General features: G+C 45.2%; 1 protein-coding gene across 2 annotated transcripts; it reads left to right on the plus strand.

Moving 5' to 3' along the window:
• Positions 1–4,896: 4,896 nt before the first annotated feature.
• On the plus strand, positions 4,897–50,645 carry IGFBP2 (insulin like growth factor binding protein 2). 2 transcript variants are annotated; one of them, XM_073545360.1, is made up of 5 exons: positions 4,897–5,106; positions 5,150–5,739; positions 36,612–36,808; positions 41,206–41,346; positions 44,998–50,645. In XM_073545360.1, exons 2-5 carry the CDS (start codon positions 5,382–5,384, stop codon positions 45,151–45,153), a joined length of 852 nt encoding a protein of 283 aa, XP_073401461.1. In that variant the 5' UTR covers positions 4,897–5,106; positions 5,150–5,381; the 3' UTR covers positions 45,154–50,645. The 2 variants fall into 2 exon arrangements, with proteins under 2 accessions (XP_073401461.1, XP_073401460.1); XM_073545359.1 differs by having other exon boundaries at positions 4,897–5,739.
• The last annotated feature ends 21,444 nt before the right edge of the window (positions 50,646–72,089 follow it).

Raw genomic sequence — 72,089 nt, forward strand, 5'->3', positions numbered from 1 at the left:
CCCCCATTTTTGACAACCAGCCTTGCTAAAGCAGACAGCTGGGGGCTGGTATGGAGCCATGGATATTGACCCCCCCACCCAGCCTAAAAATAGGAGTCCATAGCTGCCTAGAAAAGGCACATTGATTAGATGCGTTAATTCTCGTGCTTTGCCCGAGCTCTTCCCACTTATCCTGTGGTGGTAGCAAGTGGGGTTCAAGTTTGTGGGGTTGATGTCACCTTTGAATTGTCAGGTGACATCAAGCCCATGGCTTAATGATGTAGAGGCGTCTATAAGACACCTATCCATTACTAATCCTATAGTCATATGGACACAGCCAGAATAAACTTGTTTTTGTAATTCAAACGACTTCCCTTCTGGAAGGCTGTGCACCTTCAAGCAGCGGTGTACCGTCAATAGTAGCAGACCACGCAGCTGCTATGTGGCCCGGACAGGTGAGGGGGCTCGGATAGGTGAGCGGGCCCGCGACGGCCACTGCGGTTTGGCAGCTGTGCTGTGCTGACACAGTACTGTACTATCTCCTTTAATTACAGTTGTGGCCAAAAGTATTGACACCCCTGCAATTCTGTCAGATAATACTCAGTTTCTTCCTGAAAATGATTGCAAACACAAATTCTTTGGTATTATTATCTTCATTTAATTTGTCTTAAATGAAAAAACCCAAAAGAGAATGAAGCAAAAAGCAAAACATTGCTCATTTCACACAAAACTCCAAAAATGGGCCAGACAAAAGTATTGACACCCTCAGCCTAATACTTGGTTGCACAACTTTTAGCCATAATAACTGCGACCAACCGCTTCCGGTAACCATCAATGAGTTTCTTACAATGCTCTTCTGGAATTTTAGACCATTCTTCTTTGGCAAACTGCTCCAGGTCCCTGATATTTGAAGGGTGCCTTCTCCAAACTGCCATTTTTAGATCTCTCCACAGGTGTTCTATGGGGTTCAGGTCTGGACTCATTGCTGGCCACCTTAGAAGTCTCCAGTGCTTTCTCTCAAACCATTTTCTAGTGCTTTTTGAAGTGTGTTTTGGGTCACTGTCCTGCTGGAAGACCCATGACCTCTGAGGAAGACCCAGCTTTCTCACACTGGGCCCTACATTATTCTGCAAAATTTGTTGGTAGTCTTCAGACTTCATAATGCCATGCACACGGTCAAGCAGTCCAGTGCCAGAGGCAGCAAAGCAGCCCCAAAACATCAGGAAACCTCCGCCATGTTTGACTGTAGGGACCGTGTTCTTTTCTTTGCCTCTTTTTTTCTCCTGTAAACTCTATGTTGATGCCTTTGCCCAGAAAGCTCTACTTTTGTCTCATCTGACCAGAGAACATTCTTCCAAAACGTTTTAGGCTTTTTCAGGTAAGTTTTGGCAAACTCCAGCCTGGCTTTTTTATGTCTCGGGGTAAGAAGTGGGGTCTTCCTGGGTCTCCTACCATACAGTCCCTTTTCATTCAGACGCCGACGGATAGTACGGGTTGACACTGTTGTACCCTCGGACTGCAGGGCAGCTTGAACTTGTTTGGATGTTAGTCGAGGTTCTTTATCCAACATCCGCACAATCTTGCATTGAAATCTCTTGTCAATCTTTCTTTTCCGTCCACATCTAGGGAGGTTAGCCACAGTGCCATGGGCTTTAAACTTCTTGATGACACTGTGCACGGTAGACACAGGAACATTCAGGTCTTTGGAGATGGACTTGTAGCCTTGAGATTGCTCATGCTTCCTCACAATTTGGTTTCTCGAGTCCTCAGACAGTTCTTTGGTCTTCTTTCTTTTCTCCATGCTCAATGTGGTACACACAAGGACACAGGACAGAGGTTGAGTCAACTTTAATCCATGTCAACTGGCTGCAAGTGTGATTTAGTTATTGCCAACACCTGTTAGGTGCCACAGGTAAGTTACAGGTGCTGTTAATTACACAAATTAGAGAAGCATCACATGATTTTTCCAACAGTGCCAATACTTTTGTCCACCCTCTTTTTTATGTTTGGTGTGGAATTATATCCAATTTGGCTTTAGGACAATTCTTTTTGTGTTTTTTCATTTAAGACAAATTAAATGAAGATAATAATACCAAAGAATTTGTGTTTGCAATCATTTTCAGGAAGAAACTGAGTATTATCTGACAAAATTGCAGGGGTGTCAATACTTTTGGACACAACTGTAAATGTAAGCGCCGGCCGCTGTATACCCCCTGGCCCCTTGAAGCTCCCCTTCCCTTGTTTCCTGGTCAGCAGTTGGCTGAAGTCTCTGGCTGGATTTGCATAAGAACGACACGCCTTCTGGCAGCCAGAGAGCAGCACACGTGCATTGCAGGAAGCAGAAAACATTCATGAGCCTCTCTCACTCAGGGAGAGGGACACACAGGACAGTGAGCCCGGCTGGGGGTGGATTTTTTTTTTGTTAAATGTGTCCCCTCACTGTGCTGGCAGCCTGACACTTTACATTTACAATGGCTCTGGCTGCACTTTGCACCTTAGGGAGGGGGCCTGGCTGCACGCACTGTGGAGGGGGCCCTGCATGCACTGCAGGTGTGTGTGTGTATATATATATATATATATATATACATATATATATATACACACCACTGAGCCACCAATGATTTATTCTGCCTTGCTAAATGTCTGTGATATATATTGACAATCAATCAGCTGCTTGTTTTGGCATTTCTTATGCTCACAGGATGATCAGTATAGATTGTCTTGTGTGCATAGATTATTATTGTTCTCAGCAGCACATACTGGTTACAAAGAAGGATGTGTTACTGAGTGGGATGTAAGTGTTTTACTTTTTCTTTTACTCAAATGAGAAAAAAATCAAAGACTAGCTATAAACTTAATTGTTTGACCTATAACATGCATGCCTGGAGTTAAGAGCACCTGTTGATTTTTTTTTTCTTTTTTTTTTGGGGAGGGGGCCCCATTCAGACTTTTGCTATGGGGCCCCATGATTTCTATGTATGCCCCTGCCTTGAAGTCAAGATTTAAACAAGAAAAATGCTGCAATTTTACATATAAGATAGAACTTTTTGGTGATAATTCTAGGCAGTATGTATGGAGAAAACTAGGCACTGCTCATCACCTGCCCAATACAATCCCAACAGTGAAACATGGTGGTGGCAGCATCATGCTATGGGTGTGTTTTTCAGCTGCAGGGACAGGACGACTGGTTGCAATTGAAGGAAACATTAATGCGGCCAAGTACAGAGATATCCTGGATGAAAACCTCTTCCAGAGTGCTCTGGACCTCCGACTTGGCCGAAGGTTCACCTTCCAACCAGACAATGACCCTAAGCACACAGCTAAAATAACAAAGGAGTGGCTTCAGAACAACTCTGTGACCATTCCTGACTGGCCCAGCCAGAGCCCTGACCTAAACCCAATGGAGCATCTCTGGAGAGACCTGACAATGGCTGTCCACCAACCTTCACCATCCAATCTGACGGAACTGGAGAGGATCTGCAAGGAAGAATGGCAGAGGATCCCCAAATCCAGGGGTGAAAAACTTGTGGCATCATTCCCAAGAAGACTCATGGCTGTACTAGCTCAAAAGGTGCATCTCCTCAATACTGAGCCAAGGGTCTGAATACTTATGACCATGGGAGATTTCAGTTTTTCTCTTTTAATAAATTTAAAAAAATTTCTACATTTCTGTTTTTTTTCAGTCAAGATGAGGTGCAGAGTGTACAATAATGAGAAAAAATGAATTTACCAAATGTCTGCAATAAAACAGAGTGAAAAATGTAAAGGGGTCTGAATACTTTCCGTATTACTCCATACAGTATAATGGGCCCCATATAATGCTCCATACTGTACAATGGCCCCATATAATGCTCTATACAGTATAATGAGCCCATATAAGTGCTGTGGTCCTTGGTTCAAATCCCACCAAGGACAACATCTGCAAGGAGTTTGTTTGTTCTCCTCGTGTTTGCGTGGGTTTCCTCCGGGTTCTCCAGTTTCCTCCCACATTCCAAAGACATACTGATAGGGAATTTAGATTGTGAGCCCCATCGGGGACAGCGATGATAATGTCTGTAAAGCTGTGGAATTAATGGCGCTATATAAATGAGGAAAATAAATAATAATGTTCAATACTGTATAATGGCCTCATGCAATGCTCCATATAGTATAAGCTGATTAATTAATAATGAAGTAATTAGTCTGATTCTATTAATGCCTAATTTTGTGGTTTTCAGCTGTGGGAGCGTCCATGATCGGGGTATGTGATCTTAGGTATCAGGGTCCGTCAGTGTCGGACTGGGGTGCAGAGGGCCCACCAGTGACATTGAGTTTTGGGGGCCCCACTTTTTACCTGCATACAGATATTACACAACTCTTGTTCACAAATGTGCCTATATCTCTATAGAATAATAAACTGGGTAGTTTTGTTAATGAAAGAGATGCTGCTATTTTTCTGTACAGAGTGAATCAAGTGGATTAACCCCATACAGTGGGGTTGGGGGCCCAAATCTGTACAGGGGCCCACCAGGGGATTCCCCTGTTCCCCTATGGGCCAGTCCGTCTAGTAAAGTGTCATTGATCGTTGCCTTGATAACAATGAAGAATGTGAGTTTTCTAGTAATTGCACATTTCTCATTGTGTCTGGTGATAACGCGCCCGGTCTGAGGGGGACGGAAATCCAGGATTTGTCATTTTATACCGACTAATAAAATCTACAGTAATAAATGTGTGGATCTGGGTGTCCGCACCATCATTCCCCAGAGACAAGGCAGGGAACATCTGCGCCCCGAGGGTCTGCTGGGGGAAATAATACAGAGTTTCCCTACAGTTAGAGAAGAGAGACAGATGAGAGGAAAGAGACAGCAGTCTCATATGGAGAGACAGAGGGTGGGAGGAGGAGGAGACTGCAGGAGGGGAGCAGAGGAGGAATAAAAGGTGCAGGGAGAGGTGCGAGAGACAGGAGCAAAGTGCTGAACCAGCTGCAAACTAGTGTCTGACTGCCCAGGAGACAGGACAGCAGGCAGGGGCAAGAGAGAGGAGGCAGGGGCAAGAGAGAGGAGGCAGGGGCAAAAAAAGAGGAGGCAGGGGCAAGAGAGAGGAGGCAGGGGCAAAAAAAGAGCAGGCAGGGGTAAAAGAGAAGAGCAGGCAGGGGTAAAAGAGAAGAGCAGGCAGGGGTAAAAGAGAGGAGGCAGGGGCAAGAGAGAGCAGGCAGAGGAAACAGGGCAGGCAGCATTACCGCAGGCAGGAGCAGGGGTACCAACCTGCAGACATAAACGGGCAGTAAAGTGCAGGCAGCAGACTCTGGGCAGAGGAGAGACAGAATCAAGAAAGAGCAGAGATATCAGAAAGCAAGGAAGCGAGAGCGGAGGCGGCGGCGGAGCCCAGTGCAGAGCCGCTCAGGTCGCTGCCGTCAGTGCAGGATGATTCTTCTCCCCGGGCACCTGCTGCTCTTCTTGGCCTCGGTGGGCGCCCCGGCCTCCTCGGAGGTCCTGTTCCGCTGCCCGCAGTGCACCCCGGAGCGCCTGGCCGCCTGCCCCGCCGCCTCCTCCCGCCCCGCCTGTGTGGAGCTGGTGCGGGCTCCGGGCTGCGGCTGCTGCTCCGTCTGCGCCCGGCTGGAGGGGGAGTCGTGCGGGGTGTACACTGCGCGCTGCAGCGCCGGACTGCGCTGCTACCCCAACCCCGGCGCAGAGCTCCCCCTGCAGGCGCTGGTGCAGGGGCAGGGGACGTGCAGCAAGAGGAGGGACGCGGAGTACGGGGCCAGCCAGGAGCGCCTCACAGGTACGGGGTCCGCCGGGGTGGAGGGCTGCGGGCGTCCCCCAATGTGTGACAAGGGGTCTCCTGGGAGGAGGGGGAGGGGTGAGGGCTTCTCTGGGGCAGGAGTATTTTTGGGGTCTTGCTGATGCTGTGAGAACATTGGGGTTCAGGGCTCCACACCCACCGCCCTGGTGATAAGGCAGCACAAGGGACCCCCTGACTGAGGTTACTGGGGTCACATATTGGGGAGCAGCTGTACCCCGCCCGCCCCCTATACTGCAGGTCATGTATTCCTAACATGCATAAGGGAATGGGGATAAATTCATTTTTAGGGGGTATTGTGTTATTACAAGAATTAGGGGGGCATCACACTCATCGAGATCTACCCCCTATACTACCTGCATATAGGACAGTATTGGGGTCCTCGTGCTGTATGGATGGCGGAGGGGTTCGGGATGGATGCCACTTGTTTATGTGCTTTTAGTCTAGATTTTTATAGGCGGTCCATCGGCCCCAGGAGGCAGCGCTGGAGTCTGTGCACAGTAATGTGCCGTCATTTTCTTACTTTGGTGCTTTTTTTGCTGACTACAATGAGTTTTTTTTTATGCTGCAAATTTAATAAAAAATGCAAGTAACCTATTGTCCTTAATGGATGCAGAAATGATGCAACATCAAAAGCTCATCATGGCAGCGTCGCTCCATTCTGTAGGGTTTGGGCTTTAAAGCCTCTGGACAGAGAGGGTCCTGTCCTCATCGTCTGATTTTGGATGCGGGATTCCCCTCCGCCGAGGGTCTGCGCTGTTGGCCATGACCAGTGAGTGGCACCTGCCCCTGACCACCATAGTGGAGACCACCTTTCCTCTATGGGGTCCAATCTCAAATAAGGAAATAACTCCACAAAATAGACCGGGGACTGCACTGACACAGTATTTCCCCCCAAATGACCATTATAACGTTGACATGCAGGTAAGGGAACGGGATGAGACCAAACTGCCCCCAAGTGCAAAGTGTGAGCAAGACCTAACGATGATGGGAACCTGCTGAGTAATGGGGGGAAGGAATGAAGAAATCCTTGTGTTCCTGGGCCGGTCAGGAGCATGCAGCGCTCCGTATCCATGTCGTCAATGTATCCCCTGCCTTGTCTATAGGGCAGATACATCCTTCCAAATAGTCATTCCTTCTTTTGTTACCACTTGTTGACTCCCGGTCACACACTTGACATGGGCAGCAGTTTAGGAGGCATACAGGAGATCACTTCACTTTCTTATCTTTACTGGGGAGGGAGGGAGAATAATTTTCCTTTTCTTTCCAGACAACAAAACTTTAGCAGCCCCTCTGCCCGGATACCTGGAGGTGCATAGACTGAAGTTGGTGCCTGTAGGAGAACTTTGGGCCCCATAGCACCTTAATAAGAAGTGCAGAGACCTGACGGGGCCTTACAGAGCGACGTTCTGCCGAGCTACAATTCGTGCCGTTGACTTGCACGGGAGATTTACCTTTAAACAAGGTAAACAGCACAAAAGTCCAAACCTGGGACAGACCTCATCATTAGTGAAATGCCCCGGAGAGATCAGAGGACAGATGATTGGGACAAGAGCTGGACATTGGATGGTCGTCCAGCTGTCATTGCTGTAATGTGTCCTTAAAATTGTGTATTGGGGGAGCGTATATGTATCTGCTCTGCCTCTATAATCTGGCAATGCAGCAGTGGAGGGCGACCTCGATGATGCTGCAGCACAGTCTTACTCCAGGCTTCCTTTGTTTCACTCCTTAGACTGTCTGGCTTTCTTTATAGTGTCTGGAGCAATGTGAAGCGATTTATAAGGTGTCTGCAAATTACTGTAGAGAATGGTGCCAGGTGCACGCCCTATACAGCACCTGGATGATGCCCACTACAGATCCAGACTAGGGCAATGCATTTATTGCTGTTTCTTTGTTCTGTTATGTGATTAACATAGTTCAAATTGTAGCAAAATACTGAGACTTGGACAAAAGAATTCTGAAGAAATCTGTAATAAAATCAAGCCTTAATCCATTTATCCAAATGGTATCAATATCACTTCAGAGAAAGCTGCAGATCCTGGAAACATGTAAGAAAACTAATAGTAAATGTTGGAGTTTTGGGGAATCACCATGAGCTGCTTCGGGATCTCCAGGCTTTAGCTCTTGTTACCTGATAGTTTGATGCCCAAGTCTCTGGTGACCTGTGGACGGTTTAGAGCTCCAGTCTCTGGTGACCTGTGGACGGTTTAGAGCTCCAGTCTCTGGTGACCTGTGGACGGTTTAGAGCTCCAGTCTCTGGTGACCTGTGGACGGTTTAGAGCTCCAGTCTCTGGTGACCTGTGGACGGTTTAGAGCTCCAGTCTCTGGTGTCCTGTGGACGGTTTAGAGCTCCAGTCTCTGGTGTCCTGTGGACGGTTTAGAGCTCCAGTCTCTGGTGTCCTGTGGACGGTTTAGAGATCCAGTCTCTGGTGACCTGTGGACGGTTTAGAGATCCAGTCTCTGGTGACCTGTGGACGGTTTAGAGATCCAGTCTCTGGTGACCTGTGGACGGTTTAGAGCTCCAGTCTCTGGTGTCCTGTGGACGGTTTAGAGCTCCAGTCTCTGGTGACCTGTTGGCGGTTTAGAGCTCCAGTCTCTGGTGACCTGTGGACGGTTTAGAGCTCCAGTCTCTGGTGTCCTGTGGACGGTTTAGAGATCCAGTCTCTGGTGTCCTGTGGACGGTTTAGAGATCCAGTCTCTGGTGACCTGTGGACGGTTTAGAGATCCAGTCTCTGGTGACCTGTGGACGGTTTAGAGCTCCAGTCTCTGGTGACCTGTGGACGGTTTAGAGCTCCAGTCTCTGGTGACCTGTGGACGGTTTAGAGCTCCAGTCTCTGGTGTCCTGTGGACGGTTTAGAGCTCCAGTCTCTGGTGTCCTGTGGACGGTTTAGAGCTCCAGTCTCTGGTGTCCTGTGGACGGTTTAGAGCTCCAGTCTCTGGTGTCCTGTGGACGGTTTAGAGCTCCAGTCTCTGGTGTCCTGTGGACGGTTTAGAGATCCAGTCTCTGGTGTCCTGTGGACGGTTTAGAGATCCAGTCTCTGGTGACCTGTGGACGGTTTAGAGATCCAGTCTCTGGTGACCTGTGGACGGTTTAGAGCTCCAGTCTCTGGTGTCCTGTGGACGGTTTAGAGCTCCAGTCTCTGGTGACCTGTTGGCGGTTTAGAGCTCCAGTCTCTGGTGACCTGTGGACGGTTTAGAGCTCCAGTCTCTGGTGTCCTGTGGACGGTTTAGAGATCCAGTCTCTGGTGTCCTGTGGACGGTTTAGAGATCCAGTCTCTGGTGTCCTGTGGACGGTTTAGAGATCCAGTCTCTGGTGACCTGTGGACGGTTTAGAGCTCCAGTCTCTGGTGTCCTGTGGACGGTTTAGAGCTCCAGTCTCTGGTGTCCTGTGGATGGTTTAGAGATCCAGTCTCTGGTGACCTGTGGACGGTTTAGAGCTCCAGTCTCTGGTGACCTGTGGACGGTTTAGAGCTCCAGTCTCTGGTGTCCTGTGGACGGTTTAGAGATCCAGTCTCTGGTGTCCTGTGGACGGTTTAGAGATCCAGTCTCTGGTGACCTGTGGACGGTTTAGAGATCCAGTCTCTGGTGTCCTGTGGACGGTTTAGAGATCCAGTCTCTGGTGTCCTGTGGATGGTTTAGAGATCCAGTCTCTGGTGACCTGTGGACGGTTTAGAGCTCCAGTCTCTGGTGACCTGTGGACGGTTTAGAGCTCCAGTCTCTGGTGACCTGTGGACGGTTTAGAGCTCCAGTCTCTGGTGTCCTGTGGACGGTTTAGAGCTCCAGTCTCTGGTGTCCTGTGGACGGTTTAGAGCTCCAGTCTCTGGTGTCCTGTGGACGGTTTAGAGCTCCAGTCTCTGGTGTCCTGTGGACGGTTTAGAGCTCCAGTCTCTGGTGTCCTGTGGACGGTTTAGAGCTCCAGTCTCTGGTGTCCTGTGGACGGTTTAGAGCTCCAGTCTCTGGTGTCCTGTGGACGGCTTAGAGATCCAGTCTCTGGTGACCTGTGGACGGTTTAGAGCCCCAGTCTCTGGTGTCCTGTGGACGGTTTAGAGATCCAGTCTCTGGTGACCTGTGGACGATTTAGAGATCCAGTCTCTGGTGTCCTGTGGACGGTTTAGAGATCCAGTCTCTGGTGTCCTGTGGACGGTTTAGAGATCCAGTCTCTGGTGTCCTGTGGATGGTTTAGAGATCCAGTCTCTGGTGTCCTGTGGACGGTTTAGAGCTCCAGTCTCTGGTGTCCTGTGGACGGTTTAGAGCTCCAGTCTCTGGTGTCCTGTGGACGGTTTAGAGCTCCAGTCTCTGGTGTCCTGTGGACGGTTTAGAGCTCCAGTCTCTGGTGTCCTGTGGACGGTTTAGAGCTCCAGTCTCTGGTGTCCTGTGGACGGTTTAGAGCTCCAGTCTCTGGTGTCCTGTGGACGGTTTAGAGATCCAGTCTCTGGTGTCCTGTGGATGGTTTAGAGATCCAGTCTCTGGTGTCCTGTGGACGGTTTACATCTCCAATCCTTTGTCATATATTTTATTCCTTCAGTCCATAGTATCCATGAATTTATTTATTATTTAGCACGTTAATTGCTCGTGTCCAGTGTTTTTGTTCCTTGGTCTTTCGATATATTGGTTTTATGCCTCAATCCAAAGTGTCCAGATATTTATTAACATAAACCTTATCCTAAATGCATTATCTCAGCCCTGGTCCTTATTTTTATGTCGTTGACTCCAATCATTAAAAAACAGCGTTGTACACACCAATCGTCATGAGTGATGCGTGTTGAAGTCAGAAGCGCCAGATTCATTAAGAGGCCATGCCTCCACACCTTCATTACACATTGTGTATGCCTCTATGCACCTCACCACAAATCTCACTTCAATTAGGGACTGGAGTAAGATTTCTGGTATAAATAATTCCACTGCTCGTCATGAATTAGTTGAGTGGCCATCCCCACACTATCTTTCCACCGCAGTCCCATTTTAGCGGAGCTAGCCAACACTGGTGTGAAAATTCAGAGTCGCTACATTTTTGCAGAACTCCGTGTTACACCAAAATCTTGCAACTTTTCAAAGCATTTTATGCCAGATTTCTTGCAAAATCATCGCTTTAATGACTTGTGATCTTAGTTGCTCAGTCCCATGGAATCCACTAATTCAGTCCCTAATGTCCTATGGCGGAGCAGTCCAGTGCATATTTTGTGTTGTTCATTGTTCTTAGTTCTTTGGTTTCTAACTTTTATACTTATCAGTGTAGTAACATAGTCCCTGTTGCGTAGTACAAGCTTTTACATGCCACTGTGCAGGGGTGTAGTTCAGTGTTATAGTCCTGGTCTCCAGTGGTGTAGTATTATAGTCCTGGTATCTGGAGGTGTAGTATTTTAGCCCCTAGTATCCACTGGTGTAGTATTATAGTCCTGGTCTCCAGTGGTGTAGTATTATAGTCCTGATACCCAGTGGTGTAGTATTATAGTCCTGGTACCCAGTGGTGTAGTATTTTAGTCCCTGGTATCCACTGGTGTAGTACTAGTATTTTAATCCCTGGTATCCAGTGGTGTAGTATTATAGTCCTGGTATCCAGTGGTGTAGTATTATAATCCTGGTATCCAGTGGTGTAGTATTATAGTCCTGGTATCCGGTGGTGTAGTATTATAATCCTGGTCTCCAGTGGTGTAGTATTATAGTCCTGGTATCCAGTGGTGTAGTATTATAATCCTGGTATCCGGTGGTGTAGTATTATAGTCCTGGTATCCAGTGGTGTAGTATTATAATCCTGGTGTCCACTGGTGTACTATTATAATCCTGGCCTCCACTGGTGTAGTATTATAGTCCTGGTATCCGGTGGTGTAGTATTATAGTCCTGGTATCCACTGGTGTAGTACTAGTATTTTAGTCCCTGGTACCCACTAGTGTAGTATTATAGTCCTGGTATCCAGTGGTGTAGTATTATAATCCTGGTCTCCACTGGTGTAGTATTATAGTCCTGGTCTCCAGTGGTGTAGTATTATAGTCCTGGTATCCAGTGGTGTAGTATTATAATCCTGGTATCCGGTGGTGTAGTATTATAGTCCTGGTATCCAGTGGTGTAGTATTATAATCCTGGTATCCGGTGGTGTAGTATTATAGTCCTGGTATCCGGTGGTGTAGTATTATAATCCTGGTCTCCAGTGGTGTAGTATTATAGTCCTGGTATCCAGTGGTGTAGTATTATAATCCTGGTATCCGGTGGTGTAGTATTATAGTCCTGGTATCCAGTGGTGTAGTATTATAGTCCTGGTGTCCACTGGTGTACTATTATAATCCTGGCCTCCACTGGTGTAGTATTATAGTCCTGGTATCCGGTGGTGTAGTATTATAGTCCTGGTATCCACTGGTGTAGTACTAGTATTTTAGTCCCTGGTACCCACTAGTGTAGTATTATAGTCCTGGTATCCAGTGGTGTAGTATTATAATCCTGGTCTCCACTGGTGTAGTATTATAGTCCTGGTCTCCAGTGGTGTAGTATTATAGTCCTGGTATCCAGTGGTGTAGTATTATAATCCTGGTATCCGGTGGTGTAGTATTATAGTCCTGGTATCCAGTGGTGTAGTATTATAATCCTGGTGTCCACTGGTGTACTATTATAATCCTGGTCTCCACTGGTGTAGTATTATAATCCTGGTCTCCAGTGGTGTAGTATTATAATCCTGGTATCCGGTGGTGTAGTATTTTAGTCCCTGGTACCCACTGGTGTAGTATTATAGTCCTGGTCTCCACTGGTGTAGTATTATAGTCCTGGTCTCCAGTGGTGTAGTATTATAGTCCTGGTATTCGGTGGTGTAGTATTATAGTCCTGGTCTCCAGTGGTGTAGTATTATAGTCCTGGTATCCGGTGGTGTAGTATTATAGTTCTGGTCTCCACTGGTGTAGTATTATAGTCCTGGTCTCCAGTGGTGTAGTATTATAGTCCTGGTATTCGGTGGTGTAGTATTATAGTCCTGGTCTCCAGTGGTGTAGTATTATAGTCCTGGTATCCGGTGGTGTAGTATTATAGTCCTGGTATCCGGTGGTGTAGTATTATAGTCCTGGTATCCGGTGGTGTAGTATTATAGTCCTGGTATCCGGTGGTGTAGTATTATAGTCCTGGTCTCCGGTGGTGTAGTATTATAGTCCTGGTCTCCGGTGGTGTAGTATTATAGTCCTGGTCTCCGGTGGTGTAGTATTATAGTCCTGGTATCTAGTGGCTGAGTACCATTGTCCCCTGGAAGAAGTGGCTTGGGGCGATTTCCAATGAAGAATTTTGGCCGGTTTCTTCATTTCATTCTCAGTGAATAGCAGCAAAAATTACTATTTATTTAATAATAGTATGATAGCAACAAACAGCCCTCCAGCACGTTCCCTTATGAAGCTGTAACCTACAGCGATACGGTGTCTGCGCTACATGAGCCATGGGGGGATCATGGGCGACATGTTTTCTGTACTTTGGGCAGTATAGGGGACCTGATCTAACCCCCGGCACATTAACTATTACAGCTCTGGCCAGGAGTCGTCTATGATCAGGCTGTAATAACCTTATTATGTCTTTATATCCCTGCTGTATGGCTTTTCTTGTGTCTATTGTTGGATAATGGATACATCTGGCTACAGTCATTTGAGACGACCATTAATTATTACATTTTTGGAGATTTATTACATTGGTTTATACCTTATAGGATATTTCAGTCTCTCTGCAGCTCATCTCCAGTGTGCCTTGTTCGCACTGGTGGGGGATATAGCATGCCATTCCTTTATCCTTTAGTATTACTGGGGTATTATGTGGTGTCCTCCATATGTACTACTTATATGCACCAGTGCTAGCAGTATTTATAAAAGATGATGTATTATTATGCTGTTATTTGTACCTTTTGCTCTGTCACCTTGTCCCATGTTTGCCCCTATGTACAGCTCAGGTTGTTTCATTGATATTATTTTTATGCTTGTACACCAATAAGAGCTGTTTGTATTTTAGGTGTATTTCTTTTTTCTCCCTTATGTCATGGCCTCATAGAGTGGTAGATGACTGGAGACTATCTTCATCTATAATCGCTGATAAAAGACGATGAGCGGACAGATAAGACACTGAGGGTCTGCAGACACAGGTCGGGTATATATTGTATACTAGCTGAAGAGCCCGGCGCTGCCCGGGGCATAGTAACTAACTGGTTAGTTATAGCAAATTATAATTATCCTCCATCCCATAGTCCCGTGCCCATATACCCATCACACATATCCGCCATCCCATAGTCCCGTGCCCATATACCCATCATACATATCCACCATCCCATAGTCCCGTGCCCATATACCCATCACACATCCTCCATCCCATAGACCCATGCCCATATACCCATCACACATATCCACCATCCCATAGACCCATGCCCATATACCCATCATACATATCCTCTATCCCATAGACCCATGCCCATATACCCATCACACATATCCGCCATCCCATAGACCCGTGCCCATATACCCATCACACATATCCGCCATCCCATAGTCCCATGCCCATATACCCATCACACATAGAATCATAGAATCATAGAATCGTAGAGTTGGAAGGGACCTCCTGGGCCATCTGGTCCAACCCCCTGCTCAAAGCAGGATTCGCTAAATCATCCCAGTCAGATGTCTGTCCAGCCTCTGTTTGAAGACTTCCATTGAAGGAGAACTCACCACTTCTCGTGGCAGCCTGTTCCACTCATTGATCACTCTAACTGTCAAAAAGTTTTTTCTAATATCTAATCTGTGTCTCCTCCCATTCAGTTTCATCCCATTGCTTCTAGTCTTTCAATGTGCAAATGAGAATAAAGTTGATCCTTCTACAATGTGACAGCCCTTTAGATATTTGTAGACAGCAATTAAGTCTCCTCTCAGTCTTCTCTTTTGCAAACTAAACATTCCCAAATCCTGCAACCTTTCCTCATAAGACAGGGTTTGCAGACCGGTCACCATTCTGGTCGCTCTTTTCTGAACTTGCTCCAGTTTGTTGATGTCTTTTTTAAAATGTGGTGCCCAAAACTGGACACAATATTCCAGATGAGGTCTGACCAAAGAGGAGTAGAGGGAAATAATGACTTCACGTGATCTAGACTGTATGCTTCTGTTAATACATCCTAGAACTGCATTTGCCTTTTTTGCTGCTGCATCACACTGTTGACTCATATTCAGTCTGTGATCTATTAGTATACCCAAGTCTTTTTCACATGTGCTGTCACTTAGCCCTATTCCTCCCATTCTATATATGCTTTTTTCATTTTTATTGCCCAGATGTAGTACTTTGCATTTCTCCCTGTTAAAAACCATTCTGTTAGTTACTGCCCACTTCTCCAGTTTATTTAAATCTTTTTGAATCCTCTCTCTCTCTTCTCTAGTATTAGCTATCCCTCCTAGCTTTGTGTCATCAGCAAATTTAATCAGTTTACCCTCAATTCCTTCATCTAAATCGTTGATAAAGATGTTGAACAATACAGGGCCCAGGACAGAGCCCTGTGGTACCCCACTTGAGACATTCTTCCAACTGGATGTGCAGCCATTTACGACCACTCTTTGGGTCCGATCACTAAGCCAGCTATGAATCCACCTAACAGTTGCCTTGTCCATTCCATACTTAGTCATTTTTTCAATAAGGATTGTATGAGAGACTTTGTCAAATGCTTTGCTGAAGTCAAGATATACTATATCTACAGCATTTCCTTGATCCACCCAATCAGTGATACCGTCATAGAAGGAAATTAAGTTAGTCTGACATGACTTATTAGTTACAAACCCATGCTGACTCTGTTTGATCACTTCATTCTTATCCAGGTATTGACATACATGTTGTTTAATAATTTGTTCAAAGATCTTTCCTGGTATAGAAGTCAGACTCACCGGCCTATAGTTGCCTGGGTCCACCTTCTTCCCCTTTTTGAAGATAGGAACAACATTTGCTCTTCTCCAGTCTTCTGGCACTTCTCCTGTTCTCCAAGAATTTTCAAAGATTATGGAGAGTGGTTCAGAAATTTCTTCTGCTATCTCCCATATCCGCCATCCCATAGACCCGTGCCCATATACCCATCACACATGTCCACGATCCCATAGGCCCGTGCCCATATACCCATCATACATATCCTCCATCCCATAGGCCCATGCCCATATACCCATCATACATATCCACCATCCCATAGGCCCGTGCCCATATACCCATCATACATATCCTCCATCCCATAGGCCCGTGCCCATATACCCATCATACATATCCACCATCCCATAGGTCCGTGCCCATATACCCATCATACATATCCTCCATCCCATAGTCCCGTGCCCATATACCCATCATACATATCCTCCATCCCATAGTCCAGTGCCCATATACCCATCATACATATCCTCCATCCCATAGTCCAGTGCCCATATACCCGTCATACATATCCACCATCCCATAGGCCCGTGCCCATATACCCGTCATACATATCCACCATCCCATAGGCCCGTGCCCATATACCCGTCATACATATCCTCCATCACATAGGCCCGTGCCCATATACCCATCATACATATCCACCATCCCATAGGCCCGTGCCCATATACCCATCATACATATCCTCCATCCCATAGTCCAGTGCCCATATACCCATCATACATATCCTCCATCCCATAGTCCAGTGCCCATATACCCATCATACATATCCTCCATCCCATAGGCCCGTGCCCATATACCCATCATACATATCCTCCATCCCATAGTCCAGTGCCCATATACCCATCATACATATCCTCCATCCCATAGGCCCGTGCCCATATACCCATCATACATATCCACCATCCCATAGGCCCGTGCCCATATACCCATCATACATATCCTCCATCCCATAGGCCCGTGCCCATATACCCATCATACATCCTCCATCCCATAGTCCCGTGCCCATATACCCATCATACATATCCTCCATCCCATAGGCCCGTGCCCATATACCCATCATACATATCCACCATCCCATAGGCCCGTGCCCATATACCCATCATACATATCCTCCATCCCATAGGCCCGTGCCCATATACCCATCATACATCCTCCATCCCATAGTCCAGTGCCCATATACCCATCATACATATCCACCATCCCATAGGCCCGTGCCCATATACCCGTCATACATATCCTCCATCCCATAGGCCCGTGCCCATATACCCGTCATACATATCCACCATCCCATAGGCCCGTGCCCATATACCCATCATACATATCCTCCATCCCATAGGCCCGTGCCCATATACCCATCATACATCCTCCATCCCATAGTCCAGTGCCCATATACCCATCATACATATCCACCATCCCATAGGCCCGTGCCCATATACCCGTCATACATATCCTCCATCCCATAGGCCCGTGCCCATATACCCGTCATACATATCCACCATCCCATAGTCCAGTGCCCATATACCCATCATACATATCCTCCATCCCATAGGCCCGTGCCCATATACCCATCACATATCCTCCATCCCATAGGCCCGTGCCCATATACCCATCACATATCCTCCATCCCATAGGCCCGTGCCCATATACCCATCATACATATCCTCCATCCCATAGTCCCGTGCCCATATACCCATCATACATATCCACCATCCCATAGGCCCGTGCCCATATACCCATCATACATATCCTCCATCCCATAGGCCCGTGCCCATATACCCATCATACATATCCTCCATCCCATAGTCCCGTGCCCATATACCCATCATACATATCCTCCATCCCATAGTCCCGTGCCCATATACCCATCATACACATCCGCCATCCCATAGTCCCGTGCCCATATACCCATCATACATATCCTCCATCCCATAGTCCAGTGCCCATATACCCATCATACACATCCTCCATCCCATAGTCCCGTGCCCATATACCCATCATACATATCCTCTATCCCATAGGCCCGTGCCCATATACCCATCACACATCCTCCATCCCATAGTCCCGTGCCCATATACCCATCACACATCCTCCATCCCATAGTCAACCATTATGACATCATAATGAGGGGTGGGGCTTGATACACACACACTTTTTCCCCATTATGTAGATAAGGGCAAAATTGTTTTGTGAATTGGAACGCGCGGGGTTAAAATTTCGCCTCACAACATAGCCTATGACGCTCTCGGGGTCCAGACGTGTGACTGTGCCAAATTTTGTGGCTGTAGCTGCGACGGTGCGGATGCCAATCCCGGACATACATACACACACACACACACACACACACACACATTGAGCTTTATATATTAGATAAGGACTGTGAGATCCGCAATTCTATACACTGTCATGACGTTATTGTGCATGGGATGCATTATAACGACATACGGTACGTATTACTGCACTGCTTCTGTTTACAGCCATTAATAAGAGGCATAAAATCTCCACCATTGCTTCTATATGAGGTTCTGCAGCAGCTGTGGCCCAGTGATGCATAACTCGCCTTATATCTGCTTCAGAACCTCGGAGCATTCACCTAAACTGCTTCAGAACCTGATTTTAATCATTCTTCTGCTCCAGAAGTGCATAATGCGAGCCTAGGCTGCTGCAGAACCTTACAGTGCACATCTCCGCTGCTGCAGAACATCATGATGCACGCCTCAACTGCAGCAGAATCGTATAAGGCAGACCATAGCTGCTGTGGGACCTCACAAGACACTTCTCAGCTTCTGTAGAAGTTCATATTAAACACCTCCACTGCAGAATCTTCTGATACACAACTAAGCTGCTGCAGAACTTCATTCTCTACAATTAAACTGCTGAAAAACATCGTAATACACGCTTTGGCTGCTGCAGAATATCATAACACACACCTCAGCTGCTGCAGAACACCATTAGATGTAACTTATCTGCTGCAGAACCTCGTTACACAGACCTCAGTTGCTGCAGAACACCATTATACACTACTCTGCTGCTGCAGATCATAATACACCTCACCTGCTGCAGAACATCATTATACACATGATGTAAGGACAGGGTCCCCTCCCCTCTGTACCAGTCTGTCATGGTAAATTTGTTTACTGTAACCAACACCTATAACCCCCCCCTTCCCATGTACAGCACCATGGAATTAATGGCGCTATATAAATAATAATAATAATAACACTAATTGCTGCAGAGCCTCTAAGGTAGAGATGAGCGAATATTTCAATATTGGGTTCGGATTGCGATTGGCCGAATGTCATTGGAGTCAGTGGGAGTACAGATAAGTGAATGTGTTCGGAAACGATTGTCAAACATAAATTCGGCGTGAATATGGTATGAATACGGCAAATTCGTATTCAGCGATCGTTTTACGAACATATTCGCTCTTCTCTACTCACAGGTACATTTCATCTGCTGCAGAACCTCATGGTACACAGTTCACCTGCTGCAGACCCCCATAACACACATCTCAGCTGCTGCAGAACCTCAAACACATCTCAGCTGCTGCAGAACCTCATGATACACTGTTCAACTGCTGCAGACCCCCATAACACACATCTCAGCTGCTGCAGAACCTCATGACACACAGTTCAGCTGCTGCAGAACCTCATGACACACAGTTCAGCTGCTGCAGAACCTCATGACACACAGTTCAGCTGCTGCAGAACCTCATGACACACATCTCAGCTGCTGTCGATCCTCATGACACACAGTTCAGCTGCTGTCGATCCTCATGACACACAGTTCAGCTGCTGCAGAACCTCATGACACACAGTTCAGCTGCTGCAGAACCTCATGACACACAGTTCAGCTGCTGCAGAACCTCATGACACACAGTTCAGCTGCTGCAGAACCTCATGACACACAGTTCAGCTGCTGCAGAACCTCATGACACACAGTTCAGCTGCTGCAGAACCTCATGACACACAGTTCAGCTGCTGCAGAACCTCATGACCCACAGTTCAGCTGCTGCAGAACCTCATGATACACGGTGCAGCTGCTGCAGACCTCCATAACATACTTCTCAGCTGCTGCAGAACCTCATGACACACAGTTCAGCTGCTGCAGAACCTCATGACACACAGTTCAGCTGCTGCAGAACCTCATGACACACAGTTCAGCTGCTGCAGAACCTCATGACACACAGTTCAGCTGCTGCAGAACCTCATGACACACAGTTCAGCTGCTGCAGAACCTCATGACACACAGTTCAGCTGCTGCAGAACCTCATGACACACAGTTCAGCTGCTGCAGAACCTCATGACACACAGTTCAGCTGCTGCAGAACCTCATGATACACGGTGCAGCTGCTGCAGACCTCCATAACATACTTCTCAGCTGCTGCAGAACCTCATGACACACATCTCAGCTGCTGCAGAACCTCATCATACACAGTTCACCTGCTGCAGACCTCCGGAGATAACACACATCTCAGCTGCTGCAGAATCTCGTATCACACATCTCAGCTGCTGCAGAACCTCATGATACACAGTTCACCTGCTGCAGACCCTCATAACACACATCTCAGCTGCTGCAGAACACTGTTATACACAATCATGATCCTATGTATCAGTAGTTATGGCCCATGACTGCCTGCGCAGTTTGTATATATGGGCATTGCTATCATCCCGGAGCTGTAATTACAGGTGCACACAGTCCGGGGATTACATGGGATGGTCTGATGTAAAACGCTTTACTAGCGCTAGTTTTGTATAATTGCTCGTCTGGTGCCAGACAGAAATACTGAAATGATACTAGAGCTGTTGGGAATATTTCTCTTTCCATCTAGAACCTAAAAACCAACCTGACCTAACTCTTCTCACAGCTGAGATTTTGCTACAATTGTACCCTGTCTATTCAAGTCTCCAGGAGCCCAACATCCTAAATTCCCAGCTGATAAAATTTACATTGATGCACTGTAATAAACTATCCAGTCATTAGAGTGATTTGTGCACAGGTGCCAAGCTTGCATAGTATGGTGTGGATGTAGAAATATAGATTTGTAATGGTTTTCAGTTTGTTGTGATAAGAAATACCTTTTTAAATCACTCACAGCAAACAGATTTTGGAAATGATGAGGTAATAAAATCCAAAGAATAAAAAAGTTGCGGATTAGACTTAAATTGCATAAAACCAGAAACATTTTATAAATCAATTAAAGTGCTGTGCTGGGTGCAGCCACCAGGTGGCGATGTAGAGTGGCCTGATATAGGATCTCTACCTTATTATTTATTTATTTACCTTTTGCAGATTCCATTAGGTCACATTTATATATTGTTTTTATTTAATTTTGTGAAAGTAATTTTTCTAAGAATATTAGTAAAAGCCTGATGCTATGGGTGATTTCATCAGATATCGAATGAGTAGGTGTTGGGCACTGCAGCCATAAGAAGGGAAAGATATATGTGCTATAAACATACAACAACCGATATAAATAAGATGGGGATGGATATGTTGGTCTCTATGAAGGTTTGTATATTTTTAATTAACGCTTCTTATGGTTTTCACAGGAAAATGACCTTTACTTATTCAAGTGTGACATAGATCTCTCCATAAAAACCTCAGGCCCTTTGTAAATATATTACATAACTGATTAAGTACTGATCCCGAATGATATCTTGTGCCATATGCCAGAGCTGCACTCGCCATTTTGCTGATCCTGAGTCACATCCTGTATTATACCCCAGAGCTGCACTCACTATTCTGCTGGTGCAGTCACTGAGTACATACATTACATTACTGATCCTGAGTTACATCCTGTATTATACCCCAGAGCTGCACTCACTATTATGCTGGTGCAGTCACTGTGCACATACATTACATTACTGATCCTGAGTTACATCCTGTATTATACTCCAGAGCTGCACTCACTATTCTGCTGGTGCAGTCACTGTGTACATACAGTACATTACTAATCCTGAGTTACATCCTGTATTATACTCCAGAGCTGCACTCACTATTATGCTGGTGCAGTCACTGAGTACATACATTACATTACTAATCCTGAGTTACATCCTGTATTATACTCCAGAGCTGCACTCACTATTCTGCTGGTGCAGTCACTGTGTACATACATTACATTACTGATCCTGAGTTACATCCTGTATTATACTCCAGTAGTATAACTATTTTAGTAGTTATATTCTTGTATAAAGGGGAGCAGTATTATAGTAGTTATAGTCTTGTACATAGGGGCAGTATTATAGTAGTTATATTATTGTACATAGGAGCAGTATTATAGTAGTTATATTCTTGTACATAGGAGCAGTATTATAGTAGTTATATTCTTGTATATGGGGCAGTATTATAGTAGTTATATTCTTGTACATAGGGGCAGTATTATTGAAGTTATATTCTTGTACATAGGGGGCAGTATTATAGTAGTTATATTCTTGTACATAGGGGCAGTATTATAGTAGTTATATTCTTGTACATAGGGGGCAGTATTATAGTAGTTATATTCTTGTACATAGGAGCAGTATTATAGAAGTTATATTCTTGTACATAGGGGGCAGTATTATAGTAGTTATATTCTTGTACATAGGGGCAGTATTATAGTAGTTATATACTTGTACATAGGGGGCAGTATTACAGTAGTTATATACTTGTACATAGGGGGCAGTATTACAGTAGTTATATTCATGTACATAGGGGCAGTATTATAGTAGTTGTATTCTTGCACATAGGGGGCAGTATTATAGTAGTTATATTCTTGTACATAGGGGGCAGTATTATAGTAGTTATATTCTTGTACATAGGGGGCAGTATTATAGTAGTTATATTCTTGTACATAGGAGGCAGTATTATAGTAGTTATATTCTTGTACATAGGGGCAGTATTATAGTAGTTATATACTTGTACATAGGGGCAGTATTATAGTAGTTATATTCTTGTACATAGGGGGCAGTATTATAGTAGTTATATTCTTGTACATAGGGGGCAGTATTATAGTAGTTATATTCTTGTACATAGGGGGCAGTATTATAGTAGTTGTATTCTTGTACATAGGGGCAGTTTTATAGTAGTTATATTCTTGTGCATAGGAGGCAGTATTATAGTAGTTATATTCTTGTACATAGGAGGCAGTATTATAGTAGTTGTATTCTTGTACATAGGGGCAGTTTTATAGTAGTTATATTCTTGTACATAGGGGGCAGTATTATAGTAGTTGTATTCTTGTACATAGGGGCAGTTTTATAGTAGTTATATTCTTGTACATAGGGGGCAGTATTATAGTAGTTGTATTCTTGTACATAGGGGCAGTTTTATAGTAGTTATATTCTTGTGCATAGGAGGCAGTATTATAGTAGTTATATTCTTGTACATAGGGGCAGTATTATAGTAGTTATATACTTGTACATAGGGGCAGTATTATAGTAGTTATATTCTTGTACATAGGGGGCAGTATTATAGTAGTTATATTCTTGTACATAGGGGGCAGTATTATAGTAGTTATATTCTTGTACATAGGGGGCAGTATTATAGTTGTATTCTTGTACATAGGGGCAGTTTTATAGTAGTTATATTCTTGTGCATAGGCAGGGCTGTGGAGTCGGTAAGCCAAACCTGCGACTCCGACTCCGACTCCGACTCCGACTCCACGACTCCGACTCCGACACATATTGCTTATATTTAAGTGAAAAATTTATTGTAGTACAATGTGAACCTCAGACATTTAATCATTTTTATGATCCAATAATCAAGATGTTTAGATAGAACAGAATATATATTGGTGTACTACCCAGCTTTCATTCTTTTTGGTACAGATAAGATATGGATAAATGGATATATAGATAGAGCAGATTTCTAATCTGCTTTTGCTATTGAAAACATTATCTATGAGCTCAAAAACCTTTCAGGTGATGCAGTTTTTTAAAAAGATGATCAGCTTTTGCAGCTGAAAAACGTATCCTCAAAAAACGCAGGAAAAACGCTGTGTGTGAATGTAGCCTTAGATCGGGAATAGAACAGTCATTTATAGGACATTTCATAACTTTCCCAAACTCCTATGAAAAAATATTCAGCACATCCTGCATTGAATTACTGTACCCAATTTATTATATATTTTAGGAGTCGGAGTCGGTCCATTTTATACCAACTCCAACTCCGACTCCACCAAAATGAGCTCCGACTCCGACTCCACAGCCCTGTGCATAGGACAGTATTATAGTAGTTGTATTCTTGTACATAGGGGCAGTATTATAGTAGTTATATTCTTGTACATAGGACAGTATTATAGTAGTTATATTCTTGTACATAGGAGCAGTATTATAGTTGTTATATTCTTGTACATAGGACAGTATTATAGTAGTTATATTCTTGTACATAGGAGCAGTATTATAGTAGTTATAGTCTTGTACATAGGAGCAGTATTATAGTTGTTATATTCTTGTACATAGGGGGCAGTATTATAGTAGTTATAGTCTTGTACATAGGAGCAGTATTATAGTTGTTATATTCTTGTACATAGGGGGCAGTATTATAGTAGTTATATTCTTGTACATAGGAGCAGTATTATAGTTGTTATATTCTTGTACATAGGAGCAGTATTATAGTAGTTATATTCTTGTACATAGGAGGCAGTATTATAGTAGTTATATTCTTGTACATAGGAGCAGTATTATAGTTGTTATATTCTTGTACATAGGGGGCAGTATTATAGTAGTTATATTCTTGTACATAGGAGCAGTATTATAGTAGTTATATTCTTGTACATAGGAGCAGTATTATAGTAGTTATATTCTTGTACATAGGAGGCAGTATTATAGTAGTTATATTCTTGTACATAGGAGCAGTATTATAGTTGTTATATTCTTGTACATAGGGGGCAGTATTATAGTAGTTATATTCTTGTACATAGGAGCAGTATTATAGTTGTTATATTCTTGTACATAGGGGGCAGTATTATAGTAGTTATATTCTTGTACATAGGAGCAGTATTATAGTTGTTATATTCTTGTACATAGGAGCAGTATTATAGTAGTTATATTCTTGTACATAGGGGGCAGTATTATAGTAGTTATATTCTTGTACATAGGAGCAGTATTATAGTAGTTATATTCTTGTACATAGGAGGCAGTATTATAGTAGTTATATTCTTGTACATAGGACAGTATTATAGTAGTTGTATTCTTGTACATAGGAGCAGTATTATAGTAGTTATATTCTTGCACATAGGAGCAGTATTATAGTAGTTATATTCTTGTACATAGGAGGCAGTATTATAGTAGTTATATTCTTGTACATAGGAGGCAGTATTATAGTAGTTATATTCTTGTACATAGGACAGTATTATAGTAGTTGTATTCTTGTACATAGGAGCAGTATTATAGTAGTTATATTCTTGCACATAGGAGCAGTATTATAGTAGTTATATTCTTGTACATAGGAGCAGTATTATAGTAGTTATATTCTTGTACATAGGAGCAGTATTATAGTAGTTGTATTCTTGTACATAGGGGGCAGTATTATAGTAGTTATATTCTTGTACATAGGAGCAGTATTATAGTAGTTATATTCTTGTACATAGGAGGCAGTATTATAGTAGTTATATTCTTGTACATAGGACAGTATTATAGTAGTTGTATTCTTGTACATAGGGGCAGTATTATAGTAGTTGTATTCTTGCATATAGGAGCATTATTATAATACTGTTTCTCCCTATGGGCAATATTTTTTGGACAGTAGCATATTATGTGTATTGTAATCTTATCATTTATAACAAGTATCTGTATTAAGGCAATAATTTCATTTTACCCCTCTACACTTAATGTTTGATGCTATAGGCCCATGTGGAAAAACCAGAAGGTGACTGTTTATCCAGGGATCTGTAAGTAACCGAAGATCAGTTAGTGACAGGCAGTGTTGTCATAGGGCTCTTTAAGGTCTTGTAAGTTATTTACGGCAGTACACATTTGATATCCTACCGATCTGTGATTTTGTGACCACTCGCTCAGTTCTGCCTGTTGTGTACATAGGACTTTCAGTTCTGACAGTGTGAAAAAGAGTAAAAAACAAATAAACAGCCGCTCAGCTTTTATGCCCCGGCCGATACTGTAAGTTCTGTCCTTGCTCTCTGGGGTTGTGCTTTACCTCTTTTGACATTATATGTTGACAACTTGGCTGACCACTGACTGCTGGACCTTGACCGCTTGTAGGAAGACTCTTGCTTCATTCATCCAAAGTTTGCGTCTATCTATCTACACTGGCATTTAAAAGTTTGGGCACCCTTTGTCAAAATTACTGTTACTGTGAATAGTTAAGCAAGTGAGGAAGAAATTATCTCTAAAAGGTCTAAAGTTACAGATGACACATTTCCTTTGTATTTTAGGCCAAAAAAATTGTAATTTTTTTACATTTTAAAAATGACTAAAAGGAAAATGGTCTGATGCAAAAGTTTGTACACCCTTGGAGATTTGTGTGCTCAGATAACTTTGACAAAGGTTTCAGACCTTGATTAGCCTGTTAGGGTTATGGCTTGTTCACTATCATCATTAGGAAAGGCCAGGTGATGCAAATTTCCCAGCTTTATAAAAACCCAGACTTCTGTAACCTTGTGCCAAAAACCATCAGCCGTGGGTTCCTGTAAGGAACTGCCTAGCACTCTGAAAATAAAAATGGTGGAGGCCCACAATGCAGGAGAAGGCTATAAGAAGATGGCAATGCGCTTCCAAGCTGCCCTTTCCTCAGTTAGAAATGTAATTAAGAAATGGCAGTTACCAGGAAGAGTGGAGATCAAGATAAGGTTTCGAAGACCAAGCAAAATTTCAGTGAGAGCTGTTTGTAGGATTACTAGAGAGGCAAATCAAATCCCCACGCTTGACTGTAAATGACCTTCAGAAAGATTTATCAGACTCTGGAGTTGTGGTGCATTGTTCTACTGTTCAGAGACACCTGCACAAATATGGCCTTCTTGGAAGAGTCATCAGAAGAAAACCTCTCCTGCATCCTCACCATAAAATTCCATATCAGAAGTGTGAAAAGAACATGTAAGCAAGCATGACGCTTTTTAGAAACAAGTTCTGTGGACTGATGAGCATAAAATAGATCTCTGTGGGCACAATGATCAAAGGTATGTGTGGAGAAAAAGGGCACAAAATTTCAGGAAAAGAACATCTCCCCTACCATTAAGCATGGTGGTGGATCAATCATGCTTTTTGGTTGTGTGGCAGCCAATGACACGAGAAACATTTCATGGGTAGAGGGAAGAATGGATTAAATGAAATTTCACCAAATTATTGATGCAAACATAAGACCATCTGTAAAAAGCTGAAGGTGAAAAGAGGATGAGAATGGCTGCTACAAATGTAAAATGATCCTAAACACACATCACAATCCACATAAGGCGAACTGAAAAGGCGCAAGCTGAAGGTTTTGCAATGGCCCTCACAGTCCCCTGATCTGAAGTTCATTGATAATCTGTGGCTAGACCTCAAAATATCAGAGGAAGCGAGACGCCTCAGGAATCTCACAGAACGGGAGGAAATCTCCAAGGAAGAATGGAGGAAAATCCCTCCAACAAGAATAGAAAGACCCTTGTCTGGCTACAAAAAGCGTAATATTTTCAAAAGGAGGTGCTATTAGGTACTAATCATGCAGGGTGCCCAAACTTTTGCATTGGCACATTTTCCTTTTTATTATTTTTAAAATGTAAAAGATTAAAAATATTTATTTTTTTTGCCTAAAGTACAAAGGAAATGTTTCATCTGAAACTTTAGTCCTTTTACATAATTTAATCTTCTTCAACTTGCTTAACTGTTTACAATAACAGTAATTTTGACCGGGGGGGGGGGGGGGGGAGTGTCGAACTTCTACATGTCCGTGTATCTATCTGTCGAAATATGTAAAGCAAATGTCAGTAAGTGCATCAGTAACATTCTCTTTGTGCCCTGGACAGTAGACGGGACCCATAGACCTGTTGTTCTATGGAAACCTTAATAAATGGAATTCTAGAACTTCAGTAAAGACTGACACTTTTGTGAGGCAGAATGAGAGGGATTTTGGGCAAAACTGGGTCTGTGCACAGGAAGGTGACAAACAGATACACACTGTAAGATTTGGCCGTCATTCGTTGTCAGATGAGGATATTTCAGAGCGATGAGGCTTCTATTTGAAGGTTTTTTACCTTCCCCCCCCCCCCCCCCCGGGAGAGGTTGAATCTGGGAGGTTTATGGCATTTCTCCATTTGGGATTTGACAAAGAAGCAGCTTTGGTTCACTTGGATTGTTTATGAGGCCGGGAAACTCCCCAGTAACAGTCATTGCTCTGACAGCCTGTTGTGTGCCCGCAGGGCGTACTTACTTATCGTACTGATCAGGGTGATGGTTCAATGAAACACAAAAATAATATTTTGCTTCACTTGCCAAAGGGATTCCAGCCCTGGAGACGTCCAACGTGTCCTAACAGTGAAAGCCGAAAAAGTGGCTACGCCTGAAATTAGTGCTCCGCTTTCAACTTTCTCCACTTGACAGATGCGCCTTGAAGGAACTTTTACATCAGTATCTGCGATCCTAGAAATGGGATTAATGAGTATTGCCCTCACTGTGATTGTATTCATCACATCCGCGAGCTGCAGTCAGACACCTCTCTGATGGTGGTGTGCTTGCAGTCTGCTTCCAGTAGAGCTTGTAAGTGCTGCTCTGAAGCTGGTAGGGTCGCTGGAGTCCTCCCAGCTTCAGTCCCCTTGCGTTTCTCCAATGGTGAAGAGATGAAACTGCGTCTGCAGCATTGGGCCAGAACAGTAAAGGCTGGCATAGTTCGACCTGGCGCAGTTTATACCGGTGAAGTTTGGACTGACACAGTTTAAACTGGTGCAGTTCGGGCTGGCAGAGTTTATACCGGTGCAGTACAGGCTGGTGCAGTTACTGTGTACATCCTGTATTATACTCCAGAGCTGCACTCACTATTCTGCTGTTGCAGTCACTGTGTACATACATTACTGATCCTGAGTTACACCCTGCATTATTATACTCCAGAGCTGCACTCACTATTCCACTGGTGCAGTCACTGCGTACATACATTACACGACTGATCCTGAGTTACATCCTGTATTATACCCCAGAGCTGCACTCACAATTCTGCTGGTGCAGTCACTGTGTACACACACTACATTACTGATCCTGAGTTACATCCTGTATTATACCCCAGAGCTGCACTCACAATTCTGCTGGTGCAGTCACTGTGTACATACATTACATTACTGATCCTGAGTTACATCCTGTATTATACTCCAGAGCTGCACTCACAATTCTGCTGGTGCAGTCACTGTGTACACACATTACATTACTGATCCTGAGTTACATCCTTTATTATACCCCAGAGCTGCACTCACTAGTCTGCTGGTGCAGTCACTGTGTACATACATTACATTACTGATCCTGAGTTACATCCTGTATTATACCCCTGACTAGCTGCACTCACTATTCTGCTGGTGCAGTCACTGTGTACATACATTACATTACTGATCCTGAATTCCATCCTGTATTATACCCCGGAACTGCACTCACTGTTCTGCTGGTGCAGTCACTGTGTCCATACATTGCATTACTGATCCTGAGTTACATCCTGTATTATACTCCAGAGCTGCACTCTCTATTCTGCTGGTGCAGTCACTGTGTACACACATTACCGTACATTACTGATCCTGAGTTACATCCTGTATTATTCTCCAGAGCTGCACTCTCTATTCTGCTGGTGCAGTCACTGTGTACGTACATAACATTACTGATCCTGTGTTACATCCTGTATTATACCCCAGAGCTGCACTCACAATTCTGCTGGTGCAGTCACTGTGTACACACATTACATTACTGATCCTGAGTTACATCCTTTATTATATCCCAGAGCTGCACTCACTATTCTGCTGGTGCTGTCACTGTGTACATACATTACACTACTGATCCTGTGTTACATCTTGTATTATACCCCAGAGCTGCACTCACTATTCTGCTGGTGCAGTCACTGTGTACATACATTACATAACTGATCCTGAGTTACCTCCTGTATTATACTCCAGAGCTGCACTCACTATTCCGCTGGCGCAGTCACTGTGTACATACATTACATTACTAATCCTGAGTTACATCCTGTATTATACTCCAGAGCTGCACTCACTATTCTGCTGGTGCTGTCACTGTGTACATACAATACATTACTGATCCTGTGTTACATCCTTTATTATATCCCAGAGCTGCACTCACTATTCTGCTGGTGCAGTCACTGTGTACACACATTACATATCCTGAGTTACATCCTTTATTATACCCCAGAGCTGCACTCACTATTCTGCTGGTGCAGTCACTGTGTACATACATTACATTACTGATCCTGAGTTACATCCTGTATTATACTCCAGAGCTGCACTCACTATTCTGCTGGTGCAGTCACTGTGTACATACAGTGCCTACAAGTAGTATTCAACCCCCTGCAGATTTAGCAGGTTTGATAAGATGCAAATAAGTTAGAGCCTTCAAACTTCACACAGGAGCAGGATTTATTAACAGATGCATAAATCTTACAAACCAAAAAGTTATGTTGCTCAGTTAAATTTTAATAAATTTCAAACATACAAGTGTGGGTCAATTATTATTCAACCCCTAGGTTTAATATTTTGTGGAATAACCCTTGTTTGCAATTACAGCTAATAATCGTCTTTTATAAGACCTGATCAGGCCGGCACAGGTCTCTGGAGTTATCTTGGCCCACTCCTCCATGCAGATCTTCTCCAAGCTATCTAGATTCTTTGGGTGTCTCATGTGGACTTTAATCTTGAGCTCCTTCCACAAGTTTTCAATTGGGTTAAGGTCAGGAGACTGACTAGGCCACTCCAACACCTTGATTTTTTGCCTCTTGAACCAGGCCTTGGTTTTGCTGGCTGTGTGCTTTGGGTCGTTGTCTTGTTGGAAGATGAAATGATGACCCATCTTAAGATCCTTGATGGAGGAGTGGAGGTTCTTGGCCAAAATCTCCAGGTAGGCCGTGCTATCCATCTTCCCATGGATGCGGACCAGATGGCCAGGCCCCTTGGCTGAGAAACAGCCCCACAGCATGATGCTGCCACCACCATGCTTGACTGTAGGGATGGTATTCTTGGGGTTGTATGCAGTGCCATCCAGTCTCCAAACGTCACATGTGTGGTTGGCACCAAAGATCTCGATCTTGGTCTCATCAGACCAGAGAACCTTGAACCAGTCTGTCTCAGAGTCCTCCAAGTGATCATGAGCAAACTGTAGACGAGCCTTGACATGACGCTTTGAAAGTAAAGGTACCTTATGGGCTCGTCTGGAACGGAGACCATTGCGGTGGAGTACGTTACTTATGGTATTGACTGAAACCAATGTCCCCACTGCCATGAGATCTTCCCGGAGCTCCTTCCTTGTTGTCCTTGGGTTAGCCTTGACTCTTCGGACAAGCCTGGCCTCGGCACGGGAGGAAACTTTCAAAGGCTGTCCAGGCCGTGGAAGGCTAACAGTAGTTCCATAAGCCTTCCACTTCCGGATGATGCTCCCAACAGTGGAGACAGGTAGGCCCAACTCCTTGGAAAGGGTTTTGTACCCCTTGCCTGCCTTGTGACCCTCCACGATCTTGTCTCTGATGGCCTTGGAATGCTCCTTTGTCTTTCCCATGTTGACCATGTATGAGTGCTGTTCACAAGTTTGGGGAGGGTCTTAAATAGTCAGAAAAGGCTGGAAAAAGAGATAATTAATCCAAACATGTGAAGCTCATTGTTCTTTGTGCCTGAAATACTTCTTAATACTTTAAGGGAACCAAACAGAATTCTGGTGGTTTGAGGGGTTGAATAATAAATGACCCTCTGAATAAACTTTTCACAATTTAAAAAAAAATTAAACAAAGAAATAACATTCTTTTTTGCTGCAGTGCATTTCACACTTCCAGGCTGATCTACAGTCCAAATGTCACAATGCCAAGTTAATTCCGAATGTGTAAACCTGCTAAATCTGCAGGGGGTTGAATACTACTTGTAGGCACTGTACATTACATTACTGATCCTGAGTTACATCCTGTATTATACTCCAGAGCTGCACTCACTATTCTGCTGGTGCAGTCACTGTGTACATACATTACATTACTGATCCTGAGTTACATCCTGTATTATACTCCAGAGCTGCACTCACTATTCTGCTGGTGCAGTCACTGTGTACATGCATTACATTACTGATCCTGAGTTACATCCTGTATTATACTCCAGAGCTGTGCTCACTAGTTGCTGTGAATATTTAGGATACAGGGAAATCTACTGGGGATATATATTTCTCTACCATAACCTCTAGTTTCAGAGGGTGCACATACTTTTCATCCCAGCATCTGAATGCTCTTGTAAACATGGAGTCACATGTGTGATGTCTTTCTCCATGCTTCTTGGGGGGCGGTTAGGTGTCAGCGCTGCACAGGAATGTTCTCTATGTGCCGATGGCGATGGAGCTTTGCCATACTCTGTAATCGCTGTGTAAACACTGGATGATCTGTGGATTGTGCGGGCACTGAGCGCCGATTATCTGCTCTTTCAGACACGAGATGTATAGAGATGACTGCGAGCACGTTCCTGCAGGCTTCACCCCTAGATAATGCCCACTCCACAGCGCAGACCCCACAGAGTCACCGGTGATAGCCAGTGGCCTCCGCACTTGCCTAAAATTCAACGGAGCTCCTCATCTCCCTGTGTGCTCTCCTGTAGCCCCCTGACTGGTCTTCATCACAGCCTGTATACCTATTACCCCACACATCCGGCTAGGAGCACACACAGTTATTTTAGGAATCTTTGAGCAGAAACCCCAGCAACATGCCCGCTGTCTTGGGGTCATACTTGATTCCGAGCTTTCCTTTGCCCCCCACATTCGATCATTGGCTCGCTCTTGTCATCTGCACCTCAAAAGCATTTCTAGAATTCGATCTTTTCTTACTTTTGACTCTGCAAAAACTCTTACTGTTTCTGTTATTCATTCTCGTCTGGACTATTGTAACTCCCTTCTAGTCGGTCTCCCTCTTACCAAACTCTCCCCCCTCCAATCTGTCTTGAATGCTGCAGCCAGGATCATATTCCTCACCAATCGTTACACCGATGCCTCTACCTTGTGCCAGTCATTACACTGGCTACCCATCCACTCCAGAATTCAGTATAAACTTATTACCCTCACCCACAAAGCCCTCCATGGCTCAACACCACCCTACATCTCCTCCCTTGTTTCAGTATACCACCGTACCCGCGCCCTCCGTTCTGCTGATGACCTGAGGTTAGTATCCTCAATAATCAGAACCTCCCACTCTCGTCTCCAAGACTTTAAATGTGCTGCGCCATTTCTTTGGAATGCACTTCCCAGGTCAATACGATTAGTCACCTATCCCCACAATTTTAAGCGTGCCCTGAAAACGCATTTATTCAGACTGGCCTATCGCCTCATCACATTAACCTAATCTATCCCTGTGTGGCACAGCCAAAAGTTTTACCATAACCAGGTTCCCCGCATCATGTTCCCACATGCTTTATGCCTCCATTAGCCCTCTGCGTCTGTACTGTTACACACTTAACATTATGGCTGGTCCATACAATCAGGGCAACTGTTACCACCCACCTTTCGTGTCTCCCTTTTTCCTCATAGACTGTAAGCTTGTGAGCAGGGCCCTCACTCCTCTTGGTATCTGTTTATGATCTCTGTGATTATTGTTATGCTGTAATGTCTATTGTCTGAAATGTAAAGTGCTGCGGAATATGTCAGCGCTATAGAAATAAAATGTATTATTATATAAACTCACAAAATCCTCCTCCAAATCTCAAAAATCACTTTTCCTCTCTTGGGCTGTGCGCTCACTGAGTTGTTCCAGGAGTTTTTGAAGTAAAAACTGAAAGTAAATTGAGTGAAAACTCTACAAATCTCCGATCCCATAAAATACCGCTCGTTTCCGCTCACGGTGTGTGCACATAGCCTGACAGGTGCTGGGTGCAGGCTTCCAACATGGCTCCGGTCTGCATTCCCCGGGCTGCATCAGTTCATTCTTCTGTGCAATGCAAATGAAATAATCCATCAAGCTGACGGCTTCTAATCGGATATTATAGGGAACCTGTCGGCCTGAAAATGCAATCTAATGTGCAGGAAGTGCTGCGTGGAGCACGAGAAGCCGAGCAGACGGAAAACATTCTGGATAACCTGCGCTTTATTCATTTAAACTTCTTCTGCACATTTTGGGCTTTTTAGTCAAGTGGGCGGTCCTTCTCATAGGTGCAAATTCAATAATAAATGTGGTTTTTGGCATGAAGCAAAGAGGCTGACAGCAGGACACCATCACTTACTACCAGCAGCAGCATGCTGACACTTTCCAAATGCAGTATATTTGTATTTTATACAAGTGTGGTGAAGCTCTGGAGCGACGATTCTATGTGCTGCCACGGGTTCTAGAAGCGTATAGACCCTGGGAACATCATGGATTCATGGTCCTGACTATTTCAGCATCGCTTAGCAGAATCTGGGTCAGAAGGTGAAAACAAGCCGCTGTGACTTGGGAGACATTGTGTATTTAACCTCGTGTGACTGGGGAACAGTAACTGCCAGGTACTTGATCACTTTTAGGAGCCAACCTCATGATCTGTTGCTAAATATCTTCTTATAGACTTAGTGATACATTGCATTTTGTAGTTGTTTGTTGACCCTGTTACATAGTATGGTCTTCCTCACCGTCCAATTTGTGGCAAAGGAAGAATGTGCTGTAGATAACAATGTTGAAGATTCCTTTCTCACTTGGTTCAGCTGCTGGTTAGTGCCCCTTTCTCGCTTGGTTCAGCTGCTGGTTAGTGCCCCATGCTTTATACTGCAGCTCCACTTGTGTTGAGAAGAAGGTTGTCCAGAAACTGTTGTGCATATGAAGGAGCACAATGAGCGCATCGTATGCGGTTAAGCAAATACTACGCGTTTCTGCAGATATTGAGAGACCGTAAATGGTTATGTATCATAGGGGGTGTGTCTGCATTTCCTGTGCTCCTCTCTTCAGGCGCCTGATTCATAGACCCTGATGCTTTACACCACAACAGAATTCAAGTATCACAATGTAGAATATTAATAATGCGAGCCGTACTTCTGAGCACCTCGTTAACCATCGCCCACATGTCAGAGCTCCGCTGTTTTCACTGTTTAAGTCCAAAGCAAAATAAAGTTTCATCTACATGGAGTTAAAGTGCAGCTATCATCAGATCCTTACTATGGCAGCATGAACCAGACCCTGGATACAATGATGCAGCCAGTTATATTTTACTCGGAAATGCTGCGGCATATATGTACTATGAAAAGCCAGACGAGGACTAGGGGTCTCAGCTGACAGTGACTAGTCCAATGTGGTCCCCTTCCTGCCCCACTCCACGTGACTGACAGGTCTCTCCCTACGTTTGTCAATTAAAGGTATTGGGGAGGGAAGAATTCAGCTTGGAACCCATCTGACTGGTCCTCTGAGACACTCAGTCCCTGGTCAGATTTTCAAAGTATATTTATTCTGAAATGCCACGTTTCAGAAAAAAACTTATCTGGCTGCAATAATGCTGATTCATGTGGCCTGTGAATCTACCAACCAATTCCCTATAATAGGATATGCTTCATTTTAGAAGGAGATTGATTATTTTGAGTAAAATATACATACAGAGTTATAAAGCCACCACTAGGGGGAGCTCACTACATACAGATTTACACAGCCACCGCTAGGATGAGCTCACTACATACAGATTTATACAGTCACCACTAGGAGGAACACACTACAGACAGATTTATACAGCTGCCACTAGGAGGAACACACTACATTCAGATTTATACAGTCACCACTAGGAGGAACACACTACATTCAGATTTATACAGCTGCCACTAGGGGGAGCTCACTACATACAGATTTACACAGTCACCACTAGGAGGAGCTCACTACATTCAGATTTACACAGCCACCACTAGGGGGAGCTCACTACATACAGATTTATACAGTCACCACTAGGAGGAGCTCATTACATACAGATTTTTACATCTGCCACTAGGGGGAGCTCACTGCATACAGATTTATACAGCCACCAGTAGAGGGAGCTCACTGCATACAGATTTACACAGCCACTGCTAGGAAGAGCTCACTATATACAGATTTATACAGTCATCACTAGGAGGAACACACTACATACAGATTTGTACAGCTGCCAATAGGGGGAGCTCACTACATACAGATTTATACAGTCACCACTAGGAGGAACACACTACATACAGATTTTTACATCTGCCACTAGGGGGAGCTCACTGCATACAGATTTATACAGCCACCAGTAGAGGGAGCTCACTGCATACAGATTTACACAGCCACCACTAGGAGGAGCTCACTACGTACAGATTTATACAGTCATCACTGGGAGGAGCTCACCACATACAGATTTATACAGTCACCACTAGGGGGTGCTCACTGCATACAGATTTATACAGCCACCATTAGGGGGAGTTCACTACATACAGATTTATACAGTCATCACTAGGAGGAGCTCACTGCATACAGATTTATACAGTCATCACTAGGGGGAGCTCACTACATACAGATTTATACAGTCACCACTAGGAGGAGCTCACTACATACAGATTTATACAGTCATCACTAGGGGGAGCTCACCACATACAGATTTATACAGTCACCACTAGGGGGAGCTCACTGCATACAGATTTATACAGCCACCTTTAGGGGGAGCTCAGTACATACAGATTTATACTGCCAACATTTATACAGAAACACTGATTGTGACAATGCGACAATGGTCTCAGTCATTGCTCACACTATTGAGCGTAAATGAACGCTGAGCAGATTTGTAGCTCTGATAACATGAAAGCTGCGCTGTGATTGGTTGCTGATCTCTGTGCCCATTGATTGAGCCTAATTACACGTCTTCTTTCGCCAGATATTGTGGAGGAGCGCTCGGACGGCATGCTCATGGATAACAACTTGGAAGCAGGAACAATGGTGACCGATAATCAGCCAAAAGCAAAAAATCCAAAGGAAGATGCTCTAAACCGCAGGAGAGCCAGCGAACATCACCGATCAAAAGTGAACAAACCTAATGAGGAGAAGAAGAACCAGAGACAGTCAGCACAAAGGGTGAGATGCCCAACAGCAGCGGGTAAAGAACTGCAGCGCATGGAGGGCCCCGCAGCCAAGGGCCCCGTCACTGTCATTAGCAGCAACACATGGAGGGCCCCGCAGCCAAGGGCCCCGTCACTGTCATTAGCAGCAGCACATGGAGGGCCCCGCAGCCAAGGGCCACGTCACTGTCATTAGCAGCAGCACATGGAGGGGCCCCGTCACTGTCATTAGCAGCAACACATGGAGGGCCCCACAGCCAAGGGCCCCGTCACCAGGGCTGTGGAGTCGGTAAGCCAAACCTGCGACTCCGACTCCTCAATTTCCCTTACACCGTCTCCAACTCCGACTCCGACTCCCACACATATTGCTTATATTTAAGTGAAAAATTTATTGTAGTACAATGTGAACCTCAGACATTTAATCATTTTTATGATCCAATAATCAAGATATTTAGACAGAACAGAATATATATTGGTGTACTACCCAGCTTTCATTCTTTTTGGTACAGATACGATATGGACACAGATATGGATAAATGGATAGATAGAGCAGATTTCTAATCTGCTTTTGCTATTGAAAACATTATCTATGAGCTCAAAAACCTTTCAGGTGATGCGGTTTTTTAAAAAGATGATCAGCTTTTGCAGCTGAAAAACGTATCCTCAAAAAACACAGGAAAAACGCTGTGTGTGAATGTAGCCTTAGATCAGGAATAGAACAGTCATTTATAGGACATTTCATAACTTTCCCAAACTCCTATAAAAAAATATTCAGCACATTCTGCATTGAATTACTGTACCCAATTTATTATATATTTTAGGAGTCGGAGTCGGTCCATTTTATACCGACTCCAACTCCGACTCCGACTCCACCAAAATGAGCACCGACTTCGACTCCACGACTCCGACTCCACAGCCCTGCCCGTCACTGTCATTAGCAGCAGCGTATGGAGGGCCCCGCAGCCAAGGGCCCCGTCACTGTCATTAGCAGCAGCACATGGAGGGCCCCGCAGCAAACGGCCCCGTCACTGTAATTAGCAGCAGCGCATGGAGGGCCCCGCAGCCAATGGTCCCGTCACTGTCATTAGCAGCAGCACATGGAGGGCCCTGTCACTGTCATTAGCAGCAGCACATGGAGGGCCCCGTCACTGTCATTAGCAGCAGCACATCGAGGGCCCCGTCACTGTCATTAGCAGCAGCACATGGAGGGCCCTGTCACTGTCATTAGCAGCAGCACATGGAGGGCCCCGTCACTGTCATTAGCAGCAGCACATGGAGGGCCCCGTCACTGTCATTAGCAGCAGCACATGGAGGGCCCCGTCACTGTCATTAGCAGCAGCACATGGAGGGCCCCGTCACTGTCATTAGCAGCAGCACATGGAGGGCCCTGTCACTGTCATTAGCAGCAGCGCATGGAGGGCCCCACAGCCAAGGACCCCGTCACTGTCATTAGCAGCAGCGCATGGAGGGCCCCGTCACTGTCATTAGCAGCAGCACATGGAGGGCCCCGTCACTGTCATTAGCAGCAGCACGTGATGGGCCCTGTCACTGTAATTAGCAGCAGCGCATGGAGGGCTCCGCAGCCAAGGGTCCCGTCACTGTCATTAGCAGCAGCACATGGAGGGCCCCGTCACTGTCATTAGCAGCAGCACATGGAGGGCCCTGTCACTGTCATTAGCAGCAGCACATGGAGGGCCCTGTCACTGTCATTAGCAGCAGCACATGGAGGGCCCCATCACTGTCATTAGCAGCAGCGCATGGAGGGCCCCGCAGCAAACGGCCCCGTCACTGTAATTAGCAGCAGCGCATGGAGGGCCCCGCAGCCAAGGGTCCCGTCACTGTCATTAGCAGCAGCACATGGAGGGCCCCGTCACTGTCATTAGCAGCAGCACATGGAGGGCCCTGTCACTGTCATTAGCAGCAGCACATGGAGGGCCCCGTCACTGTCATTAGCAGCAGCGCATGGAGGGCCCCGCAGCCAAGGGCCCCGTCACTGTCATTAGCAGCAGCACATGGAGGGCCCCGTCACTGTCATTAGCAGCAGCACATGGAGGGCCCTGTCACTGTCATTAGCAGCAGCGCATGGAGGGCCCCACAGCCAAGGACCCTGTCACTGTCATTAGCAGCAGCACGTGAAGGGCCCCACAGCCAAGGGTCCCGTCACTGTCATTAGCAGCAGCACATGGAGGGCCCCGTCACTGTCATTAGCAGCAGCACATGGAGGGCCCTGTCACTGTCATTAGCAGCAGCGCATGGAGGTCCCCGCAGCCAAGGGCCCCGTCACTGTCATTAGCAGCAGCACATGGAGGGCCCCGTCACTGTCATTAGCAGCAGCGCATGGAGGGCCCCACAGCCAAGGACCCTGTCACTGTCATTAGCAGCAGCACGTGAAGGGCCCCACAGCCAAGGGTCCCGTCACTGTCATTAGCAGCAGCACATGGAGGGCCCCGTCACTGTCATTAGCAGCAGCACATGGAGGGCCCTGTCACTGTCATTAGCAGCAGCGCATGGAGGTCCCCGCAGCCAAGGGCCCCGTCACTGTCATTAGCAGCAGCACATGGAGGGCCCCGTCACTGTCATTAGCAGCAGCACATGGAGGGCCCTGTCACTGTCATTAGCAGCAGCGCATGGAGGGCCCCACAGCCAAGGGCCCTGTCACTGTCATTAGCAGCAGCGCATGAAGGGCCCCGCAGCCAAGGGCCCCGTCACTGTCATTAGCAGCAGCGCATGGAGGGCCCCACAGCCAAGGGCCCCGTCACTGTCATTAGCAGCAGCGCATGGAGGGCCCCACAGCCAAGGGCCCCGTCACTGTCATTAGCAGCAGCACGTGGAAGGCCCCGCAGCCAAGGGCCCCGTCACTGTCATTAGCAGCAGCACGTGGAGGGCCCCACAGCCAAGGGCCCCGTCACTGTCATTAGCAGCAGCACGTGGAGGGCCCCGCAGCCAAGGGCCCCGTCACTATCAGCAGCAGCACATGGAGGGCCCCGCAGCCAAGGGCCCCATCACTGTCATTAGCAGCAGCGCATGGAGGGCCCCGCAGACAAGGGCCCCATCACTGTCATTAGCAGCAGCATGTGGAGGGCCCCACAGCCAAGGGCCCCGTCACTGTCATTAGCAGCAGCACGTGGAGGGCCCCGCAGCCAAGGGCCCCGTCACTATCAGCAGCAGCACATGGAGGGCCCCGCAGCCAAGGGCCCCGTCACTGTCATTAGCAGCAGCGCATGGAGGGCCCCGCAGCGAACGGCCCCGTCACTGTCATTAGCAGCAGCACATGGAGGGGCCCCGTCACTGTCATTAGCAGCAGCACATGGAGGGCCCCGCAGCGAACGGCCCCGTCACTGTCAGCAGCAGCACATGGAGGGCCCCGCAGCCAAGGGCCCCATCACTGTCATTAGCAGCAGTGCATGGAGGGCCCCGCAGCCAAGGGCCCCATCACTGTCATTAGCAGCAGCACATGGAGGGCCCCGCAGCCAAGGGCCCCATCACTGTCATTAGCAGCAGCACGTGAAGGGCCCCGTCACTGTCATCAGCAGCAGCACATTGAGGGCCCCGCAGCGAAGGGCCCCATCACTGTCATTAGCAGCAGCGCATGGAGGGCCCCGCAGCCAAGGGCCCCGTCACTGTCATTAGCAAAATACAGCTCAGATGTGGACTGACAACCACAAAGGAAGGAGCACGGTCAGGATGGTTGTCAGCTCCTAACAAGTCTGTGATCAATGTGCGATGCTTCAGGCTTGATTCATCCTTTGCATTTTTTTTCTAAATCTCATCCTTTTTCTGTCTTGTATTCATTGACTTTTTTTTTTCATCGTCCGCAATAGAAATGCATGCAAAAAACGCATCATGCGTTTTGCACGCTTTTGCGTTTTTTAGGCGCATGCATTTTAACCAGTTTGTAGCCATGTTAACTCTTAAAACGCATGCGCACGCCTGCGATCCCATAGACTGCAATGTGTTATTTTTGCGCATTCCGTGCGCATGCATTTTTTATGCTGTTGGACGGAGTCAAAAATGCAACAGGTTGCGTCGGGCACACCTAGGCGCACACTACAAAAAAACGCATGCGCACAATAGAGCATACGTGCGCCTGCAAACGCTAGACCATGCGCCTGCAATGCTAAACCTAGGGGTGCATGCGCATGGACGCGCATGATGCGCTGCGCTAAAAAACGCTAGTGTGAAATCAGCCTTAGGCACAAAGGAAAAATGTGAAAAATAAAACAAAACAAAACAGATAAATCCTGAGAACGTAGTAACTACAAGATACAAAGCGAGATAAATGAGGCAGCAGATAAGAAGGAAACACAGCTGATGGGCTCGTTACAATGTATCAGCGCAGATAAGGCCTTATGATGTTTAGCGAGTGATTGGTCCAATATTGCACAGATCTTACAGCCTTCTCCCCATTTTCAGAGTCTGTGTCAGCAGCAGTTGGATCAGGTATTGGAGCGGATTTCCTCCATGAATCTCCCTGATGAGCGAGCGCCGCTGGAACATCTGTACTCCCATCATATCCCGAACTGCGACAAGAACGGTCTCTTTAACCTGAAACAGGTGCGTACTTGCCGAATCTCCTGACTCCTGTCCTGTTATGTAAGAAAGCTTCAAGATTATATAATGGGAATCAGAGGCGTAGCTAGGGTTTTGGTTCAGGGGGGGCGAAACTTCTGAGTGGGCCCCTAACTAGGTAACTTTGATTACAACTCAGTGACGCACCCTAATAGTGGCTGTAGGAGATGACTGCGCTGTTACTGAAAATAATCCCTATATAAAGACCAATATTGATATTACCGCCATATGGTCAGTGGTAAATACCAGTCCTACAAAACATATGTGATTACTGCACAGGAATAGTTGGTGTCTTACCGCTGACGTTCTTTCTGATGGAATCGGTCACTTTTCACGTCTTTTCCATCTGGCCCAGACCGACATGACAACTCCTCCAGCCAGGACTCGGCTACAGAGAATACAACAACGACACGTTTCACTTCTCATATTCCAGCCCCATCACCATCTAGCCCCAACCTGCACAAACCCATCATCTTGCTGATACCCCAATGCTGAGCCGCTGCTGCCGTATGTGTCCCTATTACCGCACCTGATACCCCAATACTGAGCCGCTGCTGCCATATGTGTCCTTATAACTGCACCTGATACCCCAATACTGAGCCGCTGCTGCTGTATGTGTCCCTTTTACTGCACTTGATACCCCAGTACTCAGCCGCTGCTGCCGTATGTGTTCCTATTACTGCACTTGATACCCCAATGCTGAGCCGCTGCTGCCGTATGTGTCCCTATTACTGCACCTGATACCCCAATACTGAGCCGCTGCTGCCGTATGTGTCCCTATTACTGCACTTGATACCCCAGTGCTGAGCCGCTGCTGCCGTATGTGTTCCTGTTACTGCACTTGATACCCCAATGCTGAGCCGCTGCTGCCATATGTGTTCCTGTTACTGCACCTGATACCCCAATGCTGAGCCGCTGCTGCCGTATGTGTCCCTATTACTGCACCTGATACCCCAATACTGAGCCTCTGCTGCCGTATGTGTCCCTATTACTGCACCTGATACCCCCTATACACACACGGCTCTGCTCCACACCCCCTATACACACACGGCTCTGCTCCGTACACCTTGTACACACACGGCTCTGCTCCGTACACCTTGTACACACACGGCTCTTCTCCTCCTCACACCCCGTACACACGCGGCTCCGCACCATACACCTCGTACACACACGGCTCTGCTCTGTACACCCCGTACACACTTGGCTCCGCTCCGTACACAAACAGCTCTGCTCACCCCATACACACACGGCTCCGCTCCTCCGTACACCTCATACATACATATCTCTGCTCCATACACCTTCTACACACACGGCTCCGCTCTGTACACCTCATACACACACAGCTCTGCTACATCCACCCTGTAAACCCCTCCTGAGCCCACACAGAAACTTACTTCATCTCATCCCAGCACCATGACAACCAGCACAGCAGAGCCCTGTGCTGAAGCCCCTGATCATGTGACCCCCTGACTCCGCCCCTCCTGTGACCTCATCACAGGTCCTGTGTGCACAGAAAAGCTCATAACGACGTTGCTGGCTGTGAGGTGGGGGGCGCACTGCTGGCACCGGGGCCCCCCACCGCCTTCTCAGGGGCCCATAGCGGCTGGGCGGCAGAGTAGGGAGATCGATTCTCCCTGCTCTGCCGCAGAATGTAACTGTATGGGTGCGCTGTGCACGCCGATACAGATACAGTAGTGTAGCTCAGTGGCCCCCTCAGAGCGCGGGGCCCGGGGCAACCGCCCCCTCTGCCCCCCCGGTAGCTACGCTACTGATGGGAATGTCTGCAGCTTCAATGTACGGGGTGTCAGTGCTTTATCTTCCATGTGACCTCTGCTTTCTATCAGTGAATGGGAACAGGCGTGCTTAAGGCCCCGTCACACACAGCGAGATTGCTAGTGAACTCGCTGTGTATGGCACGCATCAGCGACCGCCCCCCCCAGGTATCGCTGATCGTGCTTGATCGTCCTGGGCCGTTTTTTGATCGCTGGTCTCCCGCTGGCCAGCATGCATCACTGCGTGTGGCAGCGGGAGAGCAACGATCAGCGAGCTCCCAGCGCTGTAAGCAGACGCTGGGAGCTGGTATCTAAGGTGAATATCGGGTAACTAAGAGCGGCGCGGCTCTTAGATACCCGCTGTTTACATTAGAAACCAGCTTGATCGCTGGTCCTGATCGCTGGAGGGTCTGTCTATGTGACAGCTCACCAGTGATCAGCTAACTATGTCCCAGCGATCCCATCCACGTCGGATCGTTGGTGGGATCACTGGGACATTGATGTGTGTAACGGGGCCTTTACACTGAGGTTACACCGCGCAGAAGAACTGCTTCTCACAGCTGCAGGTTTGCTACAGTTGTATCCAGATTAGACAATGCTCTGTGAGGTAACCACATCGCTGCACAGATTTCTCTGCTACAATGTATTGCTACTGGTAAAACGTATCAGCATGGAGTTTGCGACACTTGACTAGATAGCGCTGGATACACTGTTACTTCTGTTTGCCATTATTTGGGTCTTTTACCTCTGAGAGCAAGAACAGATATTGACATTACACATAAACTATTGGGAAAATTGCAGAACTTCCCGTGAATACTGATCAAATGATTTTCCAATGTTTAAATATTGTACCAACCATTTCATTGCGGTGTGATGTGTCATTTACTCCTCGGTGGCTGTGAGTCCTCGGCCAGCCATTCTCACACACATGCCTCGTACATCTTCCTCCATGAAGAACGAGATGTCGTACGTCACCTGTCTCTTTCTGATGTCTCCACATCACATAGGTGCGTTCTGTCTCAGTGAGCAGTAGTGCAGTCTCCCAGTATAGTTTTCACATAGACGTGTTTCACACACCAGGCAGGAAATATTGCAGCCAGTGAGCACCAGAGCAATGGTCTATTAGACAGTGACTAATTTGTAATAGAAGAGAATGGGCGCAGACAGCGGCAAATGGCGCCAATACTTGTAAGAGTGCAGAAACATAATGGGAACCAGTATACAGCACCAAGTGTGCTGCACAGAGCTGGGAAATGTAAGGAAGATGGAAAATAATTACTTAGCATCTTCCAGTGAATATTCAAATACATACAGTGGTGTGAAAAAGTGTTCGCCCCCTTCCTGATTTGTTTTGCATGTTTGTCACTTAAATGTTTCCGATCACCAAACAAATGTAAATATTAGACAAAGATAACACAAGTAATCACACAATGCAATTTATAATTGAAGATCTTTATTATTAAGGGAAAAGAAATCCAGACCTACAGGGCCCTGTGCGAGAAAGTGATTGGCCCCTAAACCTAGTAACTGGTTGGGCCACCCTTTGCAGCAACAACTGCAATCAAGCGTTTGCGATAACTGGCATTGAGTCTATTATAACGCTCTGGAGGAATTTTGGCCGCTCATCTTTGCAGAATTGTTGTAATTCAGCCCTATTGGAGGGTTTACGAGCATGAACCCCCTTTCTAAGGTCATGCCACAGCATCTCAATCAGATTAAGGTCAGGACTTTGACTAGGCCACTCCAAAGTCTTAATTTTGTTTTTCTTAAGCCATACAGTTCACTTTAAGTATGTAACAATATGTATATAAAAGTTATTTGGTGTCTACTTTACTGAAAACTCTTCTCTTGTCTCCCGCCATAGTGTAAGATGTCCCTAAATGGTCAGCGAGGAGAATGCTGGTGTGTCAACCCCAATACTGGAAAGATGATTTCTGGAGCTCCTACGATTCGAGGTGACCCAGAGTGTCACCTATATTACACGAACTCCGAGGAGGAACGCAAGCAGCGCGCCCAGTAATTAACTGTCCAGCCAATCCCCCGCACGCTGCCAGCTACTCTCAATGTCCCTATTTATACCATAGGGTCGCTGAAAGTTTTGCAAGTGGGCTGGTTCATGTCTGAGCTCTTTGCCAAATCTCGTGCCAACAGGTGCCATATTTCTTAAAACCACCCCATTTCCAAAACTCGACCCACATGACCCTAAATGACAAACGGCACCTTACACCAGTGACCTGGGAGACCGGCAGAATAGGTATCCCAGCATTGGATCTACATTTCCAAAGACCGATCAGTCAGATTCAGAATCTCTAGGGCCGACGGTGGCTGAGCCTGGTCCATAACCACAAGTGGAAGGCAGCCATGACACGTGCGATCTGTCAATCATAGCTATGAAACATTGTATCCTTCTTGCTTGTTGTGTATCATTGCAAATGTTGAATTCTGTGAGATGCATTACAGATTGTAGTCGTTATTGTATTTGGGAAATTATGGGTCAGGGGTTCAGAAGTTTTTTTTCCAACTGTCAGCCCTAAGACTCTAACTGCGACCTCAAAGACCCTTCCAGCAGAACCGTCTTCAATCAAACGTCAGGAGTCTTGAAGCAACAACCTGCTGAGTTGTGATACTTTCCTGTGTGGGGACAAGGTGGCTGCACTATACTAGTTGGGGTCCGCTGCTGTAGACACTATCACTGGTTACAAAGACAGAATGCAAGAGATTAACAATCTCATCTTCGGGACCCCTGAGGTGCGACCACTCGATTTAATGATTTATTATGGCGGCACACTGGATGCCGCCGCGTCTGGTCCTCTCAAACAATATCGGATGCAGAAAGCCTCAGAGGTTTGCTCATTATTTCCTTTATTATGAATGATACCAGGAGAGGAATCCCTGGCCATAAGATTGTAACTCTTAAATGTATCAGTGATGTAGAAAAGGATGCATTAGCCTTAAACTTATACATAGTCTCCAGTGAGGACCTCACCCCTCCGTAACATCCACCTGGAATACATTAATACCTTACATTTGTAGTTACTTCTTGGTGATTTATTAGTATCAGGGGACCGAAACATGAGGAGATCCCCTCCAGGTGTTCCCCCTACCCTACTGCTACTGTTTGTTTCTGCCACCATTGTGGGGTCTGTGAACAGGGAAGCCCAGTGTGGCAGAGAAGAGGTTAACTGCTTCTTTCCCCCACTTTTATCAGCTCTCATAGCAACTGCTTTGGCTCTAAATATACAGTGTATACATATGGATGCAGAGAGAAATGCGGAGACGTTCATCCTGATGAGATGGAACAACCAGTCCACAACGTGACCTCATAATATATCGTCATAGTAAGATACTATGTAACGCCATAAGGTTCTGACTTCATGATAACACACTTAATGCATACATGTATGTTATTAGATACAAACCTATATACCTCTTATTCTTTAAGCAAAAACTGCTGGATGCTGTTCATTGTAGTCAATAGCCAAAGTGAATCTCTACAATTACTTATCATATGTTCAACAAATTGTGCATCTTTTAATGCTCAAATCTGTGTTTTTTCTGATGCAGATGATCAAATCCGCTCAAACTTTTAGAGACTTTCTATGTACAGAAATACACGATAAAATTCTGTCTGCAGCCATAACTAGGGGGAGCTCCCTGTATACAGAGATACATGATAAGATCCTGTTTGCAGCCACCACTAGGGGGAGCTCCCTGTATATAGAGATACATGATAAGATCCTGCCTGCAGTCACCACTAGGGGGAGCTCCCTGTATACAGAGATACGTGATAAGATCCTGCCTGCAGTCACCACTAGGGGGAGCTCCCTGTATACAGAAATACACGATAAAATTCTGTCTGCAGCCATAACTAGGGGGAGCTCCCTGTATACAGAGATACATGATAAGATCCTGTTTGCAGCCACCACTAGGGGGAGCTCCCTGTATACAGAGATACATGATAAGATCCTGCCTGCAGTCACCACTAGGTGGAGCTCCCTGTATACAGAAATACACGATAAAATTCAGTCTGCAGCCATAACTGGGGGGAGCTCCCTGTATACAGAGAGACATAAGATTCTGTCTGCAACCACCACTAGGGGGAGCTCCCTGTATACAGAGATACATGATAAGATCCTGTCTGCAGCCACTACTACGTGGAGCTCCCTGTATACAGAAATACACGATAAAATTCTGTCTGCAGCCATAACTAGGGGGAGCTCCCTGTATACAGAGAGACATGATAAGATTCTGTCTGCAGCCACCACTAGGGGGAGCTCCCTGTATACAGAGATACATGATAAGATCCTGTCTGCAGCCACCACTAGGGGAAGCTCCCTGTATACAGAGATACATGATAAGATCCTGTCTGCAGCCACCACTATTGGGAGCTCCGTGTATACAGAGATACATGATAAGATCCTGTCTGCAGCCACCACTAGGGGGAGCTCCCTGTATACAGAGATACATGATAAGATCCTGTCTGCAGACACCACTAGGTGGAGCTCCCTGTATGCAGAGATACATGATAAGATCCTTTCTGCAGCCACCACTAGGAGGAGCTCCCTGTATACAGAGATACATGATAAGATCCTGTCTGCAGACACCACTAGGGGGAGCTCCCTGTATACAGAGATACATAAGATCCTGTCTTCAGCCACCACTTGGGGGAGCTCCCTGTATACAGAGATGTTATGAATGGGTCATTGAGGAGGATAGCAGGCCAGGCTAAGCCACAGAAAACTAGAGAGGTTAGTAACTAAGCAGATTGCAGACCCCTGATCCTGTCCACACAACTAGCAGTAGCCGTGGAGCGTACCTACGATGATCCTAGACGCCTCGGCACTGCCGGAGAGCTAACTAAGCCTAAAGCAAGAAAGGGGAAATCTAAACTGCCCCGGAGCAGACCCCAAAGGAATAGATAGCCCCCAAACATATATTGTCGGTGAGACAAGATGAAAACACAAACTCAGGCAGAAAAATAGACTGAGCAAATGATGGGGCCCACGCTGACTAGACAGGACAGGAAAAGAAAGACACTGTCTGCAATCACGCAAAAAACCCTGCAAAAGTCCAAAACGTCTGATGCACAAAAACACTGAAGTCACACGATTCTCCCCCACTATATCAGCACTCTGGTATATTCTGAAAGCAGAGCAAAAAGAGACCAATATAAAAGGGGACAAAACAAACTGGCACAAGCAGTAACATATGGGCGTTGGTTCAGCACAGCCCCAGCCGGAGCTGTCTGACCCGCACAAAGCAGAGATAGACAAAACAAGATCAAATGCAAACAGAGTAGCAAATGAACCACTTAGCTGAACATGCAGGGACAGAGCAGGAGACATCAGACCTCAGGAGGCACAGGAAGAAAATCACCAGCAGGGATAGAGGGAGTCGGCTTTCTTAAATCCCAATCTGAAACCCCAGATCCCCAATCGTCTTCCTTATTATCAGGTGGCAAGTCTCTGTCAATCAGATCAGCTCCACTACCTCCAGTAACCACCAGAGGGAGCCCAGAAAGAGAACTCGCAACCCCTCTGTCAATCTGACCAGCTCCACTACCTTCATTAATCACCAGAGGGAAGCCAGAGAGAATTTACAACACAGAGATGCATAAGATCCTGTCTGCAGTCACCACTAGGGGGAGCTCACTATATACAGAGATACATAAGATCCTGTCTTCAGCCACCACTAGGGGGTGCTGTATACAGAGATACATAAGATTCTGTCTGCAGCCACCACTAGGGGGAGCTCACTGTATACAGAGATACATGATAAGATTATGTCTGCAGTCACCACTAGGGACAGCTCCCTGTATACAGAGATACATGATAAGATCCTGTCTGCAGTCACCACTAGGGGGAGCTCCCTGTATACAGAGATACATGATAAGATCCTGTCTGCAGCCACCACTAGGGGGAGCTCCCTGTATGCAGAGATACATGATAAGATCCTGTCTGCAGCCACCACTACGGAGAGCTCCCTGTTTACAGAGATACATGATAAGATCCTGTCTGTAGCCACCACTAGGGGGAGCTCCCTGTATACAGAGATACATGATAAGATTCTGTCTGCAGCCACCACTAGGGGGAGCTCCATGTATACAGAGATACATGATAAGATCCTGTCTGCAGCCACCACTAGCGGGAGCTCATTAGGTTATTCTAGACAGTTCTATTATAGAGTTCACTGTATGCATTATGCTCCTGAGTTCCCTCTAGTGTTGGCTGCTAGCAGATTTGTAATCCCTTTTCTCTAAGTTTGCCCTCCCTTCTGTGTTTTCCCAAAAACTCATACATAACCCATAGCTCCAGGGAAAGTCTTCCACCTTGACTGATGACTTTTGCATCCTTAGATCTATTCCTAAGAAATCCCGAAACGTTTGCGATTTGTAATGTGGTGTTGATTATATAAATGCTGCTTCTTGACGATTGTTCCAAAGATCTTCTACTTTGCATTGGAAACGTGTTCCGTATTCTTGTGTGTGGTGTCTGCCTGTCCCATGTGCATCTTTTTAATAAAATGTATTTGTACAGTCCCCTAGGGGGGAGATTATGTGATCTGGACCCAGCCCATTCTCATTACTTCCAGACAATCACCATGTTTGCAGGAATTCGTGTCTGTGCAGATTTTTCTTGTTTCTGCTTCAGTTAATGGTTCGTCTTATGTTATATATTATGCTTTATCTGTATTCTTGTATCTAGTGGACCTTAAAGTGCAAATTCATCCACAACCGAAAAATAGTCCGACCAGTTCGGATTCACATTCTTTTCTGTAGGGGGCAGCATAGTATGCCGTGACAGTGGAGTAAAGACATTCAGCTTTGTGGTGCGACTCGAAGGCTGAATTGTATAGAAAGTGACAAGAAGAAATGTGCTCAGAGTAATTGTCACTTCCCTTCCCCCACTCTTGCAAGTTAAACTGCAGGGGGCAACATTGAGCAACGAAAAGCCTCTGAGAGTACAGGGAGAGCGCTAAGTATGCTAAGGCATACTGGGAAGAACAGGAGGGGTTGCACCAAGATTGCCCCTCATCAGCTATCCACAGGATATGTCATAAGGTGCTCATTGGCTGGGGTCCCACTGCTGGCATCTGCCACCTTTCACAAGAGCAGAGTTATGGAGTCTCCTGAAATGGCGCTCATTGATTTTTCTGGTATGCTTTCAATGTTTAGATTTTATTCCTGCAGTGTTCCCTCCTCTATGATAAGCCTAGTAAATAGGGTTTGCTCAAAACCATCAACCCCCCATTAAGTTTGGAATTGTCTAATATAATTGGAGGTGCAGTCTAAACATTGACCACAAGGTGGCGTCTCTCAATTCCCCATGTACATTCCCAGGGGGCTTCTAGATCCCTTTTTTTTTTTTACTTGCAGTTCTGGAGAGATCTCTTTATTGATCTGTAACGTTTGATGAAATCTTTGCATGTTGATAAAGTGTAATGATTATTGTTACTGAGAACATGCGGCTCCCTGCTCTTATAAGGACATGGAATAAACGTTTTCACAAGTTGGTTGTTTTAGTCATTCAATTTAGTTGAACGTTTTTCAACATCATGATTTTTTTCTGTAAAATTGTAGTGAAATAGCCAAGTAATTCAAGCACTCCTGTGATTTCAGAATAAGCTTCTGTGTGTATAGAGGAATAACTATTTCTGGCCATTATATGACTGGCATTCTGCATTTTATGCCGGTTTCCCCGCTGTCTCTAATTTTCATTTGTCTCTGAGCTGGTGGATGTAAACTAACTGCTATGATGTCTCCCATACACAGCACACACCGACATCAGGGATTCCTGCACCTCTGTCTTTATGTAGAACATGTTTGGCAGCAGCAGCATGGAGGACATTATATAGATATACCATGTCTGAATCCAGCTCTGGGGTGTGATAAAACACTGACTAGAAATCAGCAGCATGGAGGACATTATACAGGAATGCCATATGTGCATCCAGCACTGTCGTTTGATAAAACACTGACTAGAAGTCAGCAGCATTGACGAAATGCAGCAGTACTGCGCAATGTAGCTTTGAATTCTGCTCGGCTCTTGATAGAAAACACTTAATATAAAGCATCAGCATGGGGGCATTATACATCAATATTAATCAGCATAGCGGTTAATAAAGTACTGGGGTGAGATAAAACACTTGCTAGAAATCAGCAGCATGGAGGACATTATACAGCAGTACTAAGCACTGTAGATGTGAATCCAGCTCTTTGATGAGACAAGACACCTACTAGAAAGCAGCAGGGGTCTCTGTGCACCTCTCTTTCATTCTGCTCCTTCCTCCACTCCCCTCTAATCTTCATAGACCTTAACAAGCAGCAATCTTCCCTCAGTGAGCTGGAAGTTTGCCTTGTCTGAGGAATAAATGAAGAGCTGAAGAGGCTTATAATTGAAGAAATAAGTTGATTCCCTAATAATATTTATTACAAAGTCATTTATTCATTTGTAAAATTCATTTATTCATACAGCGGGTGTGGAAAGTATTCAGACCCCTTTAAATTTTTCACTCTTTGTTTCATTGCAGACATTTGGTAAATTAAAAAAAGTTCATTTTTTCTCATTATTGTACACTCTGCACCCCATCCTGACTGAAAAAAAAGCCAGAAATGTAGAAATTTTTGCAAATTTATTGAAAAAGAAAAACTGAAATCTCACATGGTCATAAGTATTCAGCCCCTTGGCTCAGTAATGAGTAGACGCACCTTTTGAGCTAGTACAGCCATGAGTCTTCTTGGGAATGATGCCACGAGTTTCTCACCCCTGGATTTGGGGATCCTCGGCCATTCTTCCTTGCAGATCCTCTCCAGTTCCGTCAGGTTGGATGGTGAACGTTGGTGGACAGCCATTTTCAGGTCTCTCCAGAGATGATCAATTGGGTTAAGGTCAGGGCTCTGGCTGGGCCAATCAGGAATGGTCACAGAGTTGTTCTGAAGCCACTCCTTTGTTATTTTAGCTGTGTGCTTAGGGTCATTGTCTTGTTGGAAGGTGAACCTTCAGCCAAGTCTGAGGTCCAGAGCACTCTGGAGGAGGCTTTCATCCAGGATATCTCTGTACTTGGCCGCATTCATGTTTCCTTCAATGGCAACCAGTCGTCCTGTCCCTGCAGCTGAAAAACACCCCCATAGCATGATGCTGCCACCACCATGCTTCACTGTTGGGATTGTATTGGGCAGGTGATGAGCAGTGCCTGGTTTTCTCCACACATACCGCTTAGAATTATCACCAAAAAGTTCTGTCTTCATCTCATCAGACCAGAGAATCTTATTTCTCGTAAAGCACAAAAAATTCCTCAAAAAATATCAACATGATCCCTTCACAATCTTATTTCTCATAGTCTGGGAGTCCTTCATGTGTCTTTTTTAGCAAACTCTATGCAGACTTTCATATGTCTGGCATTGAGGAGAGGCTTCCGTCGGGCCACTCTGCCAAAATGGCCTGACTGGTGGAGGGCTGCAGTGATAGGTGACTTTGAGGAACTTTCTCCCATCTCCCTACTGCATCTGTGGAGCTCAGCCACAGTGATCTTGGGGTTCTTCTTTACCTCTCTCACCAAGGCTCTTCTCCAATGACTGCTCAGTTTGGCTGGACAGCCAGATCTAGGAGGTCAGCCGGGGTGCCTGCGCAGAGATGAATTCATTTTGCAGTGGTTTACAGCGGGGCCGGTAGCATTAGCATCGGTCCCTGTTGTAGACTAGTTAACAGGCCCTTGTGATAGATTGCAGCGGGGGACCTGACTGCACGGCGGAGAGGTATGTATATTGTTGTTTTTTTATTTTTTGTTTTTTTACAGGACAACAAGGGATTCTGTTGGATTAGCAGAATAATAAATTTGGTCAAAAATGTGTGATTATTTCATTAAAATTAATGTGTGTGTCCTTTTTTAACCCTTTACTACTATTGGATTAATATTGACACCTCTCCAATATTAACCCGGCTTAATGTCACCTTTCAATAGCAAGGTGACATTAACCCATTATTAACCCATGAGCCACCGCTAAAGGCAATGGGAATAGAGAGGCTAAGTGCCAGAAAAGGTGCATCTTATAGCTGCGTCTTTTCGAGGGTGTCTGGGGGCAGATTATTTTTTATCTGGGGGGGTCAAAAACAATGGTCCCTCTCTAGGCTATTAATATCTGCCCTCACTCACTGGCTTTTCCTTTCTGGCGGAGAAATTACTGCGGGAGCCCATGCAATTTTTTTTCAACAAATTTACCTGTTAATTTAACACTTACATGTCCAAAATTTTACACATAAGCCCTAATCTAATTATTAGTCAAAGACATATATAAAAAACTAAATGAAATGGTTTACTGTATGTAAACCATGTGTCATTTCATGTCGGGTTTTGTAATGATTTTACAGAACCCGGCAATTGATTTAGTGGCTATTATGCTATGTAGAACTCTATGAAATATAAATATATATTCTATGTGTCTATATCTATTCTTTCTTTTGTGTTTTAACCTGTCATTGGGATCCATTATATGTCCATTTTGCAAGCCGGCGTGAACATCTCAGCATATGGATGCATACATGCGCACAAATCGTATCCTAGCCTTGCCAACGGATGACATATGGATCACTGTTCAGGGAACATTTCTGCGTATTACGACCGTACAATACGGACCGTATTTTTATACGTTGTGTCTGACTCCAGCCTAATAGAGATCCCCTGTCTGTGCCGTGAGCTCCGGCTAAGCTGGTGCTGATACAAAGCAGTGAAACTGACCTAGCAGAGCTGCTGTGTAAAGTATGGGGGACATAGCAGCAGCTTCACAGAAGAAAGATATCGAATTTCCATGTGTCCAATAGACAATACTGGAGGCACTGAGCTTATGTACGGAGCTAAGAACAGTGGACACAGAACCCGTCATTCGCCGGAAATAGTGAAATCCTATGTATTCATGATGAGAAATTCTGCACAATCACGGAGCCGCCAACCACTGATCAGGAGGACTCGGCACATGGAGGCAGAGCGTGGAGTCTCGCTGTCTGATGTTCTCCGAGCTGACAGGTTGCACCCTTATTCCTCCAGCAAGTCTGAATCTGCATAATCCTCCATATAGACATGGGGAGCAAACAGCCGGGAGCAACAGCGGGGAGACGAGAGCGGAGAGTGAGCTGACTCACAACCCAGCGGTGGGATTTATTCATAATCACAGGGTCCCTAAGCGAGAGGGGCCTGCGGTGTCACATGGGGGAGAATGATTCCAAAAGTAACCATCCAATTTAAACGATTGCAATATTCCAAATATGTCAGGTATCAATGTAGATTTCATGCAAAGATGCGATGCTCTGCATGATCTTACACCTTTCTCTTTGCTGGCACATGAGCGCAGAGCTGATACAGGAGTATATATATATATAAATATACAGTGGGTACGGAAAGTATTCAGACCCCTTTAATTTTTTCACTCTGTTTCATTGCAGCCATTTGGTAAATTCAAGAAAGTTAATTTTTTTTCTCATTAATGTGCACTCTGCACCCCATCTTGACTGAAAAAAACAGAAATGTAGAAATTTTTGCAAATTTAAAAAAGAAAAAACTGAAATATCACATGATCATAAGTATTCATACCCTTTGCTCAGACACACATATGTAAGTCCCATGCTGTCCATTTCCTTGTGATCCTCCTTGAGATGGTTCTACTTCATTTGAGTCCAGCTGTGTGTAATTAGACTGATAGGACTTGATTTGTAAAGGCGCACACCTGTCTATATAAGACCTCACAGATCACAGTGCATGTCAGACCAAATGAAAATCATGTGGCCAAAGGAACTGGCCAAGGAGCTCAGAGACAGAATTGTGGCAAGGCACAGATCTAGCCAAGGTTACAATAGAATTTCTGCAGTACTCAAGGTTCCTATGAGCACAGTGGCCTCCATAATCCTTAAATGGAAGAAGTTTGGGACCACCAGAAGTCTTCCTAGACCTGGCCGTCCGGCCAAACTGAGCAATCATGGGAGAAGAGCCTTGGTGAGAGAGGTAAAGAAAAACCCCAAGATCACTGTGGCTGAGCTCCACAGATGCAGTAGGGAGATGGGAGAAAGTTCCACAAAGTCAACTATCACTGCAGCCCTCCACCAGTTGGGCCTTTAGGGCAGAGTGGCCCGACGGAAGCCTCTCAGTGCCAGACGTATGAAAGCCTGCAGAGTTTGCTAAAAAACACATGAAGGGCTCCCAGACTATGAGAATTAAGGTTTTCTGGTCTGATGAGATGAAGATAGAACTTTTTGGTGATAATTCTAAGCGGTATGTGTACAGAAAAACAGGCACTGCTCATCATCTGCCCCAATACAATCCCAACAGTGAAACATGGTGGTGGCAGCATCATGCTATGGGGGTGTTTTTCAGCTGCAGGGACAGGACGACTGGTTGCAATTGAAGGAAACATGAATGCGGCCAAGTACAGAGAAAAATTATACATTAATGTCAAATTTCTTGATTTCAGGGAGCTGTGACCCCTGAGAATCTTAGACACGTCCAATAAATGATTGATCAGATTAAGATCAGGCTCATCAATGAGTCACTGCAAATCTCCACAGACATTACATCATATGTGACTGATATCAGCCTCTTATGACGCTCCAGTACTGATATAGAATCATGGAATCATAGAATGGTAGAGTTGGCAGGGACCTCCTGGGTCATCTGGTCCAACCTCCTGCTCAAAGCAGGATTCACTAAATAATCCCAGACATATGACTGTCCAGCCTCTGTTTGAAGACTTCCATTGAAGTGGAACTCACCACCTCTCGTGGCAGCCTGTTCCGCTCATTGATCACCCTCGCTGTCAAAAAGTTTTTTCTAATATCTAATCTGTGTCTCCTCCCATTCAGTTTCATCCCATTGCTTCTAGTCTTTCCTTCTGTAAATGAGAATAAAGATGATTGTTGTGTCCCACGAATGGGAACAACCTGTAATGCATATTTATCTTTCTTTTGTTCTTCCTCCAGTCAGCAAAATTCCCTGTTGTTGCTAGGTAGAATTAGACTGTGTGAAGATTGTCCCTATGTCCCTCCTGTAGTTGAGCTCTGTATTAGGTTGCTCCTCCCTTCTTCAGTTTAGCCTACAGCAGCCATCGCTCAGGATGCATGTGTACTCCCCTGTACAGATTACCCCTTTTTACCTACTGTCCATTGTAAACTAATACAAGATTTTGGAAGACATCAGCATCGTTTCTCCTGGTCTTTCTACAGTCGCATTGCCAGTGGAGTTAAAACTATCTGAGGACGTCTGGTTTTGTGAGTACAAGTTATACAATTATCCAAGAAGCTGATAGTTAGGACTCTTGGGACTCGCAGTCATCAGGAGGAGTCAGAACAGTAAAAAGGGATAGCTGTGACCAGGAATAGTACACAGCTGTAATCCGAGAAGAGGACTGTTTAACATAAGGCTAATGTAAAGCCACAACAGCAGCAGCTTACATGGGACTGCAGACATTCTCTGTGCTCTTCACTTCAGAAAACTGCACAATGAAGGATTTATCCTGTTACTAAGAACAGTTCACAGTCTGTAATCAAGAGAAAGGATCCCTCTATAAACTATTGAGAAGCTGCAGTTTACATAGACTTGTATCATTCTGTGCTCTCCAGCTCAGGCTTGTTGCAACTTTGTATCGGTCTCCTTGACAACCAGGAACAGAAGAGCCCCCACCCTTCACTGCAGAGACTAGCTTTTTGCAGCTCATATTACCCAGATCTCATCTGCCTGTGAGTTACAATGGCTGAAGGAAAGTCTGCAATATCTTTATATAAGGACTCAGCCACTAACAGACCCAGGCGCTCTGCTAAGCTGTCACTGAAAGCTATAGAGAACCTTGAAATCATTAAACATGAACTTTCTTGTAATATATCCATCTTATGGCAAAGACTGCAGAGTCTCATTAACAGCATCTCCCAGTATGCCTCTCATGAGTTACCAGCAGAGGGAGCCCTGGAACAATTGTACTCTGCATACCAGGCTTATAAAGACACTTGTAAAAAATACATCTCAACGCTACGGAAATTAAATACGCCAGAATTGCTAAAAGAATGCGAGGTCTTCCAACAGCTCAATGCCGAACGAGATAGCACCATGCGCGACATTGTGAACAGAAGCAAAAATCCCACAAATGTCAGAAGTGACATCGCACAGATCCAGGTCTGCTAGGAGCTCAAAACACTCAATCAAGTCAAGCTCCTCAAGGTACTCAACCCTCAGTGAACAACTCATAAGAGCACGTGCCGAAGCAGAATCTACGAAAGTGCAAGCCATTTTCGCCCAAAAGAAAGCAGAGAAGGAAACAGTATCTGCACGCAAGAAAGCAGAGATGGAAGCTGAATCCGCACGCAAGAAAGCAGAGATGGAAGCTGAATCCGCACACAAGAAAGCAGAGATGGAAGCCGAATCTGCACGCGAGAAGGCAGAAATAGAAGTCCTGCAGAAGGAATACGAACATGCAGCAGCCATGGCAAAGCTAAAGGTCTTTGAGCAGGCTCTAGGCGGGAGCCAAGGAGACAGCCTCAATTCGTACAAACTCGACACAGAAGACCCACTTAAGCGCACAAGAAATTACGTGCTGAGCCAAACCAACGAAACCCTGAACATCAACAACCTTCCCGTCAGCACCGACCTCTCTCTAGAGCATCAGGACATTGATCCGCCTGCAACTTCCAGCTGTCAAGGTCAGTCCAATGGGCCACAAACATTCAAACCTGAACCTCCTTCATGTGTCAATACGCTGCCTGACCCTACACCTCACCAAATGCCATACGCCAACATCTACATGCAACCTAACATGCCGTCAAGGCACTATGCCCCTGATAACTATGTGGTTCCAGCCCCGCATACAACAGAGACCATATGTCACAAACAGGTTGCTGGTCTAAATGCCTACGCCACTCCATATCTTCCCATGTTCTTGAACCAAGAAGCTAATACCCACGCTAACAGTATCACTCAGCCAGCAAATGTTTCTCCAAAGTCAGAAAGAACAGACATGGCCGATTTTGCGAGGCTCATGATACGCCGAGAACTCACCAACACCGGTCTCACAAGATTCGATGACCAGCCTGAGAATTACAGAAGTTGGAAATATACCTTTAAAGCCGCAATTAGTGACCTTGGCATCACTGCTGCTGAAGAGCTGGATCTGCTAATCAGGTGGCTCGAACCTCAATCCACGGAGCGGGTCAAGAGGCTCAGATCCGTCCACATCAGTAATTCAGCAGCTGGACTCATGGCTGCATGGGAAAGACTGGAACATAGCTTCGGCAGTCCTGAAGCCATAGAGAATGCACTGTTTAAGCATCTGCAGGATTTCCCCAAAATATCTGGCAAGGAGAGTTCAAAATTCCTAGAGCTCAATGACCTACTCCTAGAGCTCCAGTTAGCCAAGGCAGACACGCACCTACCTGGTCTCAGCTATCGATACCGCTCAGGGCGTTAACGCGATAGTTTCTAAGCTGCCATACAATATACAAGAGAAGTGGGCCACTATTGGGTCAAAGTACAAAAAAGCCAATCAAGTCTCTTTTCCTCCATTTTCCTTCTTCTGTGACTTCATCAAGGAAATTGCAGAGTGCAAAACTGACCCCAGCTTCTGCTATGGAGAACCTAGCGGCTTTGCACCATTCCCTAAGTACAAGAGTTCGTGCTCTCATGACAGCAACCGCAGTGGTCCGGTGTCTGCAAAAAAGACAGAAGTTCTGCCTACACCGACATCAGCGCCAGACAAAGGCAGTGAAGGTGAGAAGGTTGAAAATCCGAACCTCCAGTGTCCAATTCACAAACTGCCACATCCCCTAAAGAAGTGCATCGGCTTCAGGAAGAAACCCCTTCAAGAACGAAAGGAGCTCTTGAAGAAGTTTGGAGTATGCTTCAGGTGCTGCGCCTCTACTGAACATCTCGAGAAGGACTGTGTCATCGCCATCAAGTGTCTAGAGTGCGACAGTGAAGACCACGTACAAGCGCTCCATCCATCACAGTACGACTCTGCGTCTACACCTCCCACCACAAGCCATGGCGGGGAGAGTTCAGACCAAGCGACAAGCCAAGTTGCGGTATCTTCCTCATGCACCGAAGTCTGCGGAGAAGGTCTTCGAGACAAGTCCTGCGCGAAGACTGGCATAGCAAGGGTGTATCCCAAGGGTCATCAAGTGAAAGCAGTCAAGGTGTACGTTAGTCTGGACGACCAGAGCAACAAATCACTGGCCAGGTCAGAACTCTTCGACTTGTTCGACTTAAAAGGAGACGTCTATCCTTACACTTTTGGGCACCTGCAGCGGCGTTATAAAAACCTCTGGAAGAAGGGCCGGTGGCCTCATAATAACTTCTCTTGAGAAGGACGCCATGGAGATACCACTACCCACGCTTGTGGAGTGTAACCAAATTCCATTCAACAGGGAGGAAATCCCAACGCCAGAAGTCGCTCTTCAGCATCCTCACCTCAGAATGATAGCCAAAGAGATGCCACCCCTGGACGACAAGGCAGACATCTTAATTCTCCTCGGCAGAGACATTATACGACTGCACAAGATGCGTCAACAAATCCACGGACTACTCAATGAACCGTATGCTCAGCGCCTCGAGCTAGGCTGGGTTATCATCGGCAATGTCTGTAGCGACCAGACACAGGATCCTAGCAACATCTCCTCTTACAAAACGCTTATCATGTCAGATCACCATGGCTTGTCCCCCCTGCCAGACCCAGGCCATTACTGGACAAAGGAGAAATCAAATGACACTAAATGTCAGCAACAACCATCTGACAATTCAAGTCTGCGTTATCTTTGAGACTACAACCTTGAGAGAACAACACTCGGTCCTACAACAAAGGACAACTCACCACCAACAGAGGAAGACAAGGTGATCATCAGGGTCACGAGCATCAAACCCACCAATGTCAACTATAATAGCTGGGTAACTCCCTCACCTTTCCTTCCCACAAAGACTGAGTTGCCAAAGAATTCACAGCAAGTATCTGCTGAGTTCTCAACCTTTGACGCCTATCTCCATCACAAACCTGGTCAAGCCGAATCCATGCTAGACTTCAGTGCTCAGAGTGAGAGCCCCTCTCTCAACGACCTTCCTCTTACCGATGGTGCTAGCATTTGCCCCACGCAATGCAGCTTCAGCATACTGCCGGATGTCGAACAAGGCACGTTCACTTCCCAAGCATCACCCTGTGTTGAACTTCCTATCGAACGAGGAGCCTCGCCTGTTCAAAACAGCATCCACGGTCCTCTGGGGTTCAAAACACCCATTGCAGTTCAAGGCAGGGCATCACTAAGACAGCTCGCTACTCGGGGCATCAACAGGAACACTATGTTACCATCTCAGAGACAGCAAAGGTGGGAGACGGGGAAGAAGTCCCTAAAGGCCTTACAGCAACCCCAAGTCCTGCACCGTAGTTCTTTAAAGATTCAACCGTCATCAAGAGACAAGTCTACGTTTCTTACGATGCATCTATGAAGACTACAGCTGCAGGAACCTCTCCAAGTGCTTCAGTTTGCTGGCTCCTTCGAACAGGAGTCACATGAATGTATCTTAGTCACTGGAATTTGCCACGGCGGGGAGCATACCTTCGAATGCTACTGCTGTGTTAGGACACAGGATTATCAGAACCCAACTGAACTTTAACTTCCCCTTATGGACTGGAACTTCTACTGTTGGGTTGGTGGAAGAGTTGGCATGTTGCGTCTTCCCCAATCCGAAGATGCTCTGTGTTTTTACTACAAGTATGGACTTGATTTCTGCATTGTGTTGCATTGTTTTTCTTTTCTTCTCTCATTGCAGGTTTCACGATGTCGAGGGACAGATTCTCCTTGAAAATAGGGGGGGAAGCCAGCACTGCTTAAGGTTAGGACGCATAAATTGGAGTGCATATGCACATAATGTCTAGCTGTATTCAAAAATGAGATATTTAGCAAAAAAATTGATCAATTCAATTGAGCCACCCCGCCGCGCCAAGGCAATCTCATATGGGGGGTCCTACTCTATATATTTTTAATAAATGCTGTGCCATTACGGCCTCCTAAATACATTTAGAGCATGACCACATCAAGTGCAATCTGTACCTGAACATTACTGGATCGCTCCCATGAAGCCAGATGAAGCAAGTGCAGATGAAGGCCAACCAGGTCTGAACACAGACATATCAGGAATGGCCTCCACACATTGCCTGACCAGCAAACATAGATGAAGGGCGATGTTGGTCCAGACACAGGTGCACAATTAAATAAAGCTTGGGGCAGGGTGGGGCTGCCGTGTGTGTGCACAGCAGCCTAATCCATCACAATGAACACAGAAAAATTATGGCGGACATAACCAAGCGTGCACGGCAACAGTGGTGGTGAGCCACAAACCAACAACAAGAAAATAGGGGGGAAGCCAGCACTGCTTAAGGTTAGGACGCATAAATTGGAGTGCATATGCACATAATGTCTAGCTGTATTCAAAAATGAGATATTTAGCAAAAAAATTGATCAATTCAATTGAGCCACCCCGCGGCGCCAAGGCAATCTCATATGGGGGGTCCTACTCTATATATTTTTAATAAATGCTGTGCCATTACGGCCTCCTAAATACATTTAGAGCATGACCACATCAAGTGCAATCTGTACCTGAACATTACTGGATCGCTCCCATGAAGCCAGATGAAGCAAGTGCAGATGAAGGCCAACCAGGTCTGAACACAGACATATCAGGAATGGCCTCCACACATTGCCTGACCAGCAAACAGATTCTCCTTATCTTGCACAAGGACTTATGAAATCTGACGATTTCAGACGGGGAGTGTTGTGTCCCATGAATGGGAACAACCTGTAATGCATATTTCTCTTTGTTTTGTTCTTCCTCCAGTCAGCAAAATTCCCTGTTGTTGCTAGGTAGAATTAGACTGTGTGAAAATTGTCCCTATGTCCCTCCTGTAGTTGAGCTCTGTATTAGGTTGCTCCTCCCTTCTTCTTCAGTTTAGCCTACAGCAGCCATTACTCAAGATGCATGTGTACTCCCCTGTACAAATTACCCCATTTTACCTACTGTCCATTGTAAACTAATACAAGATTTTGGAAGAAATCAGCATCGTTTCTCCTGGTCTTTCTACAGTTGCATTGCCAGTGGAGTTAAAACTATCTGAGGATGTCTGGTTTTGTGAGTACAAGTTATACAATTATCTAAGAAGCTGTTAGAACACTTGGGACTCGCAGTCATCAGGAGGAGTCAGAATAATGATCCTTCTACAATGTGACAGCCCATGAGATATTTGTAGACAGCTATTAAGTCTCCTCAGTCTTCTCTCCTGCAAGCTAAACATTCCCAAATCCTGCAACCTTTCCTCATAAGACAGGGTTTCCAGACCGGTCACCATTCTGGTCACTCTTTTCTGAACTTGCTCCAGTTTGTTGATGACTTTTTTAAAATGTGGTGCCCAAAACTGGACACGGTATTCCAGAAGAGGTCTGACCAAAGAGTAGAGGGCAATAATGACTTCACGTGATCTAGACTGTATGCTTCTGTTAATACATCCTAGAATTGTATTTGCCTTTTTTGCTGCTGCATCACACTGTTGACTCATATTCAGTCTGTGATCTATTAGTATACCCAAGTCTTTTTCACATGTGCTGTTGCTTAGCCCTATTCCTCCTATTCTGTATATGCTTTTTTCATTTTTAGTGCCCAGATGTAGTACTTTGCATTTTTCCCTGTTAAAAACCATTCTGTTGGTTGTTGCCCACTGCTCCAGTTTATTTATATCTTTTTTGAATCCTTTCTCTTTCTTCTCTAGTATTAGCTATTCCTCCTAGCTTTGTGTCATCAGCAAATTTAATCAGTTTACCCTCAATTCCTTTATCTAAATCGTTGATAAAGATGTTGAACAGTACAGGGCCCAGGACAGAACTCTGTGGTCAGGGCCATCATCAGGGCATTACTGCCCTGACTGGCGTATGGGACCCGATGACCAGAGGGGGCCCGCATCGGGTCCCGTCTCTCCTGGTCATCGGGCCCCAGCGGCAAGCTTCTGCCGCTGCAGGGCCCAACAGCAGTAGTTAAAAGCTGCCAGCCAATCAGAGGCTGCCAGCTGACAGCACGTATGTCGCTGACATATGATGTCATTGTCATTCGCCTGCGAGTGCGTGTTGAAATACCTGGGGTGGATGTCAGTGCTGGACCATGGCCAATTAAGGAGAAAGAGATTTTTTTTATTCAAAGCGACAAGCCTGGGGCAGGATGTGGAGACAGATGGGGCAGAATGTGGAGGCACGGGGAAGCATGTGGAGACAGAAGGGCAGGATGTGGAGACACAGGGCAGCATGTGGAGACCCGGGGGAGGATGTGGAGTCAGATGGGGCGGCATGTGGAGATAGATGGGGCAACATGTGGAGGCACGGGGTAGCATGTGGAGACAGATGGGGCAGGATGTGGAGACAGTTGGGGCAGAATGTGGAGACAGATGGAGCAGGATATGCAGACAGATGGGGCAGAATGTGGAGATAGATGAGGCAAGATGTGGAGACCTGGAGCAGCATGTGGAAACAGATGGGGCAGCATGTGGAGAAAGATGAGGCAAGATCATGGGGCAGGATGGATATGATGGAAACAGATAGGTCAGCATCTTGGGACAGATGGGTCAGGATCTTGGGACAGATGGGTCAGGATCTTTGACAGATGGGTCAAGATATTGGAACAGATGGGGCAGGATGGGGAGATCATATGGGGGCAGAATGGATATTCATGAGGGCAGGATGGGAGGCTATATGGCTGGAGCCAGGAATGAGATACACAGGACCAGGATGGGGGATATTATTACCATAGGGGCTAATTAAGGGATATTATTACTGCAGTGATGTATTTTATTTTTTTGAGGATACTGTTTTAAATGGGGGCGGTCCTGTTCCTGTGCAGAGCGACACTATATTGCCTTTCTTTCATCATCTGGTGTAGTGTAGAAGTTGGGAAAAAATTAAGTAATGTGTTCTGCAAGTAATGCTCTAGATAACTGTGTTATTTCCTGCAGAGACGAGCCCTGGCTGGACGAAGTGACGGTGGTCTGTGCTGGATGAAAGATGAAAAGCGAAGATGAAGAACTCACCTAGAAACGTCACTTGTGAGTCAGTGTGTTACCTGTACACTGACACTATACACTATATACAGAGTTCCTGTGTATAATGTAACCAGTGATCACTGTATTACCTGTACACTGACACTATATACAGAGCTCCTGTGTATAATGTCACTGGTGATCGCTGTATTACCTGTACACTGACGCTATATACAGAGCTCCTGTGTATAATGTCACTGGTGATCACACTGACACTATATACAGAGTTCCTGTGTATAATGTCACAGGTGATCACTGTATTACCTATACACAGACACTGCATACTAAGTACAGATCTGTGTATAATGGCACTTAGCGTGATAGTATTGTGTTTTTTTATTAATGATCAGTATTGTAGTATTCAGTCACTGTGGCAGTAGTACAGTTGAGGCCAAAAGTATTGACACCCCTGCAATTCTGTCAGATAATACTCAGTTTCCTCCTGAAAATGATTGCAAACACAAATTCTTTGGTATTATCTTCATTTAATTTGTCTTAAATGAAAAAGCACAAAAGAGAATGAAGCAAAAAGCAAAACATTGATCATTTCACACAAAACTCTAAAAATGGGCCAGACAAAAGTATTGGCACCCTCAGCCTAATGGTTGCACAACCTTTAGCCAAAATAACTGCGACCAACCGCTTCCGGTAACCATCAATGAGTTTATTACAATGCTCTGCTGGAATTTTAGACCATTCTTCTTTGGCAAACTGCTCCAGGTCCCTGATATTTGAAGGGTGCCTTCTCCAAACTACCATTTTTAGATCTCTTCACAGGTGTTCTATGGGATTCAGGTCTGGACTCATTGCTGGCCACCTTAGAAGTCTCCAGTGCTTTCTTTCAAACCATTTTCTAGTGCTTTTTGAAGTGTGTTTTGGGTCATTGTCCTGCTGGAAGACCCATGACCTCCTAGGGAGACCCATCTTTCTCACACTGGGCCCTACATTATGCTGCAAAATTTGTTGGTAGTCTTCAGACTTCATAATGCCATGCACACGGTCAAGCAGTCCAGTGCCAGAGGCAGCAAAGCAACCCCAAAACATCAGGGAACCTCCGCCATGTTTGACTGTAGGGACCGTGTTCTTTGAATGCCTCTTTTTTTCTCCTGTAAACTCTATGTTGATGCCTTTGCCCAAAAAGCTCTACTTTTGTCTCATCTGACCAGAGAACATTCTTCCAAAACTTTTTAGGCTTTTTCAGGTAAGTTTTGGAAAACTCCAGCCAGGCTTTTTTATGTCTCGGGTAAGAAGTGGGGTCTTCCTAGGTCTCCTACCATACAGTCCCTTTTCATTCAGACGCCGACAGATAGTACAGGTTGACACTGTTGTACCCTTGGACTGCAGGGCAGCTTGAACTTGTTTGGATGTTAGTCGACGTTCTTTATCCAACATCCGCACAATCTTGCGTTGAAATCTCTTGTCAATTTTTCTTTTCTGTCCACATCTAAGGAGGTTAGCCACAGTGCCAGTTCAACAAACATCATCTTTTAGTCCCCATTTTTTTATTTTCCCAAGGGTATCAGGAGAAATTGGACCCCAAAAGTTGTTGCCCAATTTGTCCTGAGTACGCTGACACCCCATATGTGGGAGAAAACTACTGTATGGGCACACGTCGGGGCTCGGAAGGGAAGTAGTGACGTTTTGGAATGCAGACTTTGATGGATTGGTCTGCGGGTGTCATGTGCTTTTGGATAGTCCCACAAGTGACCCCATTTTGGACACTAGACCCCCCACGGAACTTATCTAGATGTGTGGTGAGCACTTTGAACCCCCCAGTGCTTCACAGAAGTTTATAACGCCTGGGCGTGAAAATAAAAAAATCATTTTTTTCCACAAAAATGATATTTTTGCCCCCAATTTTTTATTTTCCTGAGGGTAACAGGAGAAATTGGACCCCAAAAGTTGTTTTGCAATTTGTCCTGAGTATGCTGATACCCTATATGTGGGGGTAAAACACTGTTTGGGCGCATGGCAGAGCTTGGAAGGGAAGGAGCTCCATTTGACTTTTTCAACGCAGAATTGGCTGGAATTGAGATCAGACGCCATGTTGCATTTGGAGAGCCCCTGATGTGCCCAAACAGTGGAAACCCCCCAATTATAACTCCAACCCTAACCCCAACACACCCCTAACCCTAATCTGAGCCCTAACCCTAGCCCTAACCCTAGCCCTAACCCTATTGGGAAAATGGAAATAAATACTTTTTTTTAATTTTATTATTTTTCCCTAACTAAGGGGGTGATAACGGGGGGTTTGATTTACTATTTATGGCGGTTTTTATGTTTGGCGGCTGTCGCACGCTAAAAGACGCTTTTTATTGTAAAAATAGTTTTTGCATCACCACATATTGAGACCTATAATTTTTCCGTATTTTTACCCACCGAGTCATGTGAGGTCTTATTCTTTGCGGGACGAGTTGACGTTTTTATTGATACCATTTTCGGGCACGTGACATTTTTTGATCGCTTTTTATTCCGATTTTTGGGACGCAGAATGAACAAAAACCAGCGTTTCATGAATTTATTTTGGGGGGGTGCGTTTACACCGTTCCGTGTGCGATAAAATTGATAAAGCGGTTTTATTCTTCGGGGCAGTACGGTTACAGCGATACCTCAATTACGTAGTTTTTTTATGTTTTGTCGGTTTTTTGCAATGAAAACAATTTTATATAAAAAATAATTATTTTTGCATCGCTTTATTCTGCGAGCTATAACTTTTTTATTTTTTTGCGGATGACGCTGTATGGTGGCTCGTTTTTTGCGGGACAAGATGACATTTTCAGTAGTACCATGGATATTTATATGCGTCTTTTTGATCGCGCGTTATTACACTTTTTGTTCGGTGGTATGATAATAAATCATTATTTTTTGCTTCGTTTTTTATTTTTATTTTTTAAGGGGTTCGCTAAAGGGTTTAACTAATGGGACAGTTTTATAGGGCGGGTCGCTACGGATGTGGCGATACCAAATATGTGTACTTTTATTGTTTTTTTTTTATTTTCAAAAAATGAATTTATTGGGGAATATATATATTTTTTTTACTAATTTATTTAGCGATTTTTTTAAAATTATTTTTACACTTTTTTTTTTTTTTTTACTTTATTACATTGTCCCAGGTGGGACATCACTGTCCTGTGACAGATCGCTGATCTGTCACAGCACAGATCACTGTGACAGATCAGCGATCTGTCACAGGCAGTTCTGCAGACTTCCTCATACCTGCGCTTTGCAGGAAGTGAGGAAGTCAGCTCCCTACAGGCCCCCGTCGCCATCTTGGATCTGGGAGCCTGTAGGGAAGGAGTCCCCCGCAGCAGTGCTGCACATTGCGCTGCCGTGGGGGGCTCAGGGAAGCACGGAGGGAGCCCCCTCCCTGCCGATGCTTCCCTTTAACCCCCGGTACACCGCGATCGTGTTTAATCGCGGTGTACAAGGGGTTAACGTGTTGGGGGCGGTCCGTGACCGCCCCTGACACATTGTGCCGGGTGTCAGCTGTGATAATCAGCTGACACCCGGCCGCGATCAGCGGCGCTCACCACTTGGGCGCCGCTGATCGCATTAGACGTACTATCCCGTCCCTGGGAATTAAGTCCCAGGGCACATGGACGGGATAGTACATCACATGGCAGAAAGGGGTTAAAAATTGAAAAATAAATAAAAATATACCTAAATTTTATTGCATATTTTAACAAATGTTTAATAAGTTACAGTAGAGTAGGGCCTGGTCAATAGAGTCTACTATGTCGTGGTGGTGGCCAAAACAAAAGCTGATGGCTATATGTGTGATCTGGTGATGGGAACTGTTATTGTGTGATTGGTGAGAAGTGGAGTTTTCCAAGAGAGTGTTGGGACTGTGGACAGTTTGAGGGGTGGAGGCGGGGCAGGGATAGAGCCTGGGCAGAGTCTCAAGGGGGCCCCGAAAATTTTGCCAGTATGGGGCCTCAAAATTCCTAGTGGCAGCCCTTTCTGTGGTATCCCACTTGAGACATTCTTCCAACTGGATGTGCAGCCATTTACGACCACTCTTTGGGTCCGATCACTAAGCCAGTTATGAATCCACCTAACAGTTGCCTTGTCCATTCCATACTTAGTCAGTTTTTCAATAAGGATTGTATGAGATATTTTGTCAAATGCTTTGCTGAAGTCAAGATATACTATATCTACAGCATTTCCCTGATCCACCCAGTCAGTGATTCTGTCATAGAAGGAAATTAAGTTAGTCTGACAAGATATAACCTCCAGAGACATTTATATCTGTATCTGCTAGCCGTTCCTCTTTGGCTATGTTCACATATTGCATTTTTGCTGCAAATGTAAGCTGCATTTTTAAGTACTAGTAGAAGCTAAGAGATTTCAGAACGCTCATGCACATGCGTTGCTTTTTTATGACTGAATTGGAAACCTGCTGTGTGTCACTTCTTTCAACGTTTTTGCAATCTGTAAGTGCAAAAGCTCCATAAAAGATGCAGGTATTCGGTTTTGCTGCATTTTTAGTGAAAAAAGCATGTACATCAGGTTGTGAAACACATTTATTTTTGTGATTTTCCCAAGTTTTATCCATGGTGTCTTGGTCGCCTGACGTGAGATGGCAGTTTATGAATAGTACAGTGTAATTAAATTACTGATGTGTAAAGTAAACAAGGTGAAAGTGAACAATACCGGATCAACTCAATGGCCGACCAAAGGGTGAAAGGAAACAGTGTCCTAAAAAATCAACACTCTGGCTATGCCTTAGGCCGGTTTCACACGTCCTGATATTTCCGGTAATGGAACAACAGTGTCCGTGTGTGTAATATGTGTTGCAACTGTGTGCTCCTGTGAGCACTGGGTGCTGAAGACAGCTCATATCATTCTCCCCTGCTCTGCCGGTGATCAGCGCGAGCAGAGGAGAATGATGAGAGCTGTATTCAAGTGATAGCAATAAGAGCAGGCGGCGGCTGAGGCGACTATTACTCCCCTCAACGTACACCTGCTGCCACTAATACCACTGAGAGCAGGAGTGGCTGATGGGGGTATTCATCACCCGCTGCCTGCGCTATAAATAAATAAAAAAATGTAGTGGGTTCCCCTGTATTTTTAATAACCAGCCAGGCAAAACTCACAGCTGGGGGTGCAACCCTCATCTGTCAGCTTCAGCAAGGCTGGTAATCAAGAATAGAGGGGTCCTCACGCTGTTTTTTAAATTATTTAAATAATCTAAAAAAAAGGTTAGGGGTTTTCCCCATTTTTGATAACCAGCCAAGCTAAAGCTGACAGCTGGGGGCTGGTATTCTCAGGCTGGTAAGGGCCCTTATATTTGTAATTGTGTATTTTTTCAGCAACTCAAATGAACTTTTCTGTTCAGAATAGTCAATATTTTTTTGAGACACAAAATCTTTTTCCACTAAATAATTTGATCAAATTGCCCTTTTTTTCCCCCAAAAAATGGTTTTATGGCTTCACATATGTCTTGCATTGGTGACCTGTGTTCATGCTTCTGTGATGGAAGCAAAGCTGAACTTTGGGATCCTAAAAAACAGCACAAAAACACCGCAAAACCCGCTTTTTGTAAGCAGCTTATGGAGGTTTTGGCTGCAGAGGAAAAAAAAAGCAGCAAAAACGCAACTTGTGAACATAGCCTTATAACCTTATGCTGCAATATTACAAGAACTTTTAAATCCAAAAAGCCAAAAGCCAAACATCCTAATAGTCAATGCAAAATAAAACATAACGTTTAATTGATACAGTGTTTGTTAACTGGTATATAAAAATATGAGTAGTGTGAATACGTAACTTCATATTAGTCACTCATATTTAAATCTTAACAATTAGAAGTTGTTTTATTTTACATGGGTTAAAATAGGATTTTTTTGGCCTTTGGTTATTGGATATAATATTAATTCCCCACTGACAACATCGAAGGAATTTTGTTGTTACATGATCAACACATAAAAATGTTAGAGCCCTTAATTAGAAAAGTTATTCTTAGGAGTGCGACACTGACATCTAGTGGCTATATAGCAGTATGCAGCAATACCCACAGGCAAAGTTTCTAGTGTTGTCATCCTTTGGGTTGTTAAATATAAAAACAGAAACTTCTAGAAATTTGATTTACTGAGACATTTATATATGTTATACATAAATTTAAGTAAATGTCTGAGAGATCTGTCAGAGTTGGCGGCCAGGGAAGGAGAAGTAATGTCCCACCTCTTGACCCCGTTTGTCCAATAGAAACGTATAGTACTCAGCATCTTAATAATGTAGATGGCTGTTAACAGAGAATAACTAGATTTATAATTATTAGACTACATTAAAGTAACTTTATACAATGTAAAACAGATATAAGCCCCAATTCATCGCTGCCTTTGCGCCTGTTTTTCGTCTATTTCTTTTCTGTTTTGCACCTTTTTTTTATTTGCACTCAATTATTCTATTTTCTCCCTTTAAGTGTATTTTATATGTGCTCACCTGTTGTTTTTTTTTTTACTTTGCGGGTGGTGTCTAGCAATTCCAGATGTTCCTGTTTAATCAATTGCAATTTTTTAAAAAGCCACAAATCTTGGTGCGACTCCACTCCAGCAAAAACATTAGTGCAATTTTTGCGACTTTTGGTGTCAAAGAGTTGTAAAAACAGTTCAGGACAGGATGAAAGCCCATTCTTGACTTTGCATCAAATTCATGATTTGTGTTCATCATGTTGGTGAATTTACTAGTAGGAATGGCAAGTAATACCACAAGACACAAAAGGAAAGGAATGTAGAAAAAAAATGCAAATAATGAATCAGGACCATTGTGTGCAGGCTAAAAAGGTACAAACACACAGGTTACATGGTGCCACATGTTTCTTATATATATATTTGTGTTGCTTTTCATCTGCTCCTATTTTGAGTGCGTAGAGAATATTGAGCTTTTCATGGCTCTGACTGATACAACACAACAATATGCACCCACATTTTGTTCTGAAGGATACCATGCAGTAAGAGGCAATTATTATAGAGTTCCGGGTAGCCGTCCTACTAGCCCACCCATGTACCATGGCATGCCACTCCGAAGTTGAAATACCATAATGTCAGCTTTCTGCCATATAGTGACAAGATAAAACTACTAAGTACAAATCATAATAGTACTACAACATTGTGTCCAGATAATACAACTATGGACGACTTACAGTTGTGGCCAAAAGTATTGACACCCCTGCAATTCTGTCAGATAATACTCAGTTTCTTCCTGAAAATGATTGCAAACACAAATTCTTTGGTATTATTATCTTCATTTAATTTGTCTTAAATGAAAAAACACAAAAAGAATTGTCCTAAAGCCAAATTGGATATAATTCCACACCAAACATAACAAAGAGGGTGGACAAAAGTATTGGCACTGTTCGAAAAATCATGTGATGCTTCTCTAATTTGTGTAATTAACAGCACCTGTAACTTACCTGTGGCACCTAACAGGTGTTGGCAATAACTAAATCACACTTGCAGCCAGTTGACATGGATTAAAGTTGACTCAACCTCTGTCCTGTGTCCTTGTGTGTACCACATGGAGCATGGAGAAAAGAAAGAAGACCAAAGAACTGTCTGAGGACTTGAGAAACCAAATTGTGAGGAAGCATGAGCAATCTCAAGGCTACAAGTCCATCTCCAAAGACCTGAATGTTCCTGTGTCTACCATGCGCAGTGTCATCAAGAAGTGTAAAGCCCACGGCACTGTGGCTAACCTCCCTAGATGTGGACGGAAAAGAAAAATTGACAAGAGATTTCAACGCAAGATTGTGCGGATGTTGGATAAAGAACCTCGACTAACATCCAAACAAGTTCAAGCTGCCCTGCAGTCCGAGGGTACAACAGTGTCAACCCGTACTATCAGTCAGCGTCTGAATGAAAAGGGACTGT

Source organism: Dendrobates tinctorius, unplaced genomic scaffold, assembly GCF_039654945.1.
Source record: "Dendrobates tinctorius isolate UK_male_01 unplaced genomic scaffold, ASM3965494v1 ptg000143l, whole genome shotgun sequence".
NCBI lineage: Eukaryota > Metazoa > Chordata > Amphibia > Anura > Dendrobatidae > Dendrobates > Dendrobates tinctorius.

Excerpts from the sequence above, each read along its gene's own strand:
- IGFBP2 (XM_073545359.1), top strand. The coding sequence starts at position 5,382 with ATGATTCTTCTCCCCGGGCACCTGCTGCTCTTCTTGGCCTCGGTGGGC. Across the intron at positions 5,740-36,611 it reads CAGCCAGGAGCGCCTCACAG|ATATTGTGGAGGAGCGCTCG; the intron begins GTACGGGGTCCG and ends TTCTTTCGCCAG. Across the intron at positions 36,809-41,205 it reads AGAGACAGTCAGCACAAAGG|AGTCTGTGTCAGCAGCAGTT; the intron begins GTGAGATGCCCA and ends CCCCATTTTCAG.